Source organism: Leucopleurus acutus (genome assembly GCF_964270905.1).
Source record: "Leucopleurus acutus genome assembly, chromosome: 14".
Lineage (NCBI taxonomy): Eukaryota > Metazoa > Chordata > Mammalia > Artiodactyla > Delphinidae > Leucopleurus > Leucopleurus acutus.
This window is the reverse complement of record NC_139156.1, coordinates 50,556,914-50,629,002: the sequence shown is the minus strand read 5'-3', so window position 1 is coordinate 50,629,002 and position 72,089 is coordinate 50,556,914. Positions and strand designations below refer to the sequence as shown.

Genomic DNA, 72,089 nt, shown 5'->3' with positions numbered 1-72,089 from the left:
CAACTGTTCAGTTTATACCTGTTACATGTGGCCTCAATAAGTAGTTCCCAAACTGTAGATACGTATGTAATGTCAGATATCACTGTTCCAATTTTTGACAAATTTGGGCATCACTTATACTAACTTATACTATTATTTGACATTTTTCTTTAAAACAACTTCCTTTTATAATTATCTCCATTCTAAGCAATAAAATGTTATAGGTTTGTTGTACTAATTATATTTTTATCATATATTTCATTACATACATTAAAATAAATACCTATTTATACCTACTAGTAAACTAAAAGGTCTGATCTTTATATTACTTAAAATCATCTCACATACCATTGATGAGTGTAACACATTTGAGGAAACACGATGCTACAAAATGTGTAAGGTCCTTTATTATTTCCAAATCACTGCAAATAATTTGCAGTGTTCTCTGGGAAATGTCAGAAAGGCTAAGAAAGATTCTGTGAGCTGTTGGCCTTTTCCTGATGGAAAGGAAGATACTTTGCCCTATTTTAAGCTTTTCTCTTCAAACAAATGCTCATCACTGGAGACATTTGGAAATAACAAGAACTTGAAATAGAGCTGCTAGCTTCTTCCATTTCCCTTCTAAGATATCAATATCCTAAGTGATGCCAGCTTGTACAGAATAAGACCCATAATCTTTGGTGCTTATCTAAACAGCTAAAGGGAAGATAATATTAAGGCAATTACAATATGTAAACAATTAGAGACGCACAGCACATTGTTCTGGTTAGTGTAGTAGAAATGATACTAAAATTGAAACCCAGGAGGACCTGGGTCCCTGTCTCACCTCTGCCACTTACAGGCTGAGCTGGGAACCTGCAGGTAAACTGCTCCCTGTCTCTGCAACTCAAGTTTTTTCCTTCTGTAATTGAGAGGGTTGGATTAGACTAAAGCTTCTTAGGCTAAGATTATTGGACAGATACCACTACCTAGTACCACCCTAATAAGAAGGCAAAATACGCAGTAGCCCTCATCAATTTTTCTAAATTTTATTATTCTCCTGGAAAAAAAAAGAGCAACCACTGGACAATGTGGTCTCTAAGATATATTCAGAAGCTGACATTCCCTCAATGGTTTTGAGTCAGCTCTGGATAAAGAATTGAGAATCTTCTCAATGAGAGGTTCCTGGGCAAGAGATGGGGTGCTAGGAGACTTGTGCTCACCCAGGACAGAATTGATGGGGACCTTTCTCCTGCCCTTGAATATATGTTCACCAAAGGCTCTCCTCAAATGCTTTCCCACGCTTTCACTCCCATCGTAGTCCTTCCACTGAACCTAGGGCTGGCTTCTTCCGGGGACACTCAAACTCAGCCCAGAGGCGCTGCAGAGGCTAATTCATCCTGGCCAAGCTCGTTCTAGCCAGTGAGCTGCAATGTGATGGGTGGCCCTGCAGGTTCCAGGGCACCGATTTTCTCCGAGGTAATCTTACTTTTTTACATTTCCTGCTCTGCAAAACTTGTTCAGAACAGCAATGTAAGGCTTTTGTATTGACCAAGGCGATGCTGTCAAGATGCACGAAATGGCTCAAAGATTTACAGTCGCCTGAATTTTCACTTCTTACTCCTTTACCCACGGTCTTCATCTTTGTAGCCTGACAAGCCTGTCTCCCTGTACATGCGTCTGTATCCTGTAATCCCTGGTGGCTCGTGTGTGAACTGCCTTAGAATGGACACTTCCTGGTACAGGGATGAGACCTTAGGTGTCACCTTTATATGTCCCCACTAGCCACTCCTCTGATACAATCGCATGCCACTTTGTTGTGTGAAAGACTTATGCAGGACATTGGGTCCACGCCAGAGCTCTCCTCCAGAAACCTTGGTAACCACAGAAGAGGGACCCAGTTCTCCTGCAGCACCTAGAAAGGGATTAGGTTCACTCCCAGTCCCCTGGAAATAATCTCGAGCTCCGAAATAAAAGACGCTCATCCAGGCGCAGCCCAGATGTTGCAGCAAGCAGGGTTCTTGCCTCAGCCTCCTGGCCTGGCACGCAAGGCTATCCGCAAGTCAGCCAGTGCCCCTTCCCCATCCCCCAAGGCTCCTCCCCACACACTGCTGCACCAGTGAGAGCACAAGCCAGCAGGCCCGTTCCAACATTTTATACCCATTAACCTACTTAACACACAGGAGAACCCTGCAAGAAAATAGCATGGCTCCCACAATTTTACAGACGAGACAACACTGAAACAGAGAAAGAAAAAGCAACTCACCTGAAGTCACACAGATTCTAAACGCTGGAGCCCATATTCAAACTCAGGCCCGCTCAACTCCCCCGCAGGGAAAGGTATTCACATGCTGACCTCTAGACCTTGCTTCTGCTGATTTTAGCATAAAACGGCAAGCAAGACTCAACTGCAAAGCTCTCTGACTCAGTTCTGGATTGGTGCCTACCCCTACTGAAACAGAGCAGGACCCTGTGGGACTCCTGGGCACAAAAGTCTTTATGTGCCCTGAGTTTCTTTTTGGCAAGAAATAGGCTTCATTCAGCCTCCAAGACCTTCACCTGTGTTCCAACGAGCAGGTTCAAGAAGATGCTAATCAGGGAAGGGAGGGGATGTGGAGACAAGGAAGGAGCAGTCAAAAAAAACACAAAAAACACAATAGTACAGCCTTGGGGCGGGGTCCTGGTTCCCCCTCGAGGGGTACACGTGACAATATCTTTGAGCTGTTTTGCAGATACTGAAACCGCACCAGGTGGAAGAAGTTAACTGTATGCTGCTCACAAGCACGGAGCCCCCAGACCTGTTGGAGCCAGAAAGTTGATGATGCTGACTCCCAATTACCTCACCAACCAATCAGAAAAATGTCCACCAGCTGATCACGCCCTGCTCCTTGAACACTATCAGGCTTCTCACTACCCCCTCCTGGGTGGGACACACAGTCTTGAGGGCACAAACCCACTGTGGCCCCCTTTGCCTGACAAAGCAATAAAGCTATTCTTTTCTACTTCACCCAAAAGTCTGTCTCTGAGATTCAATTCGGTGTCAGGGTACAGAGGCCAAATTTCAGCTACACTACCAGTGAAAGGCAGAGCAGGAAGTCACGAGGAGGCGACATATGTAAGACCCCGAGAAGCACGGGTAAAGCCTGCTGGTGTAGCCGGGGAGCACTGTTCCCCAGGGCGCCTCCCCACGTGGGCTGTGTGCCCACTGTGGCTGCCTGCCCCACAGAGCTGGGGCCTGGAGGAGGTGTGCAGCCCCACTAGGGTGCTGCCAAGTAGGAGGCGCTTATGTGACCGTGACATTTCTCTGTATAGTTTTTATTACTAACTGTGAATCATTTTGCTCTTAAAGACTTTGCTAATAAACTCTGAAATGTCTTGTTTTCAGTCAGAATCCAACTGGAGGAACACTGTCCTCTTTCTCTACACACACACACACACACACACACACACACACAGTTAAGCTAGAGCCTGCCCGTACTTTCTGAATGTGCCTCCTCCACGCTAAATGCCTTGAAGCCAGTATTTAAAGCCCAATTCAGGGCTTCCCTGGTGGTGCAGTGGTTAAGAATCCGCCTGCCAATGCAGGGGACACAGGTGCGAGCCCTGGTCCGGGAAGATCCCACGTGCCACAGAGCAGCTAAGCCCGTGCACCACAACTACTGAGCCTGCGCGCTAGAGCCCGCGTGCCACAACTACTGAGCCTGCATGCCGCAACTACTGAAGCCCGCACGTCTAGAGCCCCGTGCTCCACAAGAGAAGCCACCGCAGTGAGAAACCCGTGCACCACAACGAAGAGTAGCCCCCGCTCGCCGCAACTAGAGAAAGCCCGCACGCAGCAACGAAGACCCAATGCAGCCAAAAATAAATTAATTTAAAAAAAGAAAAGTCCGATTCAAATGCCACATACTCCAGAAAGCCTTCCTTGATGTCTCCAGGCAAGAGTCATCGTAATCTTTCCCCTCTCTAAACTCTAAGAACTTTTTACTTTAGCCCTTTTCTGACACTTTTATCTTATGGGTTTGCATCTCATCTCCCCTGATCCCCTTGAGGACGCAGAACCTTGCCATGCCCTCCATCTCTATAATGGATATATCAATACCAATCAATAGATATTTGTTGAATTTATTTATTTCGATAATTGTAGTCCCCAGTGACAGCTGATGGAAGAAATTAGACTGTGATTATCACTCATGATCCCTAGTGATGATGAAGATGAAAGATAATGAAAGACAATAGGAGGCGCAAATGATGGTGAATATGTGATTCAAAACAAGGAGATAAAGAAAAATTATGCATCCCACTTCCCATGCAAGGAAACGTCATAAATTTGCATTAAGTAAGGATCCTACCAAATAGAGCCAAGAACCTGCAGTTAACTCCATCTTACTGCTGGAAACTCTATAGTCCACAACCTTAATTCTTCTTCTGGTATAATATAAACACATTCATTGGTCAAATTTTTAAAACATCTAAACAGGGCAAATTATTATTTTAACATTCTTTCCTCAACACTCCCACCCTCGAGTGATATTGGTGGATACCTTAAAATATAAAAATATTCAATGCCTCGATTATCCTCTGGGAGTTTTAACTGTTGTTTTCATGTACATTAATAATTTCTTGGTGTAATTTTTCCCAAGAGAATGTATCAAAAGAAAGTATGCGGGGCTTCCCTGGTGGCGCAGTGGTTGAGAGTCCGCCTGCTGATGCAGGGGACATGGGTTCGTGCCCCGGTCTGGAAAGATCCCATATGCCATGGAGCGGCTGGGCCCGTGAGCCGTGGCCGCTGAACCTGCCCGTCTGGAGCCTGCGCTCCGCAACGGGAGAGGCCACGACAGTGAGAGGCCCGCATACCGCCAAAAAAAAAAAAAAAAAAAAAGAAAGTATGCATAGATTTACATATGTAATTGCTAATAAACCTCCCAGGAAGAAAATAGCCTTCCAACCAGGTGGAAACCACATCACTTTAAATCAACACTCAATGACTATCGAAGCATATTTATGAAATTATAGAATGCTAGGCTATAAGTCAAAGGCAATTAGGAAATATAAATGGCAATTTTGACAAGTGGTTACTTATCTGATGGTTTTGTGAGCAGTTCCAATCTCTACTATGTCTTATCTGCCATTTTTTCTGCCCAGGCTGTGTACACCCTTATTATTTGGAAGTAATTCCAAGATAGTTGGGCAGTATAGCCCCATCTCTTATCATGGATGACAAAGGGGCAACCTAGCTCCTGGGCTACAGGAGTGTAGGCATGTAATGATGAACCTTGAGGAAGTAATAAAAAGGATTGATTAATGACTCAGTCCTATAAAAATTTAGTTTATAGGGAAGAAGGCATCTCGAATTCAGGTAATAGTGCTGTGGGTAAGGTTTTTTTTTTTTAAGTTATCGGCTGGTGAAAAATACAAAGTGTTTACAGGTGACTTATTATGTCTAGAATTGCTTCAAAATATTCCAGCAAAAAATTTTTTTTTAATTTTAAATGGGGGATAGATAAAATAAGATGGACAGAATTGTATCAGTAATAATCAGGGAATCTGGGAATGAAGGCATGGAGCCTCATTATACTCTGCTCTTGTTGTATATGCTTAAAATTTTTCATAAAAAGGTTTTTAAAACTTTTTAACAAGTCCAAGAGTGTTGCAGGGAAGGTCCCAGAGCAGTGGTGTGCTGGAGGAACTGGTGAGCATCCAGTGACACCAGGGTTACCTGCCTATGGCCATGCTGGGTCATCTTGGTTGCTGTCAATTTTATGAGCTAAGTTCTCCAGTCTTCCTGGAGATTCAGTGAACTATCCAGTATCCTACAGCACATTTTGGTTTTCTGCTCAATTTCCTGTCGTTTGCAGCCCTGGACCTGAACTGTAAAAGCTAGTAAATTAAAAACTCTGGAAGTCTTTCAGGTTGCCTCATCCAGTAAGTGCAACTTGGTAACGTGAAACCGGATCAAGGACGGCAAACACTTTTTAAAAGTGTGGCTTTTCTCCCCTCCTACACCCATGACTGGCTTTAATAATTAATTTGATACTAATTAATGACCTTCCTGTTACACCTGCTTATGGCCTCAGACTCTTTCCCAACAGGGCTCTCCAGGCAACCACTGCCTAACATAGCTGACTGGGAAATTACAAGATATTCTCTATTCCCAGTCTAAGCAAAGTAGAATAAACAGGAAAATCTGCCACTCCACCCTACAAAGATCACGTCATTTTAAGCTGATTATAAATGAATTGCAGATGATTGTATCTGTCCTCTCTCCTCTCCATCTCCCTTCTCCCAGTGGCAAAGGTATAAATGACATACACATTATATTTGATTTGAATTACTATCAGAAACTCCTCAAAAGAAAACTTCACTGCAAGGGAGTATCCCTGGACCTGAAAGCTTTAGAATCCCTTTTGTTCAATCTTATCTCTGTATTTGTTGGTTGGTAACCCCTGGAGTTCCCCGAGTGAAATCTGAGACTGCCCCCGCCCTCTGTACATGGAGGGCAAGGAGAGACCAAAAAAAGAGTCTTTGTCATAAGTTCCCTCCTCTGAAGCGTGTGCCCTCCTGGCTTTGCAAAACGGCACGTTAAGGGCTCCAACATATTATCCTGCACTCCTGCTTTGTCTGCCAGCCCCCAAGCTAGCAGAGTAGTGGACACCTGCACGTCCTTCTCTAACCTCAGCTCTCCTTCCAATTTCCCGATTTGAGCTGAGCCTCTAGTTGGACATCAGTGTACAGCGACCTACCCACAGCAGAGCCTGGCCCACCGCCCACCCATGTGTTTCTCTCCTGTGCCGCGGGGCACTGCACAGTTCCTCAAACAAGCGCATTAGACCAGCCGGCGTTTTCCGGGTGTCCCTGTACTCACGGGATCCCCAAGCATCTAACATACATGCCACCCCTCTCCACATAGAGGCCAATAGCCAACTCAGGATTCCACCCCCTGGGTGTCTCTTTCCCAAGACCCATTCTTCAGCTTCCTGGCTGCCTCCCCAGTTGTTGGTTTCCTACCTTGGGAGCTTCCCAGGGTAAAATTCGAAACTGGCCCCCTGGACATGGAGGGCAGGGCCAGACCAAAGAAAGAGGCAGACCACTCCAGACTGGTAGGTGGCAGGCTTAGTAAGCCAGGGAACGTACTCACGAGGCTTGTCCTGGGCGGCCACGAGATAAGTAGATTTCCGTTCCTGCTTGCCAGAATCTTAGAAGTTTCTATAGAAACTTCTCTATAGAGGCTTTAACTGGGTTCAGTCTAATATACCGTCCAGATGGTCTCAACAACACCTACTGTCTCAAGGCTGTGTCCGTGAGGCAGCTTCCAGCTCAGGGAAGGCAAGCAGAACTCACATCCCAAGGACTAGAGCAGGGGGCCAGAGCCTCCGACTGGATTGCCCCGTGCAGCTCCTGGGTCAGCCGACAGTCAGGTCCTCTCAGTGAGCCCCCTCCGACAGTGTCATCTCAGTTGCTTGCCAAGGCTACAGACCGCTCCCCACACACACACACCTCACACGAGTCTCCAAGTGGGGTTTTTAAGTCCTCCCAAGAACAGGAGCGGGCACTTTAGAATTGATTGGGACGTTGAAGGTTTAACGTGCACGTGCATGGGAATGAGTAAATAACAAGGTCCTGCTGGGTAGCACAGGGAAGTATATTCAGTACCCTGTGAAACCATAATGGAAAAGAACTTTTAAAAGAATATGTATATTTGTATAACTGAATCACCTTGCTGTACAGCAGAAATTAACACAACATTGTAAATCAACTACACTTCAATTTTAAAAAAGTGCATGGGAGTGAGACATAAAACTAGAATGAGATTGTTTAATTAAAAGAAGCGGCTGAAAATTTATAAAATTGGGAAGAAATCTGGGGACGCGCCTCTCCACAGAGAAAAGCTAGGCGTTTCTAGAAAAATTAAACTCATGTTTATATCCCCAAAGAGCCGAGAATCCTCAATCACATTAGTTACACATGAAATGGGGGTAATAATAACATCTAACTCACATGGCTGTGAAGTTTGAAAGAGTCATATGGAAGGTTCATGAGGGCAGACGTTCTGTTTGTTTTGTTCAACACCAGAACCCCTCGCCTAGCACACAGGGGGCACTCAAAGGTGAATGAATAGCCACAGGCAGGCGCGAGTGAAATGTATGTCCAAGATCAGCCTATCTGAGCCTCCAAACTAACCAGCTCTTAGTTTGGGTTCTCCAAAAGCAGCGACTGAGACAAGGATGTGGGCTCAGGTAATTCATTTGGGAGTGGCCAGAGAAGCTGGAGAGAGAGGGAAGGAGACCTGATAAAGGCTGCTTGACTGAGCTGGTTACTGCCCAGTCCTGCTAGGGGAGCCACACAGAAATGAAACTCAGAGTCATCGGTCCAAGGTCAGTGTTGGGGTATTTATCCAACAACTCCTGGTTGTTGGATACTGTGGGAGTACCAACTCCTGTCTCACACTTCCAGGCCCAAGCACACAGGCTGAGCAAGCTCCTTGGACTTGGAGAAAGACCTAAGGCAGAGAGCTGAGACCCATGAGTGTGTAAGGTGGGAGGTGGTCTGCATGAAAGCTCCCGCCACGCCGTAGCTGGAAGCCAAGTTGGGCAGCACGGGACACCAAGAGCACCTGGTCCATACCTCCTAAATAATCAACTGTTAACAGGTGTGAACTATTTATGACGTTCCGTGAGTGCCTCAGGAGACAGCCATAGTATCTAATCACAGAACAATTTTATAATTTAAAAGGGATTTGATTCTCTCCTCTGCCTAGAACAGAAAATAAGCTTGGAGGGTGACTCAGACCCTGTATATTTAAACAGAACACTTCGTGTGCACCTCAAGTTAAGATATGTTAGTCTCTAGTGTGGAAAGTCAGGTTAATACACATTACTTTACAGGCAAACTAATTAAATTTTGCAATCTTCCTCCTTGGCCTCTATCAATTAACTGTAATTTAAACTTTACCTGGGTCTTCCCATAGAGGAAATAAAGCACACAACCAAAGTCCTGAAAAGCAAATACAGTGTTCTTAGGGGAAACTTATGAAGTGTGAGATAAAAGCTAAGCACCTGGGTACCGTGGAGTTCAAGGAATTTCAAACTCTATTATTCAAGGAGGATAAAACCTAGATGGCACAAAGGATCTAACAAATATGCTCGTCCACGTTATCCATTTCAAGGAGATATTAATGAAATTCATATTTTCTACAATAAAATCAAGCAGAGAAACAGATCCATTCACAGGGCCAAGAAGACTCTCCTACATAATATTGCTTCCTAAGCATTTTCTCACATGAGTTCAGGATGTTTCAGCAGCCCAACCAAAGGGCTAGTTAAAGGAATGACCAGAATGAGAGGACACAAAACTGTTCTTGGAGGTAGTGAGACTTTGCCCACCCAGCTCTTCACAGCCTGTGGGAGCTAATAGTGTGACATTAGCAGAAATAACTCATTTTTCACTGGGTCATGCCCCTGCCCGGCACTTGAAGTGTTTCTTGGAGTCCCCAGGTATATCTCAGGTGTATTTATGAACATGTCTGCTCCATCTGAGTGCTACTGCTGTCCCTCTGTCGCCTGCCATATGTCCCCTCTCCCACTGCAGCTGAATTCCTGAACCCCTGAGATATCACCAGTGCACAGTGGTCCCTCTCCCTTTGTCTTATGCTCTGTTGCAAGAGTGTCAGAGCTCTGTGGCTCATGCCCTAGTGTTCTGGAGAAACATCCTTGTAGGAGTTTATGTACAACACACCTGTTCTCCAAGGGACCCCAACGTCTTCTAGGAAATCCAAGGATTAAGGACTTGAACACAAACTGGAATAACAAACACTTCTAAGTCCTCCCAACCACATCCCCTTGGCTCTGGGTGGTTCAAAACTTCTCCTTGGTTCCTTCTTCCTTTAGGTGGCTTTCCCTCCCAGGAGTTAATGGTAGTCCTTCCAGATATGCCCAGGTGGTCCTGAACCCCAATCGAGGACCCCCTTGATAAAATAATTTTTAAAACACTTGTTTTTATTTTCTTTATTTTCAACACTTGTTCTCTCTAATGAGCTCATTCTCTACCCAAGATTCAGGATGGTGGTTTTCCCTGCATCCTCATTTCCATAAGAGAGCCAAGAAAAGTCACTGGTTTTCAGGTTGTCCAGTTTTTTCTTGTAAGGAGTGACAGATTCCATGTTCTTCACATGTAGAAACTGAACTGGAAGTCTTTCCAATGTTAATCTAAACATCATAGCTTCATAAAGGAAAGTTCTCAACAGAAAGAAAACTACATTCATATGTCATTTCAAAACCAAAAACCATCTGTGCCACTGAAGCATCTTCCTCAGAACTTTTGTTGGAAAACTAAGAGGATGAAAACTTAGGTGCCTGTGTAACTGAGCAGGACCCTATAAGCCTTCCCAGAATAGACTCACCCATGTCCTCCGCCTGCCTTTTGACTGCAGAAAAACTTTAGTCGAAGAATAAATTTAATCAGAGAAGTGAGAAAATGCAGAAAGAAAGGAAAACAGTCAAGCAAGACACAATATTAATACTTCAGCCAAAAAAAAATACTCTAGCCATTAAACAAAGTCAAGGACCTTTAGTTCTTCCTCAATTACTACTGATAATATTCTGAGCCACATCCTTTGAGCTGTGTTGCAGATACTGAAACAGCCACCAGGTGGAAGAAGTTAACTGTATGCGGCTCACAAGCACGTAGCCCCCAGGCCTGTTGGAACCAAAAGGTTGATGATACTGACTCCCAATTACCTCACCACCAACCAATCAGAAAAATGTCCACCAGCTGATCACGCCCTGCTCCTTGAACACTATCAGGCTTCTCACTACCCCCTCCTGGGCAGGACACACAGTCTTGAGGGTATTAACCCGCTGTGGCCCCCTTTTGCCTGACAAAGCAATAAAGCTATTTCTACTTCACCCAAAACTCTGTCACGGAGATTTAATCTGGCACTGATGTACAGAGGCCAAATTTTGGCAACACTTGGTTGTGGTGTTTCTGCCCAAGACATCCACAGACTTTTGTAGAAGAGCCTGATTTCATTCTCAGTTCACTCTTCCCCAATGACAGTTTTTTATTATCTATAATGGTTATGTTTGAAGAGATCTGATCCCATGTACAATGTGGCCAGCACACTGGAATAATAAGCCTTAACTGCGTTCCCTTTCATTTCTAAAGATGGAATATTTACAATAAAAGCCATAATCTAGGAAGCTTCAGTGTTAGGCAAACATTCTTGAATTTGAAATTGAATGCCATCACTTAGTTTTGTGTTGACTCAATACCAATTTAGAATACACTCACCTCCTTGTCTGTGGCTACATTTTTCAGATAGGTAAGTGACCCTATTGCTCTCTTCCCAATTCTTTTTTGTTTTGCTTGTTTTAAAATTTTTTATTGGGGGGTGGAGCTTCAAGATGGCGGAAGAGTAAGACTCGGAGATCACCTTCCTCCCCACAGATACATCAGAAATACATCTACACGTGGAACAACTCCTACAGAACACCTATTGAACGCTGGCAGAAGACCTCAGACCTCCCAAAAGGCAAGAAACTCCCCACGTACCTGGGTAGGGCAAAAGAAAAAAGAATAAACAGAGACAAAAGAATAGGGATGGGACCTGCACCATTGGGAGGGAGCTGTGAAGGAGGAAAGGTTTCCACACACCAGGAAGCCCCTTCGCAGGCGGAGATTGCGGGTGGCGGAGGGGGGAAGCTTCGGAGCCACGGAGGAGCGCAGCCACAGGGGTGCGGAGGACAAAGCGGAGAGACTCCCGCACAGAGAATCGGTGCCGACCGGCACTCACCAGCCCGAGAGGCTTGTCTGCTCACCCGCCGGGGCGGGCGGGGCTGGGAGCTGAGGCTCGGGCTTCGGTCGATGCAGAGAGAGGACTGGGGTTGGCGGCGTGAACACAGCCTGAAGGGAGCTAGTGCGCCACAGCTAGCTGGGAGGGTGTCCGGGAAAAAGTCTGGACCTGCTGAAGAGGCAAGAGACTTTTTCTTGCCTCTTTGTTTCGTGGTGCGCGAGGAGAGGGGATTCAGAGCGCTGCTTAAAGGAGCTCCAGAGACGGGCGCGAGCCGCGGCTAAAAGCACGGACCCCAGAGATGGGCATGAGACGCTAAGGCTGCTGCTGCCGCCACCAAGAAGCCTGTGTGCGAGCACAGGTCACTACCCACACCCTCCTTCCGGCGAGTCTGTGCAGCCCGCCACTGCCAGGGTCCTGGGATCCAGGGACAACTTCCCCGGGAGAACGCACGGCGCGCCTCAGGCTGCTGCAACGTCACGCCGGCCTCTGCCACCGCAGGCTCGCCCTGCATCCGTACCCCTCCCTCTCCCCGGCCTGAGTGAGCCAGAGCCCCCAATCAGCTGCTCGTTTAACCCCGTCCTGAGCAAAGAACAGACGCCCTCAGGCGACCTACACGCAGGGGCGGGGCCAAATCCAAAGCTGAGCCCCGGGAGCTGTGCAAACAAAGAAGAGAAAGGGAATCTCTCCCAGCAGCCTCAGAAGCAGCGGATTAAAGCTCCACAATCAACTTGATGTACCTGCATCTGTGGAATACCTGAATAGACAACGAATCATCCCAAATTGAGGAGGTGGACTTCGGGATCAACGATATTTTTTTTTCCCCTTTTTCTCTTTTTGTGAGTGTGTATGTGTATGCCTCTGTGTGTGATTTTGTCTGTATAGCTTTGCTTTTACCATTTGTCCTAGGGTTCTGTCTGTCTGTTTTTTTTGTTTGTTTTTACTTTAAAAAAGTATTTTTATTAATAATTATTTTTTATTTTAATAACTATTTTATTTTACTTTATTTTATTTTATTTTATCTTCTTCTTTCTCTCTTTTTTTCCCTCCCTTTCATTCTGAGCTGTGTGGAGGACAGGCTCTTGGTGCTGCAGTCAGGTGTCAGGGCTGTGCCACTGAGGTGGGAGAGCCAAGTTCAGGACACTGGTCCAACAGTGACCTACCAGCTCCACGTAATATCAAACGGCAAAAATCTCCCAGAGATCTCCATCTCAATGCCAAGACCCAGCTCCACTCAATGACCAGCAAGCTAGAGTGCAGGACACCCCATGCCAAACAACTAGCATGACAGGAACACAACCCCATCCATTAGCACAGAGGCTGCCTAAAATCATAATAAGGCCACAGACACCCCAAAACACACCACCAGACGTGGACCTGCCCACCAGAAAGACAAGATCCAGCCTCATCCACCACAACACAGGCACTAGTCCCCTCCACCAGGAAGCCTACACAACCCACTGAACCAACCTTAGCCACTGGGGACAGACACCAAAAACAACGGAAACTACGAACATGCAGCCTGCAAAAAGGAGACCCCAAACACACTAAGTTAAGCAAAATGAGAGGAAAGAGAAACACACAGCAGATGATGGAGCAAGGCAAAAACCCACCAGACCTAACAAATGAAGAGGAAACAGGCAGTCTACCTGAAAAAGAATTCAGAATAATGATAGTAAAGATGATCCAAAATCTTGGAAATAGAATGGAGAAAATACAAGAAACGTTTAACGAGGACCTAGAAGAACTAAAAAGCAAACAGAGATGAACAACACAATAAATGAAATTAAAAATTCTCTAGAAGGAATCAATAGCAGAATAACTGAGGCAGAAGAACGGATAAGTGACCTGGAAAATAAAATAGTGGAAATAACTACTGCAGAGCAGAATAAAGAAAAAAGAATGAAAAGAATTGAGGACAGTCTCAGAGACCTCTGGGACAACATTAAATGCACCAACATTCGAATTATAGGGGTTCCAGAAGAAGAAGAGAAAAACAAAGGGACTGAGAAAATATTTGAAGAGATTATAGTTGAAAACTTTCCTTATATGGGAAAGGAAATAGTTAATCAAGTCCAGGAAGCACAGAGACTCCCATACAGGATAAATCCAAGGAGAAACATGCCAAGACACATATTAATCAAACTATCAAAAATTAAATACAAAGAACAAATATTAAAAGCAGCAAGGGAAAAACAACAAGTAACACATAAGGGAATCCCCATAAGGTTAACAGCTGATCTTTCAGCAGAAACTCTGCAAGCCAGAAGGGAGTGGCAGGACATATTTAAAGTGATGAAGGAGAAAAACCTACAACCAAGATTACTCTACCCAGCAAGGATCTCATTCAAATTTGACAGAGAAATTAATAGCTTTACAGACAAGCAAAAGCTAAGAGAATTCAGCACCACCAAACCAGCTTTACAACAAATGCTAAAGGAACTGCTCTAGGCAGGAAACACAAGAGAAGGAAAAGACCCACAATAATAAACCCAAAACAATTAAGAAAATGGTAATAGGAACCTACATATCGATAATTACCTTAAATGTAAATGGATTAAATGCTCCAACCAAAAGACATAGACTGGCTGAATGGATACAAAAACAAGACCCATATATATGCTGTCTACAAGAGACCCACTTCACACATAGGGACACATACAGGCTGAAAGTGAGGGGATGGAAAAAGATATTCCATGCAAATGGAAATCAAAAGAAAGCTGGAGTAGCAATTCCCATATCAGACAAAATAGACTTTAAAACAAAGACTATTACAAGGGACAAAGAAGGACACTACATAATGATCAAGGGATTGATCCAAGAAGAAAATATAACAACTAAATATTTATGCACCCAACATAGGAGCACCTCAATACATAAGGCAAATACTAACAGCCATAAAAGGGGAAATTGACAGTTACACAATCATAGTAGGGGACTTTAACACCCCACTTTCACCCATGGACAGATCATCCAAAATGAAAATAAATAAGGAAACACAAGCTTTCAATGATACATTAAACAAGATGGACTTAATTGATATCTATACGACATTCCATCCAAAAACAACAGAATACACATTCTTCTCAAGTGCTCATGGAACATTCTCCAGGATAGATCGTATCTTGGGTCACAGATCAAGCCTTGGTAAATTTAAGAAAATTGAAATCGTATCAAGTATCTTTTCTGACCACAATGCTATGAGACTAGATATCAATTACAGGAAAAAATATGTAAGAAATACAAACACATGGAGGCTAAACAACACACTACTTAATAACCAAGAGTGTCCATCAACAGATGAATGGATAAAGAAGATGTGGCACATATATACAATGGAATATGACTCAGCCATAAAAAGAAACAAAATTGAGTTATTTGTAGTGAGGTGGATGGGCCTAGAGTCTGTCATACAGAGTGAAGTAAGTCAGAAAGAGAAAAACAAATACCGTATGCTAACACATATATTTGGAATCTAAAAATAAAAACAAAAAAATGGTCAGAAGAACCTAGGGGCAAGACGAGAATAAAGACGCAGACCTACTTGAGAACAGACTTGAGGATACGGGGAGGGGAAAGGGTAAGCTGGGACAAACTGAGAGAGTGGCATGGACATATATACACTACCAAATGTAAAATAGATAGCTAGTGGGAAGCAGCCACATAGCACAGGGAGATCAGCTCGGTGCTTTGTGACCACCTAGAGGGGTGGGATAGGGAGGGTGGGAGGGAGGGAGATGCAAGAAGGTAGAGATATGGGGACATATGTATATGTATAACTGATTCACTTTGTTATGAAGCAGAAACTGACACACCATTGTAAAGCAATTATACTCTAATACAGATGTTTTAAAATAATAATAAAATAAATTTTTTATTAATTTCAAAGAAATCCATAGTATTTGTATATCATTTAGAAAATGCCAAAGTGAAGGATGTAAACAACTATTCATTTTCTCACCATGTAAAGGCAACTGTTAACATTTCAAAAATTTTCTTCTAGCTTTTTACAAAAACTCTTTGACAATTCAACAACAGTTGCTGAGTAACCACAAAAGTGAAATAAAACAAAGCTGGGTGGGGATATCAAATGGTTAAATAATCATTATTACTGTAGTATGAAGAAATCCCTCTTCCCAATTCTTATATTAAGTGTCTTATTCAAATATTAAGCACGACAAGAAACCATAGACATATAAATTGAATGAATAATGAGGTATATTTATACCCAGAGTATGTTCACAAAATTTGAAACTCCAGCGGAGTGGAGAGCAGGGTGTGGCAAAGGAAAAGGCATCAGATCACCTGACAGCTGACCACTGTGCCTTCTCAGGACAGTCGCCTGTCTGCTCACCTGTAAGCCTTGACATTCTCACCTGAAAATGGGAGCATTAATAGCACCTGTTAACGTTGTAATGAAGATGAAATGAGGGCGTCCCTGAGAAACTTAAGACAGTATCTACCAGACAGTGAAACTTAACTGAGTTTTAATTATTGCTGAGCCCAGTGTCATTGTGCGTGTCTGAAACACTCCATGTGAGTTCGCCACACCCACAGCTCATGACCAATACAGGCTTCAAACCTATGGTCTCCAATTGCGTTGTACTTTACCCTCCCCACAACCTTGGCTTTTTCTGCCCCACTGCGTCTTCCATCTTTTAACTGTCTGTCAGACTTTTGACTTTTTTTTTTTTTTTTAATTTTTGACTGTGTTGGGTCTTTGTTGTTGCGCATGGGCTTTCTCTAGTTGTGGTGAGCGGGGGCTACTCTTTGTTGCAGTGCATGGGCTTCTCACTGTGGTGGCTTCTCTTGTTGCGGAGCACAGGGCTCTAGGTGCGCAGGCTTCAGTAGTTGTGGCATGCGGGCTCAGTAATTGTGGCTCATGGGCTCTAGAGCGCAGGCTCAGTAGTTGTGGCACCCGGGCTTAGTTTCTCCGCGGCATGTGGGATCCTCCCGGACCAGGGCTCGAACCCGTGTCCCCTGCATTGGCAGGCAGATTCTCAACCACTGCGCCACCAGGGAAGCCCTTGACCTTTTTTTTTACTTCCTATTTCCTTTTGTTCCTCCTACTTGGAATTCCACCTCCAGTTTGAAGTTCACAGAATTTCAGCTTCACTAAGGTTTGTTGTCAGCAGATCCCTAGACGGAACTTGCAGTGCCCTTCCACCTCCGTCCACATGGGAGAGCCATCCTACCTGACCCTGCTCTGGCCTTTTGAACACCTCCACCCACCCACTTAGCTAACCTTAGTTGGTGACATCATTATAAGTAAACTCTTTTAAAAGGCAATATGGAAGAAAATATGAAGAGTTTATATGTTCATCCTCTATGACTCAGCAATCTCACTCTTGAAAATACAACCTAAGAAAACACTACAAAATATAGGGATGAAACCATGGCATACAATATTTTTAATACAGCCTTATTTATGATGATGATAAATTAGAAACAGACTAAATGCCCTGCAGTAGAGGAATGCTTAATTAACTTATGGCACATACACTCCATGGAATATTACACAATCATTTACAAAGAATAAAAAGCATAATTATAAAGAGTACTTAGCAACTCAGAACAATGCTTATGAGTCAACTGAAAAAGCCAGTGATAATATATAATCTGTATGATTGCAATTATGCAAAAATATGAGTGCATATAGAAGAAACACAAAAATACCCCAAAAGAATAGTAACTATGCTAATAAGATTAGCAGTGGTTCCCTTTTCTGTTTCTTAACTTTCTATAAAATTATTACATTGTTTTTACAATCAAAAGAAGTTGCTTATGAATGTTAATAAATAGCTACAAGGCCAAACTCAGCTTCCAGAATATCTTATACTTTTAGCTCAAATGATTCATATTCCAGGGTTAATTTCTCATGCTCACAGGCTGTTCTACAGGCAAAATTTTCTTTCCAGATAGAATAAAGGAAGTAATTGAGTTTACTGAGGAAAATTTGACCTCTATGCTGAAGTAATGTTGTACAAAGATAATGCTTTTGCTCCTCTGTGAGCAGGGCGTATGTTTTGAATTGCTTTTTCTCTCATGGGGATAGATTTGACCTGAACTATCCTTTCTCCTTTCACCTTGCTCTCTGTTCAGCTGATGATGATGCATTTGTAAGGCTGGGGACTGGGGGGCACTCAGGAGCCTCGCCAAGCAAAGCAAATTGACCTGTCCGCTGAGTACATGGAGACCTTGGCCAAATACTCAATCCAAACACGCTGAATTGAGATATAATAATGCAAGGCTTGTAGGCGATTCTGTGCCAGCCAGGTGAAGCACAGTCATTCAATGGAATAATGAATTATCTAGAATGTCACCAGATAATAGTGTGTGTGTGTGTGTATTTTAATATAAACCACCCGGAGAAATAAGGGAAATTACACATGATAATGTATAAAGAATAAATATTATACTCACAACCATAACTTACGAGTATGAAAAGGGGAGATAATATAATAATAATAATAATCTCCTAAATTGGTCCCCCTCCCCTCCTGCCACGCTTATCTCTTTCCCAGCTCCTTCAAACTCACTGAAAGTGTTGTCTGTACACACAGTCTCTCTATCTTTACTTCCCTTAGGAATCTACAGGGCCTGCCCTCAACACTGTGCTGAAATTGCTCTGCTGATGTAAACTCATAGCTGCCATATTGTTTCAGTCTTTCTCTTACCCGACTTCTCTGTAACCTGGATGCTGGTGAACATTCCCCCCTCCATGAGACATTTCCTCACTTGGCCTGCATTTTCCCACTGTGTTAGTTTTCCTCCTACTGTTCTAGGTGCCCATTTTCATTCTATGTGAGTTCCTTTTCTTCTCCCTGCCTTTATGTTGGTGATCCTTAGCCTGCTATGACTCCCCTGCCTCTACATACTTTTCCTGGATGAGGTCATGCATCTCCATGAGTCCAACTCCCACCAACCCACTGATGACTTGCAGCTCTGTATTTCTGTGCCAGGCCTCTCTTCAAAGCTCCAGACTTTTGTATGACCAACTTATCACACAACCCTCTGTGAATGTCCCATGAGGGTTCCTCCACTCTGCATGTCCCTACTTGAGTTTTTCTTAGCTCTCTTCTTCCAAAATCACTTATTCCTCCACTATTCCTTATCTCTGAGACAGAAACCTCTTGCCATACTTGATGCCTGCCTTCCTTGCTCACATCTAATAAGTCATCATGTTTTCTTGAGTCTGCTTCTGAAATAGTTCTCATATTAATTACCTACCTGCGTTGTACTTGCCTCAGTCCATGCTCTTGTCATCTCTCCTAAATTATTTCAAGTCTCCTAACTTGTAGTCTCTCTGCCCCCAGTCTTGCTTCCTTCCAATCTCTCATCCACATATTAGCATCACAGTAATCATTCCTCAAAATAATTTTGACTCTTCTTTACAGGAGAATTCCTATTAATAAGTGTAAAAGGAATAATGGAAATAGGAAACCACCACTTGAACACAACAATAATAATGGCTCCAGGTAAGATCCATGGATAAATGCTAAAATTAGTGGGCAGAAAATTAAGGAGAAGCAGGATATTTGTATCATGTCAAAGAACATCCTCTCAGAATATTTAATAATCACAAAAGAAAAAAATAACTTCACAGTGGATAAACCTGGCATACTCCACCTTAGCCAAATGAATGAGGTTGAAATCATCAATAATAACATCAACATCAAGTACCACTTGCTGTGATGCACTCAGAAGGGCAACTCACTTCTGTAGTATTCTTGCCAAAAAAAAGCATAACCTCAATCTAATCGTGAGGAAACTTCAGACAAACCTAAATTGAGGGACAGCTACAAAACACCTGACCAGCACGTTTCAGTCATGTGAAGGTCAGGAAAGACAAAGAAAGTCTGCAAAACTGTCACAGATAAGAGAATACTGAAGAGGCATGACAACCCAATGCAATGTGGTATCCTGGATTGGATCATGGAACAGAAGAAAAAATTAATGGGAAACCTGATAAAAATCTAAACAAAGTCTATCATTTAGTTATTAGTATTGTACCAATGAAAATTTCTCAGTTTTGATAAATATATAAGTCATTGACATTACAGGAAGCTGGGTAAACAGCATACGGGACTTTGTACTATTTTTGCAACTCTTACATAAGTCTAAAATTATTTCAGATTAAAAGGTTTAAAACATGAGTGTTTCCCTAGTACCTGTAAAATAAAATCCATTTTCTTTAGCATGACATATAATGTCTCTTATGATCTGACCTATTCGTACACCTCTATCTTCTACCACTACTCATAACACACCCAATGTTTCAGCTACGCTAAATGTCTTACCTTGTACCGTTTTTTATAAACATACACACAAATACACACACTCATACACACTCACACTCATATACACAAAACACGAGACCCACTGATAATTGCCCAATTTTATTATAAATGGACATAGGACTAAACTCCAGGTTTCCCAATTCCTAAACCACTAGTCTTTACTGAATCAATATAATTCCAGACTATTCACTGGAACAACCAAATTATGTCAAATCACATGTCATAGCTAAGTCAAGGTAATCAACTTAATCTTACCACCCGCGTAATTGAACCTTTTGATGGGGAGTAATACCCTATAATGGTGTATGTCACACATAGAATTGAGGACTCTGAACTCATTCACCTCAAAAGCAAACACTGAAATCAATTGTCATGAAGCCAAAAATGTGCACACTTACGCATATTTCAAAGTGTATAGTTCTGCTTTTATCAGTCCCATTACAGTCCTGTCTAAATTCTAAAGTGAAAATGAATGTCACAGGGAAAAAATTACTGGTTGCATATGAAATAGCCTGGTCTAACTTTTTAATATATTCACAAACAGGGATTTGATTCTTTTATTAGTAGTTAGAAAAGGTTGCATTAATATTCAGTAGTTAAAATGTGCCATTCTAAAGTTTTTATAATTTCCCATGGGGGAATAATTTTTTTGAAAATATTCCCAGCAGGTGAATTACTTTAATAACATGGTGTCTGTGAAGATGGCAAATAAAATGGCTCATAGATCTATGCTTTGGCAAACAGTTGAAATACCTTTTCTTTACAGACAAGTGTTAGATGTGTTTATCTGAGGTTGATTGAGATTGGTTCACTTCTGGATATGTGTATGTTGACAATTCTTTGAGTCCTATTGACTTTTTGGGTCCCCAAATCCTTTCCTTTAAAAACTAATGCCTTAGTAAAGAGAGCAGAGAGAACAGACAGATGGGCCCGGAGGTAAGTGAAGGGTTCTGAAATAAAAGAAATGAAGACAGCAAATGAAATTCTCTATTTCTCAATCCCTGTCTCTTTTTCCTTTCTCTCTTGGTTGCAGAAGTACAGGGTGACCAACCTCTATTTTTTTTTTTTAAAGAATAGCAATTTGAAGTAGCAGAAGGGTAAACTTCTTACTCAAATGAGGAAAAGAGCTACTAGAAGCCCCAGGAGCAGACAAGCAATCATCGTGGGCCAGAAAGGACTGCAATACCGTTGAAAGCTTTTCTTCCTGAAATGCTGAAGAGCACCGTGGAACACCCTGCAATTCCAGCCAGCGGAACCAGATGTAAAATTGCCTGGACAGAAAGGATCACAGCAACTACGCCCAAGGCTAGCAACGGACTCTGCTCTAGAAATTGTCCACAGTCAGGTAAATACCACTTTTCAAAACTCAAGAGTGCCATGTCTGAAGATGCCAACATTTTGAAGTTAGAGTTACTATTCTGTCGCCGAAGGTCCTGAGGTAGATTTGTAGATGTGGATGTGCAGAGCTGCAGTTCCCAGGCAGGCTCACGTTCATGGGCAAACACCTCAGACATAGTAGGGAAGGGATGAGGGGAAGATTTGGGCAATCTCACCCCATCCCTTCTCTAGGGGAGAGGACAGCAGAGTACGTGAAAACAGCAATTGTCCTAAAAGTAGTAAAATGGGGCTTCCCTGGTGGCGCAGTGGTTGAGAGTCCACCTGCCGATGCAGGGGACGCGGGTTCGTGCCCCAGTCCGGGAAGATCCCGCGTGCCGCGGAGCGGCTGGGCCCGTGAGCCGTGACCGCTGAGCCTGCGCGTCCGGAGCCTGTACTCCGCAGCGGGAGAGGACAACAGTGAGAGGCCCGTGTACCGCAAAACAAAACAAAACAAAAGTAGTAAAATGACCTTATGGATACATATATATTGGGAGAACAGGAAGATAGATCAATGAAAGTGATAGATGGATAGACCAACAGTGATTACTCTACATTCACAGAAAAGGTTCCGGAAGCACCTAACCATTACATTAACAGTGTTTATCTCTGACCACTGGGATTATAGGTTGCTTTGTTTTTCTTATGTTTAATTCTGCAGAGTACTTAGTTTAGGGTTGGTTTTTTTTTTTTTTTGGTATAATTAACACCAAAAAATGTGTATATTTTGAAGTATAATTGACGTACAAAAACTGCACATATTTAAAGTGTACAACTTGGAAATTTTTGACATATGGACACGCACATGAAACCATCACCATAATCAAGATAGAGAACATATCTGTTACCCCAAAAGTTTCTTTATGCCCCTTCGTTGTAACCCCTTCCTCTTGCCTCTCCCTGCCTCCGCCCTCCCCAGGCAACCACTGACTGGCTTCCTTTCACTTCAGAATAGTTCACATTTTCTAGAGTTTTATATAAATGGCATCATATTCTTCCTTCTGGAGGAGTCTGGCTCTTTCACTCAGCATCATTATTTTAAGATTCATCCATGTTGTTGTGTATATCAATAGTTTTTGTTTGTTTTTATTGTTGTTTTTTGTTTTTATTGCAGCGTGTTTACTTTTTACAAGTCTCTGGGATAACCTTGGTTGCTCATTGGATGTCCCACCTGTAGACATCATCCTTTCTAGGAAAAAAATTAAACCAAATGACAAAATATTCCTCCTGGACCTGGAATTTTGTCACAGAGAACTAAAGAAGGGACAAAGAAAATCAAAGGGATCTGGGTACCTTTGCTAAGTGCTTTTATTGCAAAGAAAAATAAACTTTTAGCATAGTTTTCTATAGAAATACCGATTTTATCTGACAGGTGCCTCCCAAATATTTCCATAGTTCCTTCCTTTATTATTTTAATCACTTTTTTAAATGAGGCTGTAAAAATTGCAAATAAAGTTCTTTACTATAAGAACAGCATTATTATCTTACATTTATGAAACCCTTATTAGGAAGAAAATATTAACCCTAGTTTCTATTTCAGGTGTTTTTATCTTATACCTGAAATTAACTGAAATTGACAGTTTTTCCATGTTGCCTTTTCTGACCGCAAACTTTTAAGAACGTATAATTAAATATCAAGATTGCTTGCAAAAATGGGAAGATAAAGAATTGCTTTGTGCTAAAATTATTCATAGACGATTCCTCAGTGTGTGTGTCGTTAAGGACTTCTGAACAAAAAGCCCCACTCTACCACTCAGAGGCACTGGCTCATGAGTACTCATACACTGGCAACAGCAAGCAAATGTTATATCCCCACTATCTTAATGAGTCAAATCTTATGGCAATTGTGCAAGCTGTTTAGCGCCAATCTGCTATGCAAAACCTGATAGCTCTGTAATATAGGATGACTTCCTTCCTTGAAATTAGCCTCGAAGGAAGTTGCATATTTCAAGTGGATACTAGTAAACCTACAGCTTTTAACAAATTTCTTCCTTTCTCTGGAAGGGAAGCTTCAAATCCATATTCATTTCTAAATCAAGAACTAAGAATAAATGGCAAATAGAGAATGAATGAATGATGAACGTAAATGCTTCCACATAGAAAAGTATTTGGGGACTTCCCTGGTGGTCCAGTGGCTAAGACTCCACCCTTCCAATGCAGGGGGCCTGGGTTCGATCCCTGGTCAGGGAACTAGATCCCACATACCACAACTAAGAGTTCGCATGTGGCAACTAAAAGATCCCGCATGCTGAAACTAAAGATTCTGTGCGGCAACAAAAGTCCCGCATGCGACAACGAAGATCTCCTACGCCACAACTAAGACCCGGCACAGCCAAATAAACAAACAAACAAATAAATAAATAAATAAATATATATATATATAAAGACTGAACTTTGAAGTATTCACAAGAATTAATTTTTAAAAAAAGGATTTGGATCTAAATATTATTCTAGTTTCTTTTGAGGACAAGGGTCAGGAACACCAACACACTAAATATGTTCTCAGATACTCTGTTCCCAAGAATTCCCTGGCGGTCCAGTGGTTAGGACTCCACACTTTCACTGCTGAGGGCATGGGTTCGATCCCTGGTTAGGGAACTAAGATCCCACGAGCCACGTGGTGCAGTCAAAAACAAAACAAAACAAAAACCCTGTTCCCAAGTCCATGGTAATCCCTGCTGAAATATATATTATAAAGCCTAGAACAGAGAAGATTCTCTTATTAAATATAAATGTAAATAGCTGCAATAGATAAGGCCCTGAAACCCTGTGCAACGTACGGGGAGAGGCATCTAGAATACAGAGCAGGAGGGAAAACCATGGCATGCTCAGATTTTTTTCCCCAGATCTAATTTTTAAAACTTCAGGGCAAGCTCACTCCAAGGAGAAATTGTATTAAGCACAGACTCATTTAGTTTCTGCTGATGAACACAACCATGTGAACAGCTGATAAAAGTCATCTCTTTCGGCAAAAGGATACCAGCAATGTAGTTATGAGTTTCAATTCCAAAGTTCAAAACCACCTTATTTGCTAATGCAATTATAGGTGTGTTGCCACTGCACTAGGCTAAATATATAGGGGACTTTTAGTTCTGCCTTTTTTTATTGTCTTACTTAGCAGGAATGTCCAGGAAACATGCTCTACCTACCAGAAAAGAAGTGTTTCAGGCATCCATTCAGGAATTGAATGCAACGGGAGGTGATAGGAGTATTTCTGGAAAAGTGTCAAAAATCCTTAATTTAAAAAAGTTCTCAGCATGAGCATGCTGAGTGCGTGTTTTGAAACCTGGGTGAGGAAGGCTAGTTGCAGAGTTTTCAGCTGCCATCTGCTCAGGCTCTTCAGAGAAGGCTCCTCCACAGCCCATTGACAATGACCCTGTGCTGGGGCTATTTTCAGGGAATCTCATTGATTCTCCATTTCATTCAATCTCAAAGCCTTGAAGCTAGTCACATAGGGCATGACATCTATTACAAATTCTCCACTCTAGCCCTGCAACTGTCTTGAAAGCTATTAAGCCTAAAGACAGGACCGCCTACATGATTTGTGAGGTCCAGTGCAAGATGAAATTCTTAATACTTTTTGAACATTTTCATGACAGCAAAAGCAGAACATTAAACCAAGTACTGGATTTCTCTAAGCAAAGGGCCCTATGTGACTGTGTAGATCGCAGGCCCATGAAGACATCCCTGCTTATAGAAATGTTATTCACCTTCTCCTGCAATGAGTGCCATGTATATTGGCTACACTTCTCTCCATGAATCCATGATTTCCCTGATGTTACTCCCCTCTCATTAAGCTAACATAATCAACTTCTTACATATAGACAATGTATGTTCATGCACGTGTGTGTGTGTGTGTGTGTGTGTGTGTTTCAAGAACACTAAGGAATGCATTTTGCAAAAAGAAGTAGAGAATACTGATTCTCATTTACCCAGTCTCAATGAACTTACTGTTAGATTTCTTTAGACCATGGATTCATGGGCCAAAGCACAAGATGCTCACCTTTAAATCCTTGATGTACATTATTTTTCAAACATAAAATATTGCCTTCCGCATAATAATATCAAATGCTCACATTCATAATACAAAAAGAATATTGAAAGAAGAAATGTCAGCATTATTACTTAGAGGTAAAATTAAAAGGCTGCAGGGAGGTTAGGCATGAAGTATTATCAAATATGAAATGCTAGGAGTACTTCCATTAATGTTAATAAATTAGCATTCTGTATTTAGCTAGGCATGATTAGTACATGATTTGTTTAAATTAATGTTATAGCATAATAGATTCAGAATCACTATAAATAATTTATGATTTTTTATTATTGATATTTTCCTTAAAACCTGAACTACCCAAAGATGTTGAAGGTGATCCCTTGTTAATGGACCTGGTTTTAATGACCTATCTTAGAGACACATCTCCAGAGCATTGCTTAGAGCAATTCTCTAAGAGTAAATAAATACAAAGAAGCAAAAAGCTTGAGCGAAAGAATGAAAAGCAAATGGACATTCAATTATTTCTAAACAAGGTTAATTTTCAGCCCGGTTTGTGGCTTTAACACACACAGCTAGCGCCACCTATAGAAACAAAACTAAAAAATTGTGCTAACAGCAAACAGGCTGTTTCCGCAAAAACTGAACCGGATCAAACATCATAAAGGAATGAGTCATCATTTTAGTGAAAAACTGTGGTCTCTGTTCAGTAAACAGAGACCTCACTCTAATGAGCTTCAGCACTGAGCTACTAAAGGGTTATTAGAAATGGAAAATGTGGTTTATTATCAAGGCTGCTTCTGAGTCTTATCCCAGCCTATTGTAAGAGAAAAACAAAAGTGAAACAAGCACAATTCTACCAGAGGGGTAAAGCGTTACTGAGCCTTTTATTTTAACTAAGGTATCACATTATTTGTCCTTTTCTTCTCTAACTCAACGTACATTCAAAACAACATTTTGGGGCTTCCCTGGTGGCGCAGTGGTTGAGAGTCCGCCTGCCGATGCAGGGGACACAGGTTCGTGCCCCGGTCTGGGAAGATCCCACATGCCACGGAGCGGCTGGGCCCGTGAGCCATGGCCGCTGAGCCTGCGCGTCCGGAGCCTGTGCTCCGCAACAGGAGAGGCCACAACAGTGAGAGGCCCGCGTACCGCAAAAAAAAAAAAAAAAAAACATTTTGGAGACATCTACTGTCTGCCAAGTACTTGAAAATAAAATACTTACTCTGTCCTTGGAGCCTCCAACCTAATTGGAAAAATATATACATAAATAACAGAATACAGCGTAGGAAGTATTAAATGCCATAAAACTCTTCATGGCACAGATAAAAACTGTGATGTGTAGCGGAGGTACTTCTAGCTGGAAGATCAGGTAAAGTTACATGGAAAAGTGGTACGTGAGCTGGACTTTGAAGAAAAGTTTGATTTGGAAATGAAGAGATTAGGACAAAAGGGAAAAGTGGGGAAACACAATTTATGTATGAAGAATAGCAAACAGTTCAGAAAGAAAGTAGAAAGAGAGACACATTTGAAGGGTATCCTGGAGCCAGATCATAAAGAATCTTAGACAGCAAAGTAATAAAATAGAAAACACTTGCATAGTGTCTGCAATGTGTCAGGTTCCAGTCCACAAACTTTCTACCAATTCACTCATGTCATCCTCAGAATAGTCATCAAGAGGTAGGTACTGTATTTAATATCTCAACTTCACAGATAAGAAACTGAAGTATAGCAAGGTTACATAACTTGACTTGAGATCACATAGCCAGTAAGGTTTCAACCATACCCAGAACCACCACCCGCTACTGGCTCTTGGAATAAAGAGTCTGGACTTAACTCTCCAGCATGAAGAAAAGTGGAATACTTGCTCTTGTTTTTATAAAAGTAAACAAATACTGTCATGGAAAAGTAAATAGATGCTCATATAGATACCTCAAAGGATAAAGCAAAAAAAAGGGGGGAAATACAGTTTTACTTCCCAGAGATAAATTCTGATAACTGTTTTTCTCTTTTACTCCAAAGTGTTTCAAAACATCGTGGACACAAATTAAACAATAAAAGAGAACTGAGGCTGGAAAGAAACATAGCCTGCCCCCACCCCCGCCATTCCTGCTCCACAGCCCCTACCCCAGAAGCAGCCTCTTTCTTTTTTTTTAATATAAATTTATTTATTTATTTATTTTTGGCCGCATTGAGTCTTCATTGCTTCGCGTGGGCTTTCTCTAGTTGTGGCGAGCAGGGTCTACTCTTTGTTGTGGCACGCGGGCTCAGTAGTTGTGGTGCACGGGCTTAGTTGCTCCATAGCACGTGGGATCTTCCCGGACCAGGGCTCAAACCCGTATTCCCTGCATTGGCAGGCGGATTCTTAACCACTGCACCACCAGGGAAGTTCCACAGCCTCTTTCTTGATTTGACAATTGGAGGAAGTATTTCTTGAAATCAGGTACACTACTCCTGCATCTCATAATGTTTGACAATTACAATACTGCTTCGAAGTCTACTATTGGTTATCTTAATCATTTTAAATTATATAGTGGTTCTCTACCTATTCTATCAACTTTAGTTGGCTCATTCTTCCCTTTGCAAAATGAGAATATTAATTCCTCATACCTCCTTTCAACTTTCTTCCCCTGACCTTCTGCATTTGCACTTTTACTTTTATAGTACCAAGGTTGTTAACGTTTATATTCTCTGCTGCAACCATAATCAGGTCTCCTATTCTTTGTACTTAGTTTGACTTTCAGAGCTAAAAAAACCAATAAAGAACATTTACATTAATATGACTCAATATTTTTTACTGCAAAGCCAAATATAATGCTATGATTATATTTCCTTTTTTACAAGTCCAATGTCACAACCCCTGGGCCGTGGTGAGAAGAATGATCCTTGTGTCAAGGTGAAATGGGTTCTCTTATAGTCTATCAATTATGTTTAAAATCATTGCATATCTTATTTTGCTTCAAATTTGGATCACAACAGCTTGTGGTCTTACATAGATTTTATTTTTTTGGGGGGGAGTTTTAAATTGCCTTTTTTTGGAGTCCTCTGTACTCCTATTTCAAGCTGATATGTTTGTGCTACAGGCCTGGGGCATAGTTCTTATCCTGGATTTTCCTTCACTGCCCTCTAGAATTGGATCCACTGCTCCCTCTTGTCCTCTTGGAGTGGATCCAGCCTCTTTCTTGAATTCCTCCCTTGCTTTTCTAGAGTATTTCATCATAAAACTTCCTGAGAAGGATTATGCCAGAGATAAACTTTCTGATTCCATGAATTCCCAAAAATATCTTTATCTTGCCGTATGACTCAACTTCCTAACACAAAAAGTAAAGCCACTAGAGCATTTAAACAGAGGAAATTTCATGGAAAAAATTGGTTACATAAATAATGGAAGAACTAAGAAACCAAACAAGGAGAAAGGCAACGCAATTATTACAGACTGTGGACGTTCACGGTCATCCTTAGGCTCGAGGGACAAAGCAAGAGGTGGTGTTCACAGATCCCACCCCTGGGCCAGGTAACCCAGGAGAAACTTGAGCCACAGTGAACACACAGCAAAGGTCAGATTCCACAGCAGGGGGAGGGGTGGGAGGGATTGGGAGGAATTATATCCTGGTATCTTCATTCCTCCTGTGCTCTCTCACTGCTTGAACCCAACCAGAAGGCAGTAAAACAGGAGCCTGGGAAGCGCAGCCTACAGAACAAGTCTCCTGCAGTACAGAGCACAGTGGAGGAAAGGCAAGGAATCTATCCCAGAGCAAAGTCCAGCCCTCATTCATACTCGATTTATATTCTTGCCTAGTATAAAATTCCAGGTCCTCAGTTCTATTTCTTCAGAGCTTCAAAGTCATTGCTCCACTGGCTTCTAGCATCTAATGTTGTGAATAAGAAATCTGATGCCAGTCTGATCAGATCAAACCACTGGAGCCCATCAAGCCACTGGAGAAAGTGAAAGTCCCAAGCTTCCTATTCCAAATAAGACATCACTACCATCAACATTCTTTCCTTCTCATCTCCCCTCAACCCATCCAGCCTGTCAGACCACTTTGCCCACAGAACAGGAAAAGGAATATTTTAGAGCAACTCAAATTTCTGGCATTCAAAATAACAGTCACCAGGATTCCCCAGAAGGATGCACTAACTTTCCCGTGGGTCACCAAACCATTCATGCCCATAACAGACCCTCCTCAGAGTAGGTGCTGAATAAGTATATGTTGAATAAATAAATGAAACTACCTGGAGATAACAGACCTCAGGACTCTTGTCTCTCTTCCTTGTTTTCCAGGTGCCACAGAAACACAAAATCTCCAGGTTCTCCATCAACATATCCCTATAGTGATCTAAACCCATCCTAATCTGATCCTATTTCCCAAACCTTCCATCATGAGCCGTGGAACTCATGATACATCACCTGGAAGTTCCCTTCCTCCTTCTAAAACCCCAGCAACATTTGAATGTATGTATCAGGTGTACCTCCTTAATTCCGTCCTTTACCACCCCGCCTCCTAACCACTACCATCACTCTCCCTAATTCATTAATGACTCTAACATCTGCTGTGTCAATTTCCTATGGCAGCTGTAACAAATTACCTCAAACTTGTTGGCTTAAAACAACACGAATTTATTACCTTACAGTCTGGAGTCTAAAATGGTTTCAGAAAGAGCTGCATTCCTTCTGGAGATGCTACCTCCTAGAAGGGGAGAATCTATTTCTCTGCCTTTTCTAGCTCCAAGAGGCTGCCCACATTCCTTGGGCCATAACCCCATATCACTCCAATGTCTGTCTCCATCATGACATCTCCTTCTCTTACTCTGATCCTATTGCTTCACTCTTACAATGACCCTTGTGACTTATTGCCCCTTAGCCCCATAATCCAGGGTAAACTCCCCATCTGAAGATCCTTAACTTAATAATATATACAAAGTCCCTTTTGCCATGTAAGGAAACATATTCACAGAGTCCACAGATTAGAACATGGGCATTTTTAGGGGGTCATTACTGTACTCACATACCCACCCTCCCTTCCACCCCTAGTCCTGTTGCCAATCTCAGTGTATCAGCATCCATTGGAAGATCTGTCCAACACCTAGACCTCTCAGCTCTTTGTCACTAATAATCATATTTTCTTCCACCATACTTCAGTCACTTATCCCATGGCCATACTCATGACCTTGCCGTTACCATCAACCACACTTCCTCCAATATCTGAATTTCAAATACCCCAATTTTTTTTACTACAACCTCATTTCATTGAAATCACTAACTCTAGCAATAATACAAATCCGAAAACTTCCAGCCCATTAACTATAGCAGGTTTTTAGTTTCTCTCACCCTTCTCACATTCATCCTGACCCAGCCTAGATCCTATGGTCCATCATTATAATCCCTCCCTTGAAAACCCTTAATTTGTTTGCCCTTTTTACCGACCCACACAACACCTGAAAAAGCATCCTTGGTCAAATCCAATCAAGAGATTTAAATTCTCGGGGTGGGGGGGGGGGCGGGTAGTGGCGGTGGCGGGGAGGTAGCAGGGGATAGGGCAGGGTCAAGCCTCTGAGGCCATCTTACAAGAGTACACAATATAATAAATATAAAGTGACCAAAAACTAGTAATGTCTGCACATAGTAGAATTCAATAAGCTTTAGCTATTATTAAACTATTCTTTTGTCCTACTTTCTGTATTATTGCTAAAATGGTGTAATTCTAATAGCTAACAAACTATTTCACCACTGTTAGCTTTTTTTTTTTAAGATCCATGTGGGCCCCACACTTCTGGGTTTCTGATCATGTGGCCCAGTACTGAAATATCTGGGTGACTGTGCTTTATTACAAGTACACCCTCCATTCCTATAAATCAAGTCAGATTTCAGCATAGCCCAGATGAAGAAATACAAAGCCTGTTCCCGGAGAGACATATTACACACCAAGGAGAAATAGGATCTCATCAATTGGTATGATCAGGAGTCTGGTTAGCATTTATGGAAGTAGACTCTAAGGGTATTAAAGAAAATAAAATGTATGGTTTGATTATCAATATGGTTGCACTTCCCTGGCATTCAGGATTTAAATGTGTTAGTGTGAGCTTGTGGAAGTGTCTTTATAGCTTTCTAGTTGGTTAACTGAAGCTTGGACTAAACAATAACCTATACTATGAGTATGAGATGGCAAAATTTCTCTAGCATACTGTTGAAAAGTGATTTTTAATTTTTAACATGCATAAATATCACCTGTAGATTTGGTTAAACAGTTTCCTGGGCCCCAGACCCAGAAATTCTTATCCAGTAGGTTGAGGAGGGCCTTGAATTTGCATTTCTAACAAGCTCAGGGGTGATGCCATTGCTACTGGCACGAGGACCTAGGACCTATTAATCCCTACACTTGGAGAGCACTACTATAAAGGAATCTGAAGGCTCAGGGAGAAACGAATACTGGAGTACATCTATTACGTGCAATCTGCTGGACCACCCCTTAGCTATAACTTGGTTTTAGACAAGTTAGATGGAGATGTCCCAAAGCAGTTAGAAATAATATATTGGAACACAAAGAATACAGATATGGAATTTTTATCAAGAGGTCATAAAATTACCTCAAATAACATCTCACTGATAGAATCATAGATGGAAAACTAAGATTTTTGTGCTGAGCAGGTCTGCTACCAGAGTTGACCACCACGAGTCAAAGGAGTCCTAGATTCTAGACCAAAGTTTCTCAACCAATTTCTCATGACTGCTTCCCTAAGGAGCCATAATTGCCTTCCCCCATGAAATTTTAATGCCACAGATATACTGGCACATGTACTGTATGTAATGTATAGCTGTGAGATATATATATGTATATATATATATATCCAGGCATACCTCATATTATTGCACTTTATTGCACTTTGCAGCTACTGCATTTTTTACAAATTGAAAGTTTGTGGCAACCCTGCGGTGAGCAAGTCTGTCGGTGGCATTTTTCCAACAACATTTGCTTACTTCATGTCTCTGTGACACATTTTGTTTAATTCTCAGAATATCTCAAACTTTTTCAGTATTATTATATTTGTTTTGATGATCTGTGATCAGTGATCTTTGATGTTACTACTATGACTCACTGAAGATGAGGTGACGGTCTGTATTTTTTAGCGATAAAGTATTTTTTAATTAAGGTATGTACATTTTTTTTCAGACATAATGCTATTATTGCACACTTAATAGAGTACAGCATAGTGTAAACATAACTTTTATATGCACTGGGAAATCAAAGTATTTATGCGACTCACTTTATTGAGATATTCCCTTTATTGCAGTGGTCCAGAACCAAACCCACGATATCTCCGAGGTCTGCCTGTGTATAAAGAATTTTTTCACCCCTCCAGAACCAGTTTTTACCCTCATTGGGAAGGTAGGTTCTAGACCCAGATCCACCATTACCTTGTTAGGTTTTCTTAAGCTATTATCATTTCTGGGTCTTAGTTTACTCCTTACAATCTGACCAGGAAGTGTGAGATGATTCTCAAGATTCCTCCAGTGTTCTGCCCCTTCACAGTTACCATTCCATTAATGGACTTGCCCTTTGACATATGTACAGTATTTGGTTGCATCTCTGTGAGTGGTGTACGTTGAAAAGCTGCCAATAAAATGGATACAAAAATAAGCTACACTTTTTCTCAATCTGGCATCAATGTTGCTTTTGAGCCCCCAGTCAGCCTAAAGCAGATAGCTTAGTTTATTCCATTCTGGCAAGCTCAGGACAATCTGAAAATTTGCCAGTCATATTTAGGACTTATCACCATCCTCCACCAGAAGTTCAAAGCACTTTCTCCTCTGCTGGGCCCCATATGGATTAGAAACATCCACGTTATTCATTTCTTCTGCCCATTTTTTAATTTGGTTGGGTTTTTTTTTTGATGTTGCATTATATGAGCTGTTTATATATGTTGGATATTAATCCCTTATTGGTCATCTCATTTGCAAACATTTTCTCCCATTCAGTAAGCGGTCTTTTTTTGGTCAATGGTTTCCTTTGCTGTGCAAAAGCTTTTTTAAAAAATTAAAAAGTTTAATTGTTTATTTTTGCTTTTATTTCCTTTACTTTAGGAGATGGATCCAAAAAAATATTACTGTGATTTATGTCAAAGAGTGTTCTGCCTATGTTTTCCTCTAGGAGTTCTATAGTATCCAGTCTTACATTTAGGTCTTTAATCCATTTTGAGTTTATTTTTGTATACGATGTCAGAGAATGTTCTAATTTCATTCTTTTACATGTAGCTGTCCAGTTTTCCCATTTTTCCAAAGAGGAAATGCAGATGGCCAACAGGCACCTGAAAAGATGCTCAACATTGCTACTCATCAGGGAAAGGCAAAATCAAAACCATAAAGAGATATCACCTCACACCTGTCAGAATGCTATCATTAAAAAGAACACAAGGGCTTCCCTGGTGGCGCAGTGGTTAAGAATCTGCCTGCCAGTGCAAGGGACATGGGTTCGAGCCCTGGTCTGGGAAGATCCCACATGATGCGGAACAACTAAACCCGCGAGCCACAATTACTGAGCCCACGTGCCACAACTACTGAAGCCCACGCACCTAGAGCCCATGCTCTGCAACAAAAGAAGCCACTGCAATGAGAAGCCCACGCACCCCAATGAAGAGTAGCCCCCCCCACCGCAACTGGAGAAAAGCCTGCGCACGGCAACAAAGACCCAACACAGCCAAAAATAAAATAAACAAACTAATTAATTAATTAATTTTTTTAAAAAAGAACACAAATAACAGATGTTGGCAAGGATGTGGAGAAAAGGGAACCCTCATACACTGTGGTGGGAATGGAAATTGGTGCAGCCACTGTGAAAAACAGTATGGAGATTCCTCGAAAAACTAAAACTAGAACTATCATATGACCCAGCAATTCCACTCCTGGGTAGGTATCAAAAAAAAAAAACAAAAAAACCACTAATTCAAAAAGACTCATGCACTCCACTGTTCATATTCATAGCAGCATTACTTACAATTGCCAAGGTATGGAAATGACCTAAGTGTCCATCAACAGATGAATGGATAAAGAAGTTGTGATATATAAATATACACAAAGGAATACTACTCAGTCATGAAAAATAATGAAATTTTGCCATATGCAGCAACATAGATGGACGTGGCGGGCATTAGGCTAAGTGAAATAAGTCAGATGCAGAAACGCAAATACTGTATGATATCACTTACATGTGGAATCTAAAACTTATAACTAATGAATATAGCAAAAAAGAAGCTGACTCACAGATATAGAGAGCAAACTAGTGGTTACCAGTGGGGGTGGGGAGGGGCAATATAGGGGTAGGAGAGTGGGAGGTACAAACTATTGGGGTAAGATAGGCTCAAGGATGTATTGTACAACATGGGGAATATAGCCGCACTACTATAAAAAAAGAAAGAAAGACGAAACATCCATGTTAAACGAGAGGAAAAAGGTGTGGCCTGTTTTCTATCCCTCCATTCTACTTCCATGTACTGGCTCCCGGGTAGATGCCTTCAGCAGATCTCCGAGGGAGCAGCCCCCTTCTCACCCATGGCTTCATTTTCCTTCAGTTGCTGGGAGGATTTAACTGTTGAGGTTGGCACAGTTTTGTCTCTCACCCAGAGTCAGATGCTGGCTCTGTCATATAGAATACGCCATGGTCTGTTGATGCCCATCTGGGTGTCTTGCCCATGCATATTTCTGGTGACCCCTTCACTACTGAGCAGTGTCTTGAAGGGTACAAACAAGCTGGCCCATGCTCATAGCTACAGTCTTGAGTTTATCCAGGCCTCAGGGATTCTAGGACTCTCTGACATAGCAAACTTTAAGACCAAGAGAAAACAGGCTGAGGAAGATCTTGACTCCTTCATACCTGCTTTGTTTTCTGCCACTTAAACACTATTTGAGAAGTTGGTCTCCTGTGTGCAGAAATGTCACCAAACTTTCAGAGAAGAGCACCTTTGGTGGGAAACACGGTGACCACATAAGACCCCGTTGGGGAAGGCAGAGAATAAAGGTCACGAACTCCCTTTTCAACTCTCTTTCAGCCATACCACATCTCCTGATGGAAAAGTCTAGTAGTGTTACTGAACATAAGTTCTGTAAGGTCGGATCTTAACAAACGGCACCGCAAAACAGAGGAAAGCTTCAAGTGAGCTTTATTAGGGAGCGCTCCCGGGCGAGATTCACTGGTCCCAGAGAAAGGGGCCAGAGAAGTCGCACCCGGGCGAGGGTTGGGCAAGATTTTATAGGGGAAGAAGGGAAAGAGGTGTGGTGAATCTGAGAGGGCCAGGGTATTCCTTATTTGGTGGTCTTTTCAGGTATCCTGGGGGACCGCTGGTCCCGCCCCTCGAAAGGCGGGAAGGCTGGGCTGGGTTCAAAGTCCCCAGGTCAGTTCCTGGAACTGGGTGGTCCGGAATGTCTCCAGGGCAGTTTCTGGAACTGGGTGGTCCAGAGAATTTCGGTCTGATGCAACCTGTGAATCTGATTGTGTTCCCCTGCCTCGGGCCAGTTGGCCTTACAAGTTCATGTGCCCAATGGACAGTAAGGCCAAACAAACCAAAATTTGTTTGAAGCAGAGAAAGGTTTATTGCAGGGCCAAGCAAGAATGGGTGGTTTATGCTGAAAAACCCCGAACTCCCAACGGTTTTTAGGGAGAAGTTTTTAATGGGCAAAATTTGCGGGGAGGGCTGCAGGGTGTGTGACTTTCTTCTGATTGGGTGGTGGTGAGGCAACAGGGCGATACCCCAGGAATCAAGAGCTCAGCCTGAAGTTACCATCCTCCACATGGGTGGGAGATTTTGTTCCTGCAGAAGAACTTAAAGATATTATGTACATTCCATGAGAAGGAACCAGGAACCTGCCCCAAGGCTGCATTATTGTTTCTTCACTGCTCCTCCCTTGTTTCTGCATTCCCCCACTTCCCTGATTGGCAACTGTTTGAATCTGCTCTTTGGAGCTCAGGGAAGATCTAGGAGGCTGAAGCCTTTATCCTGCAAATAAGCAATGAGGGACCTGGAAAGGCTTTTGCACGCAGAAGGGCCCTTCAGCATCCTGCTCAGTTTCAGTAAGACAGGGTGAGGGTATTTATTTTAACTAAAAAGAAATAAAATATTTTTAGTCCTCGAGTCTGATTTTTCTCCTCTATAACCCACTCTCCACTTAGCCAGCAAGTGGAGGATAAGAAACCACTCAGCAGCCTTTAATAAAACTTGTAGTGTATATACAGCATTAGGATTTGTGATTCATGACTTTTTATCTTATCTGTCCTATGCTCCAAGGTCTTAGAAGCAGAGAAATTACAATTTAACACTTCATACTGAGTTTTATCTACTTCCCCCACATTTGTACCTCATCCTGTAATCTATCTCTAAACTAATGGTGCAATTATCCACACAGTTTCACTCAATTCAGAACAGAGGGATTATCCTGGGTGCCTCCCTCTTCCTTATCAGTGATAGTCATCAGTCATTAAAACCCGTAAATTCCTCCTTAGTCTTTTATCTCTGTCATACACTCCTTCTCTGTCCCTCTGTCTTAATTCCAGCCTTCATCACTTTTTGCTTAAACAATTGCAGTAAATTCCCAATTGGTTTCAAAGTCAATGAAACCTCTCCTCCCTCCACACTAAGCATATCTTCCCAAGGATGTGACAAGGTAACTCTCCTGCCTCAAAACATTTAACAGCTGTGGAAACAACACTAGCCCCATAGGTAAGAAAAGAAAACATGAAATCAGAAATGTTTCTTCTTTTTTGAAGATAATAAACTTTAATCAATAATCTTGAAGCAATTCACTAAGACTTAAAAAGGTATTTCGTTTATTCAGGTACTGTGTTGTGAATGCCTTCTCTTTGCTGGTAACAGAAGCTCTAGGGGAAAAATAGCACTAAGGGAACTAAACAGAGAACTTATTTGCTAGCTGATTAAATTGGGTGAAGATCTAAAGTAAGATTAAATTGATCATGCTCGATCTGTTCACTATCTCAAGCGACAGATTTCTCCAGTGTTTTCCTGCCATTTTCAGAGTGAATAAGACCTGTGTGCTGCCAAGCTGTTTTATTACCCACATAAAACGCAAACCTTTTTGTTTGTCAAGATTTACATGGTTAGAGGATTATCGTAAATCACAATTAACAATAGCTTAGGAGATTAGGTTCATGAATTTTACATGTTATTAATCACCTTATCGAAATAGTGCCCGTCTAGGGTTTTACGCAGATTTATTTTTCTTCTTAGTACTTATCACTAACAAACATTTTGTCTATTTTCTTGTCTCCACCAGAAAGTAAACGCCATAAGGCCAAGGAGTTTGTTTTGCCAAAACAATGGTACAATATGTCTTTTATTTGTATGTATCCCTAGTACAGAATTTGGTACAAAGTGAGACTCAGTAAATATTTGTTTAACGGGTAAATGAGAATGATAGGAGGGGAAAATCTTCCTCACAAAGCCAAGAAATGGTTTTTCAACTTACAAATTACATGCATACGAATAGATCTCAAAACAACCCTGGGTAAGAGGCAGAGCCTGTTGTACCAACCTATTATACTAGCTAGTATTCACTGAACCTTGAAAATGTGTCATCGGGAGGTCACAAAGCAACGAAAGAACTCCTAAAATCCGGCCAGGCGGCTCTCCGACCTCGTGCGACTCAGCTCTTTTTGTAGATTTCACATCCGCCGCAAGAAACCCGTTGGCTCCGGTCTGAAACTGCCAATTTGGCACACTATCTGGAAATAAATTCTTGACAAGAGGAAAGAAACGGGACGAAGGAATAATTTTTAATTCTCATACTACCCTCTTTCAATTTTAAAATAATTTTTTAACTGCTGCAAGTGAAACTGTTGAGAGAAAAACGAAGGTGAGCTCCGCTACCCAGAGCTAAAATGGCTGAAATGCCTTCTCTGCCCACACCCGCGATGGACGTTGACTGCGAGGCTCCCAACAATCCTCCACTGGCCCCGCCCCTACAACTAGGAACCCCTCCTTCCTACTACCCGCCCTTCCGTTAGGCCTCCTCTCATGATTGGCTGTCCGTAGTGTTTGCGACTTCTCCGGATGTTGCGTCACGCAGCGAGCTAAAGAGACTGCGCTCACAATCAGTAAGAGGTGGGCAGAGGGCGCGAGAGGTGGTGGTCGTTGCGTTTCGCCGGCCGGGAAGGGGAACTGCGCGCTTGAGTTGACCAGGGACTGAGGTAAGGCTCCCCCGGGCCGTGAGGCACCGCGATCCACCGTACTACTGACAACCGGCCCCGTTGGGCCGCTGCGTGTGTGTGGGGAGGACTGGAGGCGGCGGCGCTGCGGGCTGCGTCACGGGCTGGCGGCGTGTCAGGGCCGTCCTGCAGGTGACCGGGTGGAGGGGACGGCGACTTCAGGGCCTGGGGTAGGCGGGCAGGGGCTCGCTGTCTCTGCCTGCTTCTCCCTGGGCAGCGATGTGCTGAATCATCCCCGCGGCCGGGCCGCCCAGGCGCCGCTGTGGTAGATAAGGGGGTGCCTGCGGCTGGTGTGCTGTAGAGTCGCGCGTTGACTTTGGGAGGCTAGAGTTTTTGCTGCCGGGCTCTCATCCGAGTCTTGTGATCCGAGCTCATCGATGCACACGAAAGCGTACGGGGTCGGTAGTAGTACCCATTTTGTAGTTAAGGCACCTGAGTCTCAGGGATCAAACATTCGCACGAGGCCACTTCTAGCCTGTGATAGAAGTAAAATTCCCACTCTGGAGGCCCCTCTGAGCTGGTTCTCCTCAGTAGATGTGTTGAGGTATGAGAGGCACAGCATCTTTAGGCTGAGATGATGTAATGCCACGAAAGTGCTAGAATGATTCGGTATTTTTCCAAAGAATAGGTGTCAGTTTTGCATACCCCTCGCAGATCCCGTGGCAGAGTTGGAAGTACATTCAGATAGGTATTTAAAAGCAAAGATTCTTAGCTTTTGGGGTGCTAGTTAAAATACATATTACTGTGTCTTATTCCAAGGGGTTAAATCATTAGGACCGAAGTTAGACCTAGGAATCTACATTTTTAAGGTACATCCCAGGTGGTTTCAATACCTTGAATATTTTTACATCATATTTTGAAGGGAAGTAATACTTCGCATGCTTGGTTTCCACCAATGTTTTATAACCTTGCAATGTAGTATGACCTTGAAGAGTTAATCACTTCTTGGATGACATTTTTCCTCTGCTCAGAAGTTATTCTTAGCCCTTTTTAAAATTTTCCCACTGAATGCTGGTATAAATCTTCAGACAAAACCACATGTATAAAATCCATCACACACCCCTTAATTCTCTTGATATTAAATCCACTCTGTATTGGACACATAAAAGTCATTCCTCTTGTTATTGTTCCGATTGGGATTTAAACCCATTTTGGTGGTCCATCCCAAACCAGTTCTGTGGGATGGATATCTTGAACTAACAAGGGACAAGCAGAGTATTCATCATTATCATTTTGAAAGGTCACTTTATTTCACCTTTTCTCCTAAGAGATGATTGGTTCTTTCTTAGAGCCGGTGGGTTGGTTAATGGGTGATTTTTTTGTCTCTGTCTCTAACTAGCATTTCAGATCTGCTTGGTAAACCTGGTGCACCACCATGCTGGCCGCAAGACTTGTGTGTCTCCGGACACTACCTTCCAGGGTTTTCCACCCAGCTCTCACCAAGGCCTCCCCTGTTGTGAAGAATTCCATCACGAAAAATCAGTGGCTCTTACCACCCAGCAGGGTAAAGATAATCTGAATATTTTTATATTGTCTGTCTCTCTGTATGCTCCTGGGACCATTTTTTTGACAGATTGTGAAGCTCCCTATTCTACCATTAGTGATTTACTGAAACAGCTGTGAAAATGTACCAAATCAGCTCTTTCTCCCTATTAGTGTTCTGTTCCATCTTTATCATATATGAAAAAGAACTCCTGTAACTTCTCCTTTACTTACAGCTCTTGGAATTTCTCATTCAGAGAATTTAGAGTAATTTGTGAAGGGTTGAGAGCTGTATGGTTCAACAGAGAGATCGTGGAGCCTATTTTCAAAAGCTTAAGAATATTACCATTTGGCCAATAACTTATTAATAAGTTACTAAACATGTCATTTCAGCTCTTGTTTAGAGAATGGTAAAACAAAATCTGTCAAGTTAGAGAGAAACCCATTTCCTTTTGTAGTAGATTTCTGCTCTAGCATTCAAATTAGGAGTATAAATTTTGAAATGTGAGGTAGATAAGGAAATATACAGAAGCTAGAAGAGACAACTTTTTTCTCTTAAATTAACTGTTCCACTGTTGAAAAAGAGCTAAAATAGAGGTAGTAGTCATCCATCCCTTTGGCTTTGTGTTAAAGGAAGGATTGCGCCCATTTCCCAGATGGAAAAATGCAGCTAATACTTACTGAATGCATATCTTTTAAAAGTTAGTGTTTAAAATATGATAATTCTAGAGATATAAATAAAATTTGTAGTTTATGAAATAAACAGTTCTGAAACCTGAACTAAGAAGTTAGATTGTAATGAATTAGTGAATCACTTCGAAGATAGAGCACAAGTAGAGTCTACATTTAATTTTTTAGATTGGCTAACGTACTTTCATAGTGAAGTATGTATGACTTACATACATAGAAAGTACCAAGTTACATTATACAGAGTTTTCTAGGGTGATGAGATTCTCTGTTTTATTTTGTTGTTAACATTCTTTTGGTGTGGGTGGTGTGTGTCTTTGTTTCCATGTGTATCAGGAATATGCCACCAAGACAAGACTTGGAATTCGTCGTGGGAAAACTAGCCAAGAACTCAAGGAGGCAGCTTTGGAGCCATCACTGGAAAAAATATTTAAAAGTAGGTGGCAGCCTTTAGTAAACTCGTGTTTTAAAAAAAGGTCCATGAACAGCCTCCTTAAAGTATATGCAAACTTGTACATATGTGCATTTTGTGAGAATAAGGGCAGTCATCCTCAGGTATCTGATGACCCTGAAAAGGTTGGTACTTCACACTGAGCTCAGTGGTCCCCAGTCACGTTTCTTCCAGAAAAAAATTTTACTTTCACCATTTTTTTTTTAAGAATTATTAGGTAATGTGCCGTGATCTGAAAGTTATAATCTGTTATTGAAGTTCATTTGAAGCCACGTAGAATCTTACTTCAAACATAATATTTGTATATGTTTCAGGTCAAGAGTAAATCATCAAAACATAGATGTTAATAAAAAGCTAGTTGTTCAAGAGGGGTCATCTTGATTGACTGCCCATTTAGGGCCTCTCAGGAAGCAATACCCTAATGACGTCAGTTTGGTTCACAGTTTGGATTTCAGCTTTGCAAGTTCAGAATCTAGATTGGTAATCTACCCAAAATCAAAGAACACTACTGCTCCTTAACAGCCTTGCAAAAGGTCAATACCCATCTTCCCTGACTTAAAATGGAGTTATGTCCTGATAAACCCATCATAAGTTGAAGATGTCCTGAAGTTCAAAATATATTTAATATACCTAACTTACCAAATATCATAGCTTAGCCTAGCCTACCTTAAGCGTGTTCAGAATACTTAACATTAACCTACAGTTGGGCAAAATTATCTAACACTAAGCCTATTTTATAATTAAGTGTTGAATCCTTCCTGTGATTTATTGAATCCTGAAAGTGAAAAATAGAATTGTTGGGTGAGTACAGAATGGTTATAAGTGTATCGGCTGTTTACCCTCATGATCAACTCGCCGACTGGGTGCCGCTGCCCAGCATCACAAGGGAGTATCGTACTGCATGACAGTAGCCCAGAAAAAGATCAAAATTAAAAATTCAAAGTACAGTTTCTACTTGAATGCATATTGTTTTTTAAAAATCTTAAGTTGGGGACCATCTGTATTTTAAAATGGGAGAGAGCCCCAGTTGGCATCCCTCAGGGCATTTCTGTCGGTCAGTTGGCCCTAGAAACCAAACTATATGAATCATAGCAACAGTGTAGTAACATTCTTAGGGAACAAACTTTGACTAAAGGGAGCAAGATGCTCTTTGTGAATACCTCCATCCAGTTAAGAGTTGATAAATTATTTCCTCTCGGTACTCTAAAAACCAAGAGCACCCTCTCCCTTGATCCTGCTGCATAAACACTAACTACATTTTTCTTTGGTTCATTTTTTTCTTGACTCCATGTAAAGCATCATCTTTGTTTAAAGCACTTTAGACACAATATTAAATATAACGTGATGTTAACATGTTTTTCTCATCTTTATTTTCTAAGAGTGTCACGAGAACACACATCTCTTATGAATAAAATAACATATATCACAGAAGTACCCCTACATCTACAGATACACCACCTCCGCAAATTTTGTTAGAGTGAACTTAAAGATTAATTAAGTCTAATCATTTTAGCCAAGACAGCAGTATTAACTTGCATTTCCTCCTGTGTTCTTCAGTTGATCAGATGGGAAGATGGTTTATTGCTGGAGGGGCTGCTGTTGGTCTTGGAGCTTTGTGCTACTATGGCTTGGGAATGTCTAATGAGATTGGAGCTCTTGAAAAAGCCGTGTAAGTAAATTGTTCTCAAACAATTCGTGCCTTAAAGGTTCCAGTTTTCTTCTCATCCTTATCTTTCACCACTTTTAGAGTATTTTATGTCCAGTGTTCCAACTATGTGGAAATATACATGAAAAAAAATAGAATCTCTCATTTCCTTGGCATATATTTATTCAAACAATAAATAAAAATCTTTTACCAAGGTTATATATGTTTAAGCAAGAAGCAAATGTGTTGTTTTGTATATGTGCCAAGGGCTTATATGTTTTATATTACTTAATTTTTTATGGTAACTCCAACATGCATCATTATTTCCATGATACTGGAATAAGATTTAGAGCAATAAAGTGATATTTCTCAAGATCTCCCACCTAGTAAATGATTCAACCAAAATTCACATTCATAATTCTATAAATTAACTGTGTTGTGTTTCTTACAGAATTTGGCCTCAGTATGTGAAGGATAGAATTCATACCACCTATATGTACTTAGCAGGAAGTATCAGCATAACAGCTTTGTCTGCCCTGGCAGTGAATAGAACTCCTGCCCTCATGAACTTCATGATGAGAGGCTCTTGGGTGGTAAGTTAGCTTGTTTTTGTTTTCCTTTCCCACTAAATAGCAAAAGATTAAATGAAAACTATCGGAGGAGGGGATTAAATGGAAAGAATACCTTACTATATTAAACAGATCTTTGTTCAAGTAATATATGAATTATTAGTGCAGCTGAAACAAAGTAGGAAATACCTTCTTAGGCAAGTCAGCTATTATTCCTTGTTGAATATGTATTTTAGTAGCAGCAAAGATGTTGGAACCTAAACTTACAGGAACATTCTACTTATCTAGCAGCAGATATCAAACAGCTCTATTTTGTAGTAATTTACTAAAAAATAAAGCCGATGAAAATCCATCTTATGTGGCACATATATACAGTGGAATATTAGCCATAAAAAGAAACGAAATTGAGTTATTTGTAGTGAGGTGGATGGACCTAGAGTCTGTCAGACAGAGTGAGTCAGAAAGAGGAAAACAAATACCGTATGCTAACACATATGGAATCTAAAAGAAAAAAAATGGTTCTGAAGAACTTAGGGGCAGGACAGGAATAAAGACGCAGACGCAGAGAATGGACGGGGAGGGGGAAGGGTAAGCTGGGACGAAGTGAGAGAGTGGCATGGACATATATACACTACCAAACGTAAAATAGATAGCTAGTGGGAAGCAGCCGCATAGCACAGGGAGATCAGATCAGCTCGGTGCTTTGTGACCACCTAGAGGGGTGGGATAGGGAGGGTGGGACGGAGACGCAAGAGGGAAGAGTTATGGGGATATATGTATACATATAGCTGATTCACTTTGTTATACAGCAGCAACTAATACACCATTGTAAAGCAATTATACTCCAATAAAGATGTTAAAAAAAAAATCCATCTTAGAGGTCAGTGGAGAATAGCTGTCACAAAAACCCAAGCACTCTATACTACTAGGAGTAGAATAGTGCTGGCACTATTCTGAACTTTCCTTGACCCTATATAAGGTTTTATATTCAGTGAGAGTTTCTTGAGCATTTGTTGTTTTACTAGCATTTTTTTATTTTAGTAGGAGAGGACAGGGTAGTCGAGTTTTGTGGAAAAAAAACAGCTTGGGCAAAGGAGAGGAGGTAGTCATTACAAGTGACTTTATAATCCCATTCAAGTGAAGTTTAAGTGTTTGAGGTCTGGAGTGTGAAGAAGACACAAATAGAAAGGGTGTGTTTGATTGCCGAGCTGAGGAGAGCACCTAAGCGGTTAGAGGCCATTGCAGATACTAGAACAGCAAAAGTATGATTTGTATTTGAGCTTTAAGAACTAATGTGGAAGAGACAGGGAGCAAGTGTACCAGCTGTGCCTTTTCAAGGTCTAAAATGATGGTAATGCAAACTAGAGCAACGAGTGTGAGACTGGAAGGGAATGGGAGATGGGAAAGTTTATATAACACACACTTCCCACAGCAAATTCCCACTGATTCTTCCCATGGGCAACCCAGATCCCTATGACTTCCAAATCTGTAATGTTTCCACTATTCTGTACTTTCCAAAAGGAGAACCATTTGCAGTTGCGTAGCCATTTAGACACTTCAGTAGTAGGGTCTTGCTTCTCAGATGGGTGTCATGAATCTCCTAGCCTAGAGGTTATTGAAGGCACAGAATCAACTTGTTGCATTCTCATCAGGTATGTCAGTTTTAATCAGAGGTAAACAATTTAAAGCAATGCTTTTGTAATAAAGCAAACATGAAAGATTAAAATATACAAAAGAGTTTAGCCCCTAAAATAAGACTTCAATGAGGTTTTGTGCTTGGGCCATATTCTCAGGTGCTTGTGGGCATAAGATCAGTCTCACCTGCCTTTAGGGCTGCTTAAGTAAAATAGTTTAGAAAGCCAGACAGGTGCTACAGAGAGGAAGAAGCCTTTGGGAGGTGACAGACATACACACAGATAATGTCAAAGTTTGTACCAAGTGCTTTTGGAACAGAGTAGAGACATCTGACACTGCTTATTACAGCCAGGGTACCTACCAGAAAAACTTTTCAGGCAAAGAGGTAATCCTTGAATATGTCAACCAGATAGGAAGGACGTATTTTTAGGCACAATAAACAAAATTAAAGAGGTGTGAAACTGGGGCATGTTCGCAGCCTACCAGTTCAGTGTACCTGGAGTGTAGAGTATGGGAAGGTAAAAGGCAAAAAATGAACCTGGATGATGAAGGACTTTAAAAGAAAAATATGTAATTGTGTTAAATATCCTGAAAATGCTTTGCATGGAGATAGATGAAGTAGCTTTTAGTAATTGTTTCTCCATTGGAAGGTGGTGAAGTAGAACCCAGCGTGCTTTTCTGTGTTATGAGTGAAGGCTTTCGCATTCTCAGCAAAAACAGCTGTTATGTTTACCTGTACTTTACCTCAGAGGTTGACCGTTCAGATGCCCATGGGTTAGACATAATGCAGATGAGTGAGGCAGGCCTGGTATGTCACGTGGGATTTTGGCATCTAGAGAAAGCCTTCCAACTAAATGCGTTCTCGCTCAATTGTTTTTTGAATAGTTGGCCAAACAAAACATCTGCTGCCTGATCTTGCCCAAGGGCTGCAAGTTTGCAATTTCTGCTTTAAATTTCCTGAAGATTGATTATCATCTTTCATTACAAACATTTCTTCCTTGTTATGCACAAGGAATATTTAAATGTATAACAATGGAAATCGAAGATAGACAAAGGGGATGAGGGCCAATTCAGCCAGAAAATTGGGAGGATAGAAATGTAGAATCTTATTTCTCATCTTTTCCATGTGCTGCTTTTTTTCAGGTTTTCATTTAGCAAATATAGAGTTTGAGACAATGTGAGATAGATATATATATATATATATATATTCTAATTGGTGTATCATGACTAACTTTTTTAATGTTACTTGTGCTATACCAAAATAAATATAATTAAAAATAATTATTCTGGGACTTTTAAAGGGGTTTTGTTATACCTTTGTCTAACAAGAATAAAATTTTTTAAAGATGATGTTATCTTCCAGAGCTCTACTCATTCACTTAAAGTTGTCTGGAAAACTTTATGTATGATAGTAGGGGGTGCTCTTGCTAATTTGACCAAACTGAAATAAGCACAAGGCCTTTTAATGTGCTAGAAAAATATAGGATTCTGTTTATTATCCTTCATCTTTTTAAACATGGTTTATTGGAGGAACTAACTGGACTTGGAACCTGTGAGTTTCTACTTTGTTGTTGTATAAGGATCAATTTTTCTTAGTAATACATGTCTTTCAGACAATTGGTGCAACCTTTGCAGCCATGATTGGAGCTGGAATGCTGGTCCAGTCGATATCATATGACCAGAGCCCAGGCCCAAAGCATCTTGCTTGGTTACTACATTCTGGTATGTTCTGTTTTACAATTGTTGTTAAACAATCTTAAATACTGCCTTTTTTGATGGCTCTTCACAGTCGTAAATGATATGTACACAATTTAATTAAGCCTCATGTCTGCTAAATACTTAACGGTTTTCTGCACTTATTCCTGGTAGTATTATTGCCAGATCTCCACTCTGGAAAGTTAATGATTCTGATACTAAGACCATGGACAGCCCCAGTATTACACTTGCCTCTGGTGACAGTCTAGTATATGCAGAGATTTCCTTTTATGTGTTTTGTCTAATACCAGGAGGATTTCAGATCTGATACACATCACTTGAGAATTGTTCTTGTTGTATATCTTTAGAAAAATAAGAAACTGGGGGTCTCTACCAGAGAAGGAGGACGTAAGATGTGTGAAAGAATAGGAGCAGAGGTTTTTGCAGTGGAGCATTGGGAAGAAGAAAGCAGTCAAAAAGATCTTTGGAAATTCACTTCCGTGTGTGATGCGGTTAGCTGGGTCAGTAGATAGTTTTTGGCACAAAGTTACTGTGGGCAGGACAGAGGCTGTCCAACCCTGGTATTGCGGAACAGTATTAATATTCCTTTAGGTATATGTAATATTTTCCTTAATTATGGAAAGACAAATATTTTAAAGTTTACATAAAGTATTTTCCATTGCAAGTATCCCAGGGTATTGTGCCTCTGGGTTGAGTAAAGAACACCAGATGCAGAAACAAAAATGCTCTAGATGCATGATCTTTACCACAAGCCAAGAGCACTTCTATAAGCATTTCCATGAAAATTCCAGGGAGACAGACTGAAATGTTTTTAACGTGGGTTAATAAATGGAAATTAGTTTTGGGGTACCCAGTATGATGAATTTCCAGTGTGAAATACATCATTTGTATTCTTCATGTGCTGGCTTTGTTTTGGTGAATGTGAGAGAGCATGACTTCCCAGCCTTGGTTTTCAAGCCTCTCTTCCATTAGGTCTTAGGTAATTCAACCATAGATATTTTCCATGGACCTTTACAAGACAGAACTTTTGTGGTTGGGAGGGCGATGGTCCCAATATTTTCTTCTAATACCAGTAACCTGCTTTTAAGAAAAAAATTACTTAAAACGTAGTGTGTGCATTTGCTATAAAATTTAATATCTCTTAGTGCCATATAAATATTCAAGGATTATTCAACGTCTTAGCCAGTAAATAGAGTTCTACACCTGTTTCCCATTTTAGACACTGTTTCCTTGAATAAACAGGTTCAGTGTCATTTTATCTCTGATAAATAGTAGATCCACTTGTTGAATTAAAGTAGCTGTGTAGTTTTAATTCGAGCTAGAATAAGTAAGCCTTTCTACCTGTGTTGCTTAGAAAACCTCTTCTTATCTGATATTATTGTAACATATAAATTACTTAAGTTCTGGGTGGTTTTTGGGGGGGTTTTTTTGGTTGTTTTTTTGTGTGTGTGGTACGCAGGCCTCTCACTGTTGCCTCTCCCGTTGCGGAGCACAGGCTCCGGACGCACAGGCTTAGCGGCCATGGCTCACGGGCCTAGCCGCTCCGCGGCATGTGGGATCTTCCCAGACCGGGGCACAAACCCATGTCCCCTGCATCAGCAGGTGGACTCTCAACCACTGCGCCACCAGGGGAGCCCAGTTCTGGGTGTTTTATGTGTGTTGGAGGGCAGTCCCCTAGGCCACCCATTCATTCAGCAATTTGTTAGATGGAGTCACAGGACTCAGCATATAGTTATACTCAGAGCTAAGGTTTATTACAGTGAAAGGATACACAGTAGGATCAGAAAGGGAGAAAGATACAGGCAAAGTCTAGAGTGTGGAGAAATCCACACACAGGCTTTCAGTGCTGTCTCCTCCCTTTGAGGGCACACGGCAAGAATGCGAAATGTGCAGTAACATGTACAATGTTTCTGCCCAGGGAAGCCCATTAGAGACTCAGCACCGAAGGTTTTTATTGGGGGCTGACCATTTAGGGACCCTCCTAGCAACTACCAAAATCCAGACTCCCAGAAGGAAAGCAGGCATTCAGCATAACTCATTTTTTGCATAAATAGTCTAACCCTAAGGTTAGAGAATGGTTCCAGTGCCAAGTTCTCAGATGCCAGCCAAGGACTAACCTTGCAAGCAGGTCTCTGTAAAGGTAGGCTTAGGTCTGCTGTGTTAACCCTTTCTTGCGCAGTATGAATGCCATTTTTTTCTTTTTTTAATTTGTTTTCAGAATTTGCTTTATTCTTCATAAACATCTTGGGAAGCTGTGTGTGCAGGCATTAGCCTGTCCATATGTTCATGGATGAGGAAGCTGAGGCTGGGTGAAGTCACACAGCAGGAAGTGCCAAAGTCAAGACTGACACCCCCCAATGTTATTTCTCTTTTTTTCTTTTCTTTTGTTTCCATAAATTTATTATTTATTTATTTATTTTTGGCTGCATTGGGCCTTCGTTGCTATGCGCAGGCTTTTCTCTAGTTGGGATAAGTGGGGGCTGCTCTTCGTTGTGGTGTGCGGGCTTCTCATTGCAGTGGCTTCTCTTGTTGCGGAGCATGGGCTCTAGGCACATGGGCTTCAGTAGTTGTGGCACGCAGCCTCAGTAGTTGTGGCTTGTGGCTTCTAGAGCGCAGGCTCAGCAGTTGTGGCACACGGGCTTAGTTGCTCCGCAGCATGTGGGATATTCCTGGACCAGGGCTCGAACCCATGTCTCCTGCACTGGCAGGTGGATTCTTAACCACTGTGCCACCAGGGAAGCCCCTAATGTTATTTCTTAAAGTCCAACTCTCTGTCTAATTTTTCATTCACTGGCATGATGGAGTTTCAGACCCCTTTAATCCAACGTGGATGACCTAAGGGCAACCACTCACAGAGTCAAAGAGACATCAAAGCCAGGTTTTGACCCAGGATAAACATCCCAATGCATTCTATTTTCATTTTTCATACAGATGTTTAATACCTTGTGGACACAGCTGTGGTCTCAATCAGGCCTAAGTGATACTGTGCAAGAATTACTGAAACGCTCGCTGAAAGCTAGTCTCTTCTGTGTTTTCCCCCTGCTTTATTGAGATATAACTGATACATGATATTGTATAAGTTTAAGGCATGCAACATGTTGATTTGACACATTTATATATTACAAAATGATTACTACCATAGCATTAACCTTCATTTCGTATTTACCGTATCTTTTTTATGATGAGAACATTTAAGATCTACTCTCTTAGCAGCATTTATGATGTGGTATTATTAGCTGTAATCATGATGTACATTACGTCCTCAAACTTGTTAATCATAACTGGAAGCTTGTACCCCTTGACAGGTATCTCCGCATTTTCGTCTCCCCCCAGCCCGTAGTAACCACCACTATGCTCTGTTTCTCTGTTTGACTTTTTTAGATTCCACGTATAAGTGAGATCATACGATATTTGTCTTTCTCTGTCCGACTTATTTCACTTAGCATAATGTCCTCAAGATCCATCTGTATTGTCAAGAAGTGCAACATTTCATTCTTTTTTGAGTCTGAATAATATTCCATTGTTTATATATACCACATCTTCTTTATCCATCCATCCATTGACAAACACTTGGGTTGTTTTCATATCCTGATTTCAGTTCCTTTGCTTATAAACCCAGAATTGAGATTGCTGGATCATATGATAGTTGTGTTTATTTTTTGAGGAACCTTCATACTTGTTTTCCCCAGTGGATGTACTAATTTCCTGAAGGGCAGTTTTCATTCACAATAATAATGTTGAGCTATTCTTATTAGTTTTGTAATTGATTTGTCCTTAAGCAGCAAACATCTATTGCCATTTAAGATTTCTATCAGTATCACTGGAAAAAATCTCAATAATCTCCTTGAAAGTTTTTCTTAAAATTTTGCTGTCAGTTGCAAAATTGATAGGAATTCTGATAGAAATGTCATACAGATGAATTTTTATCTAATGTCTTTCCTAGAGCAAAAAATTTTTTAATTTTTCATCATCATGTGATAAAATATGCCCTATTACTTGATCTAGAAATGTTAGTCTCAAGAGACACACTGGTATTAAAATTTCAGTGTGAAGGTAGCTCTGTGCTTATTCCATGAGTTCAACTATGCACATTTAATGTTTAAGAAAAGGGTATAGTTGAGAATTCCCTGGCTGTCTAGTGGTTAGGACTCTATGCTTCCACTGCAGGGGACCCAGGTTCAATCCTTGGTCGGGGAACGAAGATCCCACAAGTCACATGGTACTGCCAAAAAAAAAAAAAAAGAAAAGGGTATAGCTTGTTCTACTCAATACGGAAAGAATACCTTATCTGAGATCTGTTTTTTTTAAATAAAATATTTCTATTTACCTTTGCTAATGAAATTATTGTTACCATCCTTTGGGTGGACATGTTTATAAATATTTAACAACTAAAATTGCTTTTTCCAAGCTGTGATTACATTCCCTATTACACAAGGTAACAGCAGCATCTGTCCGTGAAGTTCCTACTTTAAGATTAGCATCATATACTTAGTCTTTCCTTTTACTGTGTTCTCTTTCAGCACAGTAGATTTGACCTTCAGTTATTTTAAGCCTTTCATCTCAGTTCTTCCAAATGTGAATATTGTTATAAAGACTATTGGTAGACTCAGATCCAAATAATGAACTACACTGAATTTGACATAGTTACTAAAACTCTAGATTAGTGTTTTTACTGTGTGAGTTTTGACTGATTGACTAGGAATCGTGTTAGTTGTGATTTAGAATTTGGATAGGTACAAGTTTTAGTTGTGGGGTTTTGGGGATAGCGTCACCTAAATAAGGAGAAGACTTTTTGTAATCACATTGTTTAACTATAAGCTACAATATGTTCAGATGGCATGTTAGAAGAAGCATTTTCCTTTTGGTTGTTGTTTAGTAAATATTTAACTGCCTGCTTGCTCTTTCTCCAGGTGTGATGGGTGCAGTGGTGGCTCCTCTGACGATATTAGGGGGGCCTCTTCTCCTCAGAGCCGCATGGTACACAGCTGGTGTTGTGGGAGGCCTCTCCACTGTGGCCATGTGTGCACCCAGTGAGAAGTTTTTGAACATGGGAGCACCCCTGGGCGTGGGCCTGGGTGTCGTCTTTGTGTCCTCACTAGGTAAGCCACTGTGCTTTGACGCTTGGTTCTTGGTTCATGATGTCCTAAAATCATCTGACATACTCAGGTATCCTAATGGAGAGAATTTAGTAAGTGTCATTTTTAAAAGTTGGTTAAAACATATATGCTAATTTGACTGGATTTGCTCGTTTGGCATCATGGCAAACCATTATTATTGGTTTTACCAAATACATGTAAAATGGGAAAGTTGGTCTGGAGAACATGAAAATTGCTCTGATGCAGGAACTTTCCTATAATGTGGGCAAGTGACCCACTGCAAGAATGAGTATAATGGGTTTTGAACTGAATGTATGTAAAATTAGAGCACATACTCGGATGTTTCCTTATCTGTGCAACATGCCAAAGAAGAAAACTTTTTTAAGTGATGCTGATTGTAAATCCAGTTACAGAAAAATACTTTTTCCCAGAAAACCTTTTTTTCCCCATTTTGATTTCAGGATCTATGTTTCTTCCACCTACCACTGTGGCTGGCGCCACGCTGTACTCGGTGGCAATTTATGGTGGATTAGTTCTTTTCAGCATGTTTCTTCTGTATGATACACAGAAAGTAATCAAGCGTGCAGAAGTAGTACCAGTGTATGGAGTTCAAAAATATGATCCCATCAATTCGTAAGTAGCCTTTAATGTCTTTTCTTTGTTGCATAAGGACATTTGTGTTGCTTTGGCCTGTTTTGTTTTATGACTGTGTTAGTTTCCAAGGACTGCTATAACAAATTATATAAACTGGCTGATTTAAAACAACAGAAATTTATTCTCTCATAGTTCCAGAGTCCAGAAGTCTGAAATCAAGGTATCATCAGGGTTGGTACCTTCTGAGGGCCCTAGGGGAGAATCTCCTCCATGCCTCTCTCCTAGCTTCTTGTCATGGCCAGCCATCCTTGGCATTCCTTGGCTTGTAGATATATCACTGTAATCTTTACTCCTGTCCTCATATGATGTTCTCCCTGTATCTCTGTCTCTTATAATGATGCCATATTGAATTAAGGCTCACCCTTCTCCAGTATTACCTCCTCTTAACTCACATCTTAATTATAATCGCAAAGACCCTATTCCCAAGTAACGTCACATTCACAGGTACCACAGATTAGGACTTGAACATATCTTTTGAGTTCAACCTGCAACAATGACTTTGTTGAATTTTACTATTTTATTTCTGTTATTATTTGGTCTGTTCTCTTTCCTTAGTAAGCTATGTATACACAAAACATTTGATTATATTGCAACTAAGTGTAATAATTAGGTATATATTCAATTGATTCAGAGTATTTTACCTATTTTGTTAATTAGCCTTATAGTGCTTTTGTTGGTCAATTAATTTTGCATGTGTGTTTGTGTAATTTATATTTAACAGACTTTAAAACTGAAGAAAAGATGTATTAGTCAAGTGTTATTTTTGGAAAGTGTACATAATTGAAATTTTTAATAGAAAAGCCTATTTTATTAAAAATTGGAAACACTTCAATTTTTAATTTTTTATTAAAAATTGAAAATTCCATTTTGGAGATATTCAACTGTAGCTGATGTTGTGTTGTACAATAATGCTTTTTCCTTTCCTTGGCCTCTCCACCAAAGTAGGTTATTTTATTTAAGTAATTTCCTTGAGTTTCATGGTGTCTATCACATTTTTTAAAGTAATTTATTTTTATTTCTTTAAAACTTAATGTAATGATTTTTTTAAACATTGCTATAATGCTCACAGATTTGTGGCAGGTTTTTTGGGGGTAATCAGGGGAGGCATTGAAGGGAGTGTGTTATATTTTAAAATGCCAGACTTGTGTCTGACACATTTTTGTGAAGGTGTTTCTTTGGTTTTTATTTTGATTATTTCAGTGTCTATCACCCATTTCTTTTTTTTTTAAAGCAAGATACTGTACTCATAGTAGAGTGTCAGATAATATAATGATTTTTAAAACTGCCCTTTAACACTTAAAAGATTAATCTGCCAAAAGAAAAATCTTGATAGTTTTCTAGTCTAGGACTTCCTTAGTTGGCGTCTTTTTTAAAATTTCCATTTCATATACCTGGGACAAATAATCAGTGTTGCGCTTTCTTCTCTCCTACATTACGAAATAGTTTTTGTCATTGTTACGAGAATTACATCATATTTAACAGGCATAATTTCTTTCCTAGGATGCTGGGAATCTACATGGATACATTAAACATATTTATGCGAATTGCCAGTATTCTAGCAACTGGAGGCAACAGAAAGAAATGAAGTGACTCAGCTTCTGACTTCCTTAACACATCTGGCTTGTTTAATAGGGGCAGATATTCTTTAAATAGTTTGTGCAAGCAGCTTTCGTTGAAGTTTAGAAGATAAGAACTTGTCAACATGTTTCAGGTGTTCCAGTAATGTGATGCTTCAGGTCTGCTTTTTCTTCTGGAGAATAAATTCAGTAGTTCTCTTCCAAATAGCACACACATTTTCAATTCTTGTGTTTGAGTAATTCTAAAATGTTCTAATGAATATGAAAACCAAGTTTTGTGTTGCAGGAATTTAAGTATTTTATCTATTTTTAAATTTATTTGGTTAAGTGAAATTTAGCAAACTTGTATACCTGCATTTTTCATTTTGGATTGCAGAATATTAGCAAGTAATGTCATAAGTGATGTAGGGGTTTGGTAAAGGGACCAGAGAGAAGTAAAGCGACACCTGCAATCTTTCTTTGAATACTTAGAACTTAGCGCTTGTGTAATTGTGGTGAGCCAGTGAGGGGGTCTGGATGTTTGGAAACAAGTCATGGCTGTACATCTGCTGAGCTTATCAGAAGCACTGAGCAGAAAACAAAGACGTAGGTGATTCTCCAGGCTCTCCTTACGACGTGGATGTGATCATGTTTGGCTTCTCATTGTTTGACACTGTTAGGAGAGTCCACGATGCTAATCATGTGGAGAATTCCTGTTACATATATTATGTGTGTGTGTAAGTCTTACTTTTGAATCGTCTAGTAGAACAAAATATCCTTAAAACACTCAGGAAAATAATATTCGAAGCAGGAAAATTGTTGCATTTTAAGTATACAAACAATATGTGCATAGTTGCTGAATATTTTTGCAAATTTATTGAAATGTTTAAAGGAATAAATGCTTGCCTTTCTTATCTCTTCAGGCTTTAACTTTTATATCAGAAAAGGCTATTCGTGGTTTACACTTGAGATTATGAAAGCAGTTTTCCCCCTCAGATTTAGTTTCTTGCATTCCCTCTCAGAGGAATCACTAAAAAAAGGAAGGCAGGGCTTCCCTGGTGGTGCAGTGGTTAGGAATCCACCTGCCAATGCAGGGGACACGGGTTCGAGCCCTGGTCTGGGAAGATCCCACATGCCGCGGAGCAACTAAGCCCGTGCACCACAGCTACTGAGCCCGTGTGCCTAGAGCCCATGCTCCGCAACAAGAGAAGCCACCGCAATGAGAAGCTTGTGCACCTCGACGAAGAGTGGCCCCCGCTCGCTGCAACTAGAGAAAGCCCGCGCACAGCAACGAAGACCCAACGCAGCCAAAAATAAATAAATTAAATAAATAAATTCATTTAAAAAAAGAAGGCGGCAAAGCGAGGCTTCTTTCATGAACTATATCAATCAAAAATGTAATGGAGAAAATGCTTCACTAGAGTTTCCCCTAGCAGAATTCTTTCCTCCATAGGCCATTATTTAACTCTCTTGTGCCATTTATAAGTTTTTTGATACAGAAGAGTTATTTTTGGAAGTTCTTATGAATGAAATAAGTGTATGATTATTGAGATAGTTGGTGTTTTGACAAATATTTACTACAGTAATCCATAAATAACTCTTCTCCCCACCTCAAGTTACATAGGATGCCTATGTCTGAAATAATAATGGTTCTAGCCAGATGGTGATTGGTCTGTAATTTTTCCAGCTGAACCATATGCATGTTATTGAATAGGAGATTTGTTCAAGAAAGCAACTTAATCCCTTACTGATGTAGTATATAGAGTATGGTATGATTATAACTATGGTCCTTACAGCTAGACTGCATTTATCTGAATCCCAGCTCTTCCACTTATTCCTTACGTGACCTTTGGCAAATGACTTAACCTCTCTGTGCCCATTTCCTTATCTGTAAGATGAAGATGATACAGAACCTACCTCAGGGTTAAGGTGAAATGTGCAGGCACTTAGTAAACGCTATGTAAGTTTTAGCTGCTGTTGCTGGCTGGTTTTGAAGGGTTTTTTCCTAAGAAAGATCTATGAAACTTCTGTGTGTTCCCTTCTCTACCGTAGCCCCTGTACAGTGTGATCTTGGAGTGAAATCTTACCGGTCCTGTTGTTGTCAGTCACGTTTTAGCACACAAAGTTTATATCCTTATGTTGGGATGATATACACACAACACAAAATGATATAATTTCAACAGTGGTATCAGACAAAGGCTTATCTAGAAAATAAAGGGGGTTTTTTTGTTTATTTTTTTTAATGACAGCATTTTATTATAGCACTTTTTCTGATTTTGCTAAGACAGTGAAGACTTCAATATAAAATGTGAATATAAGTTAAAATATTATAATAGGACTTAAATGATAACAGAAGAAAAATCACTATTTCTCTGGCTACTGTTAACATACCACTGGGGTTTTTTTCCTCACATCACTCAAGGGAAGAGTGGAGACCTGCAAATTGATGGGCTTTAGGCAAAAAAAAAAAAAAAAAATCCATTTCTCATTTTCTGAAACATCATCTGATCTCCTAGGAAGGGTGTCGTGTCTTTATTAGCTCATTAGTCATGCTACCTGTTCTAAGATGCAGTATTTGTCAGACTTCATTTCTGAAATGTGTGTTCCATTTCATGATTTTTTTCCACCAAACTAAACAGCGTATCTTTAAATCAGTGGCATCTTAGAATTGAAGAAATAATGGTATTTTTCAATGATTTGTTTTCCATTTCTAATAGTTCATTGTCCTGTAGGAACTGGTATCTGATGATTCAGAGAGAATCTTCCACAACCTAGCCCCACCCAGTTATGTACTTCATACAGGTTGAATTGGACTGATTTCCCAGCAATGCAGAATGACTCCCAAACAGGAATGCCGGTAGAAGTTGAGAGAGAAAGATTTTGTGGTTTGGCGTGATCTGGCTGTTCATAAAAGGGATTAACGACTTGGTTCAGTTCAGTACTCCTTGAAGGAATGAACTCTTAGCACCAACTGTGGGGAGAAACCAGGGTGAATGAGACCCTTTTCACCCTGCTGTCACAGCCTGGCTGGGAGCTTGTCAGCTAGAAGACAGCATCAGATGGGCAGAGGCAGTGGGTGGTGGCCAGGAGAGATCTCATAGTGAGAGAGGGCCGTTGGCCCTGCTGACCTTTGAGCAGGGAATGCTGGAAACAGAAACCCTTACTGTTGGTGGGGAATTTTGCGCCTGAACACAACAGCATTAATTTTTTTTTTTTTTTTTTTTTTGCTGTATAGTTGATTTATAATGTGTCACTTTGTACAGCAAAGTGACTCAGTTATACACCTATATACATTCTTTTTTTATATGCTTTTCCATTATGTTTTATCACAAGGTATTGAATATAATACCCTGTGCTGTACATTAGGGCCTTGTTGTTTATCCATTCTACATGTAATAGTTTGCATCTACCAACCCCAAATTTCCAGTCCATCCCTTTTCCTACCCCCATAACAGCATTAATCTTTACAAGTCACTTTTTTTAAGAGATCAGGTCAAGAGATAGGCACTCTATTTGGTACCATGTTGCTAAAATGTGAGAAACAGCAATAAATGACCCAAGGTAATTGTGAAGTGATTATTGAGAAACTACAAAAGCATTATGGAGACTACTCACTACAGGAGTCCAGAGAAAGGGGGCAGTTTTACTATGCTGAGTGCCCACAGGAACACAGGTGTCCTACACACACCAGCACAGAAAGGCTGGGGGCTGGAGGGGGCTCCCAGCTTCGGTGGGAAGGGGCATGTCCGGGGCAGCCTTCCCGCAAAGCATCATGGGAAGCATCTGGACCTACTTTGCAGAGAACCCAGCCTTCTCCGCCTGCAAACCAAATGTGTTTGTGACTCTACTTGTGTGCTCACCAATTATGTCACCCTTATACTGGGTGCCTCAGAAAAGAAGTATGGTCACCTACCTCATTTAAGTAGAAGACGTATTTAAAAAGAAGTTGGAGGATTCCTTAGCGGTCCCATGGTTAGGAATCCACGTTTCCTCTGCAGGGGGCACGGGTTCGAACCCTGGTCAGGGAACTAAGATCCCTCATGCTGTTTGGCACGGCCAAAAAAAGAAAGAAAGAAAAACAAAGTTGGAGAAATTATGACAAGATTTTCACTCTGTTATTTCTGAGTGGCAGAAAAAATGGGCATTTGGAAGGGAAATGGGGTGTTCGGTATCTTTTTCAGTATATTACATCTTCCCGTAAGTAGTTTTTTAGAAAAGTAAGTCCATATGGAGAGAAAATACATTGAACACCTCAAAAGGAACTTTTCAGATTTTAGGAACTTAGTGGGAAAGCAGAAACTCTCTTCACCCTGTGGCCTTTGGCACCATCTCACCTCTGAGTGGAACTGAACCCAGAACCTTCAAGGCCCTTTTAGCCCTGAGGTGCTGTGTCTGCAGTGACATCAGGGTTGAAGTTTAGCCCAGGATGGCAGGGCTCTGTCAGCACCTTGCGCATCCGCCTGGTCCTAGTGCTTCCAGGAGTGGGGCAAGAGTAAGGGAAGGGGACACCTCTCCTCTGGGAAGCCTGCTGCCAAACCTGCAAAGCACGCAACAGACACTGACAAACAGGATCCATCCCAACCCCACCTGCCGTTCTCCAGCTCCAAACGCTGGCAAAAGCCGGAAACCTTGGCATCCTCCCTCCTCCCCATTGCCCAAGTCAGTGGCACTTGCTTTGCTGGTCCTCTCACCCTTCTCCATCAAAATCCACACATGTGGGTGAGTCTGCTATCAGTCCTTTAGACCTGAATTTCAGTGTTTATTTCTTCTTTGCCCCAAATCGTGGCAAGAAAAGACAGTCATCGTTCCATGTTAAAGAAGCGTCATACATCCTTGAGCACAACTGGGGAATTGGTATTTCTTGGAGACAGGTTATTAAAAAAGGGAGGGAAAGCTATGCTCCCCACTGCTGACAACTGACTGCCTAATATAACAAAAACTTCTTTTCATAGGGCACGATGCTTTAGCATTCGCTTTCATCAAAGGGATCTCTTCCTCTCCAACTTCAGTTACTGTTTTACTGAGGAGGAGAGAAACTGAGGAACAGAGAAGTTGAGCAACTTGTCCAGGGTCACACAGCTAAAGATTGCCAAGTGTTCTGCTGAGAACCTGCATCATGTGGCTATAGAGCCTGTGCTTTTCATGAGTGTAGGGGAGTAAGGGAGACAGAAATAGAAAGCAAGCATCCTGAGTCCCCTACTCCAGGCTAAGACCATGGGGTGGATGTGAAGGGGTGGAGGCAAAAGGCCAGGGACTCCAGAGAGAGAGCAGAAAGCCAAGGGACTATTCCCTTTAGGGACTCAGAGATGGTGGCTTCACAGGTGTTCCAGCACCAGCATGGGGTGGCCACAGGATAGAACACAGTGCCTTCTAGCCTCCCCAGGTGGCTTTGTGGTGTGGAAGAGAAGGTCACATTGTGGCACATGCCCATGGAGGAGCCTGCAGGCCTGCTGGCAGCCACCATGGTGAGGCAGGGTAGCCCACACCAGTGGGGAGGGAGGCATGAGTAACAGTGGGTGGATTCACAGCATCATTGAGTACCTAGGGGACCAGCAAGGGTGAAAGTGGAGGCAACAGACCCTGAATTTACCAGCCTTGTCCCCAGCAGCGGGACCCCCAGGGGCAGGCGAGATCCAGTGGGTTGGAGGCTTATGAGGAAGTTCAGATTCATTGTAAAAAATAGAGGAAGTTGTCAGGTTTTGGTACAATTTGAGGGTAGTGTGTAAGCTAAACTTCAGTGTAGTGGATTCTTTTCAACTACTCATGAGTTCTAATGGTACCACTGTCAGGAAAGAACCTCTGATTTGGCGGCAAACACACCTGGTTCCAGGTGAGAAGTTGCCATAACATACTTAGGTGAAGGAAAACTTCCCTTTCCCTTGTTGTAAGATGGAAATGAAATGCCTGCATCCCTGAGGTGGGAGGAGAATTAAATGAGAAGACAACTGAAGGATCACACCAGATGCTGGCCCCTCTATTATAAACTGATCTGCAATTTCCTGAGCAAATAAAGGATGGAGAGTCATTTCTGATCAATCACAGGGCCCATATAACAGCCTTAAAGAAGAGCATGGTGGCCAAGAGTGAAGGAGGGACATGGGTCAAAATGCTCTAACCTTAAAGGGCTCCAGGCATTTTCCTAATTGACCTTAGCAATCACAGATTTGACTTGAAAATTTTTTTCTTCCTTGTAAATTCCCCTGTGTGTTAGGTGTGTCTCTGGAGACTTTTTTCTCAGGAAGATTGCCAAGTGTTCAAAAATCATCTCTGGAAATGATTCAAAGCCTCAAACTTGATTATTTTTGTACCCAAACTGCATGTGCTTAAAACTAACAGGTGTTCCTGTTAAAATGCTTCTCATTTTCACCTCTCTCAGCTCAACATGAGATTTCAAATATTCTAAAGAGCCAGAGGTGTTTCTTCCTTTTTTAAAGTAAGAAGTTGACAGTTATCTTTGAAATGTTAAAAAAGCAGGTGAAAATCTGTGGACAGGGATTGTCTCTGGGGAGTGGGGTTTTGGATGGAACTTATACTTAATACCCTGTGTTATTCAAATTAATGCATCATAGATGGCTTCAGTAATTTTTTAGAAGCATTTAAAAAGCAGGTCCAATTCTGACCTCTGAATCTGCTCTTCCCATTAAACACATGGTCCTGGGAATACCTGCAAATCCGTGAGTTGTATGTGTGAGTGTGTAAGGAACAGACCCCTGAGATTACAAGTTCTTCCTGTTCTTAGCTGTTCAGTGCCCCCCAAAAAGCTGTACTGAGAACCTAACCTAACCTAGCAGTACAGAACCTAGCTGTACTGAGAACCTAACCTAACAGAGTCTATTTCTGACTCTGTGGCTGAGGGTTCTGGGAAAATTACCCAAGCCCTGGCTTTGTTTGACTGTGTATCCTAACGAATCTCTCTCTTCACTAGCCTGGGACTCTCTCCTAATTTCTGCACCACTGCTAAGCAGGTAGAGTTCAGCTTGAATATCCGGCCCAATCCCTGCCCCCTCTGCCCAAGTACCTCGTTCTTTTCCCCTCTGATGATGGCTTGCCAAAAGGAAGAAGGAGCCATGCCAATCCAAAGAGTACCTGTTACAGCAGGTAACGAGTGAGTGGCAGCCAAAGGTAGGCTGTTGCCCAGAGAACTCAGTGGTGGCACCCTAAATGACCCCAGAAAATAGTGGTAATAGTCCTTGATGTGGGTCATGGTTGTAATCTCAGGAAGCATCTTTGGGAAAGTTTGCTGGGTTTAGGAACCTATAACAAGCAATCTAAGAAAAAACAGCATGAGGGCTGACGGATGGAGACTCAAGACAAGTCCCATCCTCTTCTCCACCCTCCTTCGTACAATGGCCACGCCTCAAGCGTTTCCTGGGCCCCAGCTCTGGAGCTGTCCTTGGTAGACCCCTTGGGTCTTCCTGACCACACCGTCTGCCATGGCCACTGCCCGCTCACCACAGAGAGCAGGATTCAGAATGCAGCCTGGAAAGGGAATCAGGCCAGGGCTGGGCAGGTGACTAACACAGTATGACATTTTGGTCCTTAAGCGCCCCAACCAGTTTCTTTGTGTGGATTGGTTTTAAGGTTCTTGGGAACACATGAAAGCATACAGGCTGACTGTCAAAATATCCCCTGGCAAACAGTTTGCTCACCAAGCTGTCTGAGCATGTGATCTATCCTGAATCTCTAATCTCTAGCAAGAGAATAGAGCCAGTTCCGGGCAGTGGGGACTGTCTGAATTGACTGCCGGGAGCCAGGATGATCCTAGAGTGTTGAACCTGATACTACCATCTTCCCACTTACCCTTCGAGGCTGGGAACCAGCTCTTTGGTTAGAAGGGCACACTTCTGAAAGGACAAGATGGACATAATATTACAAGGGAAGATGCAAATTCTGTGTGTCTGCATGACTGCCTCCACCACGAGAAGCTCCCTGAGACCAGCCAGGCAGTGTCTTCTGTGTCCCTGGGGCCAGGTGCACAGCCTAGCCCATGGTGTGTGTCCAATGGATAAGGAGATTCCTGAGGCTCCTGCACCATTAGCCGACTTTCCCCCATGCTTGCCGTTGTAGGATGTTCTCTTTCTCCACATCTTGGCTCAGTTTGATTCTGTACCTGACATGTTCTTCTGCTTCATCACCGTCTTAAACGCCCATCAAGGTGCAGCCGCTGGTCCACCTCCTTTCCAGCCGTACAAGCATCTGCCATGTCGCAGGCGGCTCCTCACACATGTCCTCGTTCAGGTTTGTGGGAAAGAGAGCACTGTGCCCATTTCACAGACGGGAAGCAGATTCAAAGCTATTCAACGTCAAATTCAAGGACACACTGCGGATATGTGGCAGAGCCAGGACTCAAACCCAGGTCATCTGATTCCTAGCAGTGTGCTCCCTATTTTTCATTCACTGCTCAAGACTCTTCCCTGAGGCTTTGCAAGGGGTTTTATGGGCCTCCCTGCCACATCTAAGGAATGAACAGGAAAATCTGTATTTGATGGAATGAATACTGACACTAAAAGTTAATATTCAACCCTGAGAAGTGGCTCTTCCCTGCCAGGAGCTTTCTGAGGCCATTGTCGGGAGCTCCTTCCTGGGGCTGGGCATTTATAGCTTTCTGTTTTACAGTTCATGAAATGCTCTCAACTTCTCGAAAAGCTGAGGGTTTTTTCCTCCTGGGAGGGGCTGACTCTACCTTTTATGAGAATTCCAAGGCTGCTGGTGCCCTGCCCACCAGGAAACACCTCTCTCTCTGCCACTCTATAAAGGTCCCCGGTGGCCCCAAGGGAGGACTTCTGCGGCACAGCGGCTTCCCCGGGACGTGACGTTCCCACCCAGCCACCATGAGGTTTCTAGCCCTCGCCAGCCTACTCTGCATCTTGCTTCTCTGCTTGTCCGTCTTCTCCGCAGAAGGTAGGACTATCCCCCTCCCCCGCCCAAGGTGCTGGTCCCTGAACAGGGATTCCCATGTCTGGGAAGATTGGAATCAGGAAATGTTGGAGGGCAGGCCCTCACAGGCAGTGCTGGGCCCTGAAAGACGGGCTGTCACCCCTGAACCTGTACAGCACCTCTATCCACAGTGGCAGCACCGGGGGTGGCTCGGGAGTTTTAAACCCCTGCCATCTCCATCCACAGCCCCAGCTCCCCAGACACACACACACGAAAACTAAGTAAAAGCAGTGTGCTGACCACTCGGACACACAACCTGCCAGCTAGATTGCTTCGTGCACCGAAGTCCTACCTTGCTGGAAGTTCTGGAGCCACTCTATTACACGTGCATGAAGCTTGGGGCACAATCTGTGTTGAGTGAATGAATAAATTAACTAGTAGACCATCTGAGTCTGAACACCCCCAAATCTCACGCACAAAAAACACCTGTGGCAGACAGATGGGATGAGAGTATGTGGTGGGGGGCATGTTCGTGTGCATTTGGAACTGGGGGAGACAGCCCTTGCACTTCCGTGGATATGAGTATTTAGCTCTTCTGTCTTTCTCAATTCAGATCACTGAATGTTTTGAGCTTTTACTCTTGCCTAACCCTCTAAAAACTGCCTACTTTTTTTTGTTTGTTTGCTTTAGCAATTATGGTTATTTTAACATTTATTGGAGTTTGGGGATATAAAAATAAATATGAAGGGAAAAACACCCATAGTTTCATGACTCAAGAATGGCCATGTTCAACATTTTGTTTATTTCTTTTCGGTGTGCATACAAGCATCTTTGTAATTGAAAACCCTCTGTGTGTTCAATCTCGTATCTCTTTTATTGATCACTCTATTATTATAGTCACCAAAAATACTTATGATTGAAATCTGGAAGCATTTATACCAGAATGTCAACAACAACCATCTCTGTCTGCACGGTAGGATTATAGAAAGTATTTGTTTTCTAAAGTTTCTGCAATGAACATTGCCACATATACAACATGGAAAACAGTGATTAGAGTTCCTCATAAACACAGTCTATAGCAATGCAATTTATCAGACCTCTTCTGTCGGAAAAGTTAGAGGTTGCCAATGTTACCTTAATGACAATTCAATGAAGATGAATACCTTTCCTCGTTAAGTTTCCTATCCATTTAGGAGTATATCCAGCAGATTCCCCAAAGAGGTGTTATTTAACTAATATTTTTAGGTATAACTTGCCATCAGGTGAATGTGCTGTGAAGAATGTACATGTTTAGACATTCAAATGAGTCACAACTTTGCACTATTTTAAGTATATGGTAAAAATCATGTGTGTACATAAAGCATTTCCTAAGTTTAGGATTATTTTCTTAGATTACCAAAGGGAGAGAATTACTGTGTCAAAGGGCGTAGACACTTCTGAGTGACGGTGCTGAACTGTTACTCGGACAGGGACACGAGGAAGACGTATTCTGGAGGCAGAGTATCTCCCCACACTGACTTTTTTTTTTTTGCGGTACGCGGGCCTCTCACTGCTGTGGCCTCTCCCGTTGCGGAGCACGGGCTCCGGACGCGCAGGCCCAGCGGCCACGGCTCACGGGCCCTGCCTCTCCGCGGCATGTGGGACCCTCCCGGACCGGGGCACGAACCCGCGTCCCCTGCACCGGCAGGCGGACTCCCAACCACTGAGCCACCAGGGAAGCCCTGACTTTTTTATTTACGGAAAATAGATCACCTCAAGGCCCACTCTTCCCACAGGCTCTCCTGTAGCCTCGCCCATCCTGAGTTTCCTTGAATAAACATTCCTGAGCCCTCAGCCTTGGGAGTTGAAGTTCCCTCCTGTCACTCTTGCACAGACCCAGTCCCTGGCATCCCCAAGCACGCTAAGAGAGGGTCTCTGTTCCTGTGTCTGCCCTCAGGGAGAAGGCATCTGAGTCATCCTGCCAAGCCCGGGAAAGGCAAGCCCTGCTGTCCCAGAGTTCCTGGCCCTGACATGATGACCCGGAAAGGTAAGCACAACGCACCTGCCCAGGTGTAAGGAGAAGCTCTGGGGAGGCCGTGAGACAGGCCATGTATGCACCCCCTGGCCCCCGTGCCTGGGGGACATCAGGCACTTTTGCGGAAGGGCCACAAAGAGACCTGATCTCACCCTCACTGAGCTTCCCGTCTAGTGGGGGAAACTGATCCCCCCAAAAGTCAACAATTAATCACCTTGAACTGAATACATTCCCACAAGGGAAAGAACAGGATGCAATTAGAAAATGGGATGGGGAAGACCCCTACCCTGGGTGGGAGGCATCAAAGCAGGTGACATTTGTGCGACCTGAAGAAAGACAAGGAACTGGCACCCGGAGTGTGGAGGGGACAGGGCAGGCAGGGGCAGCAGCAGGCGAGCAGGCAGGAGATGGGCAAGAGGGGTGGGGTGGGGGGAGTCTGGAGGCACTCACGGAAGCTACGAACCAAGGCAGGGCTGACCTCGTGAGCGAGCTGGCACGTGAGGCAGGGTGACCAGAGGGGATGGGGCACACAGGTCCAGGGAGTCCCAGAGCTGTGGGCAAGCAGCGCCCGTCCAAGGCGCCAGGCTAGAGGTGCAGATCCGGGCTCCCTGCCAGGGCGAGGTCTCGAAGAGCAAGGCTGCCCTCTCCTCCAAGGCTGGAGGGGACTGGGGAGTGAGGGAGACGGGCCAGCAGAGGGCTGCAGGCACCCAGCTCCCAGGACTGGGGCACCAGGCCAGGGGCAGGCTGACGCATGGGAGTTGCCTGACCCGGGGTGCAAGGTTAGGACAGCTGGACCTCTGCTGGCCTTTGGTAGGAGGGTCCTAGAGCCTGGGCCTGGCAGAGCTCCCATGGCAAAAGCAAGCCAGGCCTGACACAAACCCAGGGTTCCTGCCTGCCCACCACCCCCCCCCCGTCCCACCCCCCGCCCGCCCCCGGCCCTTGCAGCCTAAGGCCACTTCTCAGAAGTCGGAGAAGGCCCCAGTCCTGCTGGCTCCTCTGGGGCGGTGGCCCAGGGAACCTGTGATCAGAGCCGAGCTCCCACACCCCTCCCAGCTACCAAGAGTCCTGTGCACCAAGCTGGGGGCGGGTGGGGGCCTGGGTGTGAAGCAGAGGGAGGGAGGCAGGCTGCACGGCTCAGCCTCGGGCCACTTCTCTGGAGAAGCTGACAGCCCCTCCTTTGAGACTGGCCTCACATCCCGCTGGGGCCGGGTAAAAATAACCGAGCCCCAGTGTGACACACTGAGCCCCAGTGTGACACCGCTGGGGCTGGCTGACTGCACCTCTGCTCTCCCCGGAGGCTCCAGCCTGGAGGAGGAGGTGTGTGAGTCCTTCCCCCTGGGGAGGGGCAGGGTATGCTCAGACCCTGCAACCCCTCCCCAGGATGGACTTGCTCAGAGGCCCTTGTCGATGAAGATAATCAATAAACAATCAATAATAAGAATAGAAAATAGTTTGATTTGAGCCAAACTGAGGACTAGCCCAGAAGCCCGCCTCCCAGATTACTCTGAGAAAATGTGGAGAAGCAGGGTTTTCAGCACAGTTTTTTATCTTGTCAGAGTAAAGAACATTAAACAAGTCAGGGTTGCATTTCTTCAAGGTTTCAAAAAAAAAAGAACAGACCAGCATGTACACAGCGACTCAGTATGACCTTGGCACCTGGGAAGGAATGCTAATCAAAGGAGTACCAGCCCTGGCATCCTAGGAAGAGGGGCATTTAATCTATATTTTAAACATGGACATTCTTTACTTCTGGTCAATGTGCCCTTTTACTATTCAAAGCAGATGTACAATGTATGTTTGATAAGGCCACACACAGGCTATTTTGGTTAGCATAAAATTCAAGTTAACTCGCGTATAAGCCAGAATGACTTCCCTATTTCTCAATATGTGAAAAAAATTTTAGTTTTTGGCCACGCTGCACAGCTTGTGGGATCTCAGTCCGCCAGTCAGGGATTGAACCCAGACCACGACAGTGAAAGCCCAGAATCCTAACCACTAGGCCACCAGGGAACTCCCTGTGAAAATTTCTTTCATCACAATAAACATAAGAGAAGTTAAGGATGCATGGTGCGTGCGCACACAGGCACACACGCACAGACAAGCCCACACGGTTCATAGGAAACAGCTGGGTTAACTCCTTGTGCACAGTACAATGGCAGCTCTTTTTTCAGTCACACAAGACTTTAGAATAATCTAAGTGCATGGCTCCCGTGCTGAGTCTGGATTTCTTGTAGTGTATATGTCTTTTAAATTCCATTGCAGGAATTTGCAAACAACTTAGAACAAGAAGAGCAAAAAACATTTTTACTAGGTCCCTGTCATGCGGTCTCATTTAAATGCTTGGAACCACCCTGGGGAAGCATGGTCACCACTTTACAGATTGGGAAACTGAGGCTCAGAAAGACTATGAGGCAGAGCCAGGAACTTGGATCTGTCTTCCTCCTTCCACTGCAACAAACGCTCTCCTCCAGAGAGAGAATTTTCCAGCATCACGCTTATGAAGACATGTGCGTGCCCGAGGGAGACTGCATACTTTCTGGAAGGAAAGTTCCATCTGGGTTGGAATCTCAGCTCCACCACTGGCTAGCTGTGCGCCCTTGAGCAGGTACCCCAGCTCTGCTAAGCCTCAGTCTCCTCACCTGTGAAAGGGTATAATAATGGACTCTGTATTTTCATAGAGTCTATTACCTCATTGTCCATGGGGTCGTGACTATAAAGCCAGGCATTGGCCTGGCACCAGCTACCCCATAAACTTGCCCTCCCGTGGCTGTGGAGGAAGTCTGAGCTCGCCCAGGCTTGGAGGTTCCACTCGCCATCTTCCAGGGCTGACCCTGGGGCTCACTCAACGCTGTGGAATCAACAGCAGGGACACTGGGTGTGCCAGGCTCTGGGAATTCAGCCTCTCTATCCCAGTTCACTGACATAGGAGTGTCTGCGCGTGTCTGTCGAAAGAGAAGGTAACCTGGGGCAGCCTGGAGGATGTCCCTGAGCTGACATCACCAGCTGTGACACACGCAGGACAATATCACCTACCCTCCAATCTAAGGCATCTTTCCTGAGCATGGCTTTTACCTTTGTGCTCTTCTAGGACCGTGGCGGTGACAGGAAGAGGCGGGCACAGGACTCTGGGTCAATTTGACAAAACCATTGTCAAAAATCAATGTGCTGAGTGGCCAATTTGCTGAACTTACCACATTTACCAATTTACTAAAAAAGGGCTTTCTATAAAGCATTTGAAAAGTTTGTAGCAATCTATATGGCAGCACTTTTAAAAGGAATGTTCAATTTGTTGATTCTGTTAGCACTTGAGGAACCCCAGGTTTAGGCTGGGGTCAGACTGACAGCTGTCTAGACCCCACCAGCTGGGAAGTTCTGTGACCCTGGGGACTCTGTCAAGCTGCCCTCCATCCATGTGTCCTGAGGCTGTGAGTGAGAGGGAGCTCCTGGGGAAGGCTGGGGCGGCCTTGTGGGAGGGTCCCTCGAGTCTGAGAGTGTGCCTGCCTATCCCACAGACTTCCCGAGGCCTGAGAGCTCCGTGCCACCCTCGCTGCTTTGAAGCCCAGCAAAATGACTTGACCCATAGTGGGAGACAGGGGCTGAAAGGGACACAGAGAGATTTCTTCCCCACCGTGGGGTTGCCACTGTCTTCAGAAAGGAGCCCAGACTGCAGAGACAAAGGTTACCCACTGAGGACCACGAGTGTGATGACTTGAGAATTTTGGCAACTTTGGGTGGTAGCAGGGTGGACACAAGGGCTCAGTACAATGGATGCAGGAAAGGAGGAGATGGAGAGGGTGCCCGGCCCATACTGCCCAGTGGACCAATCAGAGGGACTCAGATCAGCAGTCTTTCTCCTTGTGATTATACCTGTCAGCCACGGCTGCATAACAAAACACCTCCAACTTCAGTGGCCCAAAACAATAAGTCGTTATCATTTTCCATGTGTCAACAGGTCAGTTGAATGGTTCTTCTCGTCTTGGCTGGGCTCACTCATTCTTCCAAGGGTTGGACAGGCACTTCTGCTGAGCTTGGCTGGGCTCTCTCACATGTTTGGGGGTTGGTGGTCTGAAGCTAGGATGGTCTCAGTTGGGCAAATGGACTCTCTTCCACATGGTGTCTCATCCTCCAACAGGCAAACTCAGACTTGTCTACCTGGGGCTGCAGGGCTCCTCCTATGTGAGTGGAAGTACCTAAGGCCTCTTCAGGCCTCAGAACTGGTCCACCTTCATCTCCACTGCATTCTCTTGGTCAAAGCATGTCACCAGGCCAGATTCAAGCAGCAGGGAAATAGACCCTTTATCATGATGAGAGAAGCTGCAAAGTCACATTGCAAAGGGAGGGTGGAGAATTGCACCCATATTTGCAGTCAGTTAACTGCAGTATTTATTGTAGGAGCCACAGAAGAGAATCTTGGGGCCTGAGGGTGGGGACAGGGGGTGGAGGGGAAACAGTGATCAGGAAATCATGGTTCTCCGTCAAAAATGCTGGTGGAAAACTCTCACAATATGATACTAATAGAAAGGAGTAGTTTACAGTGTATATTACTATGGTTATCGCTATGGAAAGGCAAAAGCACTTTCAAGTAGGAAGAAAAGAGAAAATTACACCAATATTAGCACTTACTTATGATTAAGAGATGAAGCTATGGATGAATTATGATAATTAAATTTATTTTTCATATAGCTAGTGATTATATAGCAATTACTGTGCAGCACTTACATCTGCTAACTCATTTAACCCTCACAATAATCCTAAGAGTTAGATACTTTTGCTATCCTCATTTTTACAGATGAGGTGCCAAAGCACAGAGAGGTTTAGTAACTTGTTGAAGGTCACCCAGCTAGGGTGGGTAAGTAAGTGGCAGAGCTGGGCTTTGAATCCAAATAATCTGGCTCCAGATTCTATGTTCTTAACAATCATACCACCTTGCATATAATAATAATCCAGAAATGAAAACAGGAAAAAGAAGAATTTCATCACCATAATTTAATAACCCTCCTCATTCATTTGTGTTTCCTTTTTTTTATACAAACATGCTTACCTAGTTTTATTTTTATTGTACCTCATTTTTTAATTTTTAAAATTAACATTGCATTGTAAGTATTTTTCTTCATGATGCTATATAGTCTTCATAATCACAGGGTTTTATCACTGTTAAACATTTCCATCATCACGAGGTACCATTTACTAATTAACCATTTCTCTACCATAGGATATTCAGATTGTTTCCAGAATTTTTTTGTGCTATTAAAAACAAAACTATGGGGACTTCCCTGGTGGCGCAGTGGTTGAGAATCCGCCTGCCAATGCAGAGGACACGGGTTCGAGCCCTGGTTTGGGAAGATCCCACATGCTGTGGAGCAACTAAGTCCATGCACCACAACTACTGAGCCTGCACTCTAGAGCCGGCGGGCCACAACTACTGAGCCCGTGCTACAACTACTGAAGCCCGCACACCTAGAGCTCGTGCTCCACAACAAGAGAAGCCATTGCAATGAGAAGCCCACACACCACAACGAAGAGTAGCCCCGACTCACTGCAACTAGAGAAAGCCTGCACACAGCAAAGACCCAGTGCGTCCAAAATAAATAAATAAATAGATAGATAGATAACAAAAACCACGGAGCTTCCCTGGTGGCGGAGTGGTTAAGAATCCACCTGCCAATGCAGGGGACACGGGTTCAAGCCCTGCTCCAGGAAGATCCCACATGCTGTGGAGCAACTAAGCCCATGCGCCACAACTACCGAGCCTGCGAGCCACAATTACTGAAGCCTGTGCACCTAGAGCCCGTGCTCTGCAACAAGAGAAGCCACCGTAACGAGAAGCCTGCGCACCACAACCAAGAGTAGCCCTCACTCACCACAACTAAAGAAAGCCCGGGTGCAGCAGAAAAGACCCAAGGCAGTCAAAAAATTAATTAATTAATTAATTAATTAATTAATTACTTTAATAAAAATCTATGGGGACTTCCCTGGCAGTCCAGTGGTTAAGACTTGGCCTTCCAATGCAGGGGGTGCCGGTTCGATCCCCGGTCGGGGAGCTAAGAAGCCACATGCCTAGTGGCCAAAAACCAAAACATAAAACAGAAGCCATATTGTAACAAATTCAATAAAAGACTTTAAAAATGGTCCACATCAAAAAATCTTAAAAAAAAAAAAAAACTATGAAGACTAGCTTAATGCATGCAGGGTTTTTTTCCTTATGGATTATGCCTCCCATAAATGGGACTGGTTTGTCAGAAGATGAGACACATATTGCCTGAGACAGGGAGGAGACAGCCTGAGGGTCCAAGGGCCTGCAAGTAGGTGTGGGTGAACCCTCCCACCACCGCCATCAGAAGCAGGGCTTCCAGACCCCTCAACTTTAGTGGACTCTGCTCTTGACAGAGACAGCTGAACAGATAAACTACCTTCTCTCCATCTTCTGCCTGTAAATCAGATTACTGCCTGCTGGGATAGAAATAGCCTGGGCTGGTCATGTTTGCAATGAAAAGCCCCCTCTGGGCCTCCAGGAAGGAGTGTAAGATCTGACTCTTGCTTTAATTTTTTTAAAAAAATATTTGTATCTAAAAATTAATCTTAACTGTATTTTCCCCTCTCCCCCACCTTGACTCTGTCTGCCTCTCTGCCTCTTGTCTGGTCTTGTCTGCCCACTGCTCCTTCCCAGGACACCATGTGAGAAGCTGCAGACCATGCAAGTTCAAGCCAAAGCCCCACTCTTGGGTGGTGCCTGGGGCACTCCCACAGGTGTAGTGCTCCCCAAAACAGGCTCCATATAGCCGAGACCCTCATGCTCAGTGCCTTAGACACCCAGAAGACTTAGGTTCCCCCAGAATACTCCTCGCAAAGTTGGGGCTGATGACAAAGCCTCTGCCCATGAACCTGAGCCTCTTCTCTTAAACACATTTCTTGCCTGCCATGTTGGACTGTGCTCATGCTGCCTTTTAGAAAAGCCAGAACCAGAATCTTCTGAAAGCCACAACATGGATTCAAAGGTCAAAGTCCTGGAATGCCTGTCTTGTTGTGTGGCCCTGGGCAAGTAACTTAGCCCCTCTGGGCTCATGCTAGCTCAGAGATATAAAATCCAGCGAGAC

At 42.5% G+C, this 72,089-nt stretch overlaps 1 protein-coding gene across 1 annotated transcript; it reads left to right on the top strand.

The window, feature by feature from the left end:
* Positions 1–38,461: 38,461 nt before the first annotated feature.
* On the top strand, positions 38,462–55,022 carry GHITM (growth hormone inducible transmembrane protein). The gene is made up of 9 exons (XM_082854687.1): positions 38,462–38,595; positions 39,953–40,117; positions 41,119–41,218; positions 42,791–42,902; positions 43,330–43,471; positions 46,696–46,804; positions 51,709–51,897; positions 52,356–52,527; positions 54,049–55,022. Exons 2-9 carry the CDS (start codon positions 39,989–39,991, stop codon positions 54,131–54,133), a joined length of 1,038 nt encoding a protein of 345 aa, XP_082710813.1. The 5' UTR covers positions 38,462–38,595; positions 39,953–39,988; the 3' UTR covers positions 54,134–55,022.
* Positions 55,023–72,089: the final 17,067 nt, after the last annotated feature.

Coding starts and splice junctions, on each gene's coding strand:
- GHITM (XM_082854687.1), top strand. CDS start 39,989: ATGCTGGCCGCAAGACTTGTGTGTCTCCGGACACTACCTTCCAGGGTT. Junction 51,898..52,355: donor CGTCTTTGTGTCCTCACTAG/GTAAGCCACTGT, acceptor TTTTGATTTCAG/GATCTATGTTTCTTCCACCT. Junction 52,528..54,048: donor AAATATGATCCCATCAATTC/GTAAGTAGCCTT, acceptor TTTCTTTCCTAG/GATGCTGGGAATCTACATGG.